The sequence below is a fragment of the Cololabis saira genome, chromosome 15 (genome assembly GCF_033807715.1).
Source record: "Cololabis saira isolate AMF1-May2022 chromosome 15, fColSai1.1, whole genome shotgun sequence".
Taxonomy (NCBI): domain Eukaryota; kingdom Metazoa; phylum Chordata; class Actinopteri; order Beloniformes; family Belonidae; genus Cololabis; species Cololabis saira.
The window spans coordinates 38,940,948-39,012,138 of record NC_084601.1 but is presented as its reverse complement, the minus strand read 5'-3'; the positions used below and the strand labels follow the sequence as shown (position 1 = coordinate 39,012,138).

The window sequence follows — 71,191 nt, the reverse complement described above, 5'->3', positions numbered from 1 at the left end:
TTTCTCCCTTCCTTTCTTCTTTCCTTCCTTCCTTCCTTCTTTCCTTCCTCTCTTCTCCATTCCTTCCTTCCTTCCTTCCTTCCTTCCTTCCTTCCTTCTTTACTTCCTTCTTTCTTCCTGCTCTCTCCTTCCTTCTTCCCTTCCTCTTTTCTCCTTCCTTTCTTCTTTCCTTCCTTCCTTCCTTCTTTCCTTCCTCTCTTCTCCATTCCTTCCTTCCTTCCTTCCTTCCTTCCTTCCTTCTTTCCTCCTGCTCTCTCCTTCCTTCTTCCCTTCCTCTTTTCTTCCTTCCTTCCTTCCTTCCTTCCTTCTTCCCTTCCTTATTTTCTCCCTTCCTTCCTTCCTTCCTTCTTTCTTTCTTTCCTTCTTTTCATTCTTCCTTCCTTCCTTCCTTCCTTCTTTCTCCCTACCTTTCTTCCTTCCTTCCTTCCTTCCTTCTTTCCTCTTTTCTCCATTCCTTCCTTCTTCCCTTCCTCTTTTCTCCATTCCTTCCTTCCTTCCTTCCTTCCTTCCTTCCTTCCTTCTTCCCTTCCTTCCTTCCTTCCTTCCTTCCTTCCTTCCTTCCTTCCTTCCTTCCTTCCTTCTTCCTTCCTTCCTTCCTTCCTTCCTTCCTTAATCCCTTCCTTCCTTAATCCCTTCCTTCCTTCCTTCCTTATTTCCTCCCTTCCATCCTTCCTTCTTTCCTTCTTTTCTCCCTTCCTTCCTTCTTTCTTCCTGCTCTCTCCTTCCTTCTTCCCTTCCTCTTTTCTCCCTTCCTTCCTTCTTTCCTTCCTCTCTTCTCCATTCCTTCCTTCCTTCCTTCCTTCCTTCCTTCCTTCTTTCCTCCTGCTCTCTCCTTCCTTCTTCCTTCCTTCCTTCCTTCCTTCCTTCCTTCCTTCCTTCCTTCCTTCCTTCCTTCCTTCCTTCCTTCTTCCCTTCCTCTTTTCTCCCTTCCTTTCTTCTTTCCTTCCTTCCTTCCTTCTTTCCTTCCTCTCTTCTCCATTCCTTCCTTCCTTCCTTCCTTCCTTCCTTCTTTCTTCTTGCTCTCTCCTTCCTTCTTCCCTTCCTCTTTTCTCCCTTCCTTTCTTCTTTCCTTCCTTCCTTCCTTCTTTCCTTCCTCTCTTCTCCATTCCTTCCTTCCTTCCTTCCTTCCTTCCTTCCTTCCTTCCTTCCTTCCTTCCTTCCTTCCTTCCTTCCTTCCTTCCTTCCTTCCTTCCTTCTTTCCTCCTGCTCTCTCCTTCCTTCTTCCCTTCCTCTTTTCTTCCTTCCTTCCTTCCTTCCTTCTTTCTTTCCTTCTTTTCATTCTTCCTTCCTTCCTTCCTTCCTTCTTTTCTCTTTTCTCTCTCCTTCCTTCTTCCCTTCCTCTTTTCTCCATTCCTTCCTTCTTCCCTTCCTCTTTTCTCCATTCCTTCCTTCCTTCCTTCCTTCCTTCCTTCCTTCCTTCCTTCCTTCCTTCCTTCCTTCCTTCCTTCCTTAATCCCTTCCTTCCTTCCTTATTTCCTCCCTTCCATCCTTCCTTCTTTCCTTCTTTTCTCCCTTCCTTCCTTCCTTCCTTCTTTTTCCCTTCCTTCCTTCTTTCTTCCTGCTCTCTCCTTCCTTCTTCCCTTCCTCTTTTCTCCCTTCCTTCCTTCCTTCCTTCTTTCCTTCCTCTCTTCTCCATTCCTTCCTTCCTTCCTTCCTTCCTTCCTTCCTTCCTTCCTTCCTTCCTTCCTTCCTTCCTTCCTTCCTTCCTTCCTTCCTTCCTTCCTTCCTCCTGCTCTCTCCTTCCTTCTTCCCTTCCTCTTTTCTTCCTTCCTTCCTTCCTTCCTTCCTTCTTCCCTTCCTCTTTTCTCCATTCCTTCCTTCCTTAATCCCTTCCTTCCTTCCTTCCTTCCTTCCTTCCTTCCTTCCTTCCTTCCTTCCTTCCTTCCTTCCTTCCTTCCTTCCTTCCTTCCTTCCTTCCTTAATCCCTTCCTTCCTTCCTTCCTTATTTCCTCCCTTCCATCCTTCCTTCTTTCCTTCTTTCTTCCTTCCTTCCTTCCTTCCTTCTTTCTTTCCTTCTTTTCATTCTTCCTTCCTTCCTTCCTTCCTTCTTTCTCTTTTCTCTCTCCTTCCTTCTTCCCTTCCTCTTTTCTCCATTCCTTCCTTCTTCCCTTCCTCTTTTCTCCATTCCTTCCTTCCTTCCTTCCTTCCTTCCTTCCTTCCTTCCTTCCTTCCTTCCTTCCTTCCTTCCTTCCTTAATCCCTTCCTTCCTTCCTTATTTCCTCCCTTCCATCCTTCCTTCTTTCCTTCTTTTCTCCCTTCCTTCCTTCCTTCCTTCTTTTTTCCCTTCCTTCCTTCTTTCTTCCTGCTCTCTCCTTCCTTCTTCCCTTCCTCTTTTCTCCCTTCCTTCCTTCCTTCCTTCTTTCCTTCCTCTCTTCTCCATTCCTTCCTTCCTTCCTTCCTTCCTTCCTTCCTTCCTTCCTTCCTTCCTTCCTTCCTTCCTTCCTTCCTTCCTTCCTTCCTTCCTTCCTTCCTTCCTTCCTCCTGCTCTCTCCTTCCTTCTTCCCTTCCTCTTTTCTTCCTTCCTTCCTTCCTTCCTTCCTTCCTTCTTCCCTTCCTCTTTTCTCCATTCCTTCCTTCCTTAATCCCTTCCTTCCTTCCTTCCTTCCTTCCTTCCTTCCTTCCTTCCTTCCTTCCTTCCTTCCTTCCTTCCTTCCTTCCTTCCTTCCTTCCTTCCTTAATCCCTTCCTTCCTTCCTTCCTTATTTCCTCCCTTCCATCCTTCCTTCTTTCCTTCTTTTCTCCCTTCCTTCCTTCCTTCCTTCTTTTTTCCCTTCCTTCCTTCTTTCTTCCTGCTCTCTCCTTCCTTCTTCCCTTCCTCTTTTCTCCCTTCCTTTCTTCTTTCCTTCCTTCCTTCCTTCTTTCCTTCCTCTCTTCTCCATTCCTTCCTTCCTTCCTTCCTTCCTTCCTTCCTTCCTTCCTTCCTTCCTTCTTTCCTCCTGCTCTCTCCTTCCTTCTTCCCTTCCTCTTTTCTTCCTTCCTTCCTTCCTTCCTTCCTTCCTTCCTTCCTTCCTTCCTTCCTTCCTTCCTTCCTTCCTTCCTTCTTCCCTTCCTCTTTTCTCCCTTCCTTTCTTCTTTCCTTCCTTCCTTCCTTCCTTCCTTCCTTCCTTCCTTTTCCTCCTGCTCTCTCCTTCCTTCTTCCCTTCCTCTTTTCTTCCTTCCTTCCTTCCTTCCTTCCTTCCTTCCTTCCTTCCTTCTTCCCTTCCTCTTTTCTCCCTTCCTTCCTTCCTTCCTTCCTTCCTTCCTTCCTTCCTTCCTTCCTTCCTTCCTTCCTTCTTTCCTCCTGCTCTCTCCTTCCTTCTTCCCTTCCTCTTTTCTTCCTTCCTTCCTTCCTTCCTTCCTTCCTTCCTTCCTTCCTTCCTTCTTTCTTTCCTTCTTTTCATTCTTCCTTCCTTCCTTCCTTCCTTCCTTCTTTTCTCTTTTCTCTCTCCTTCCTTCTTCCCTTCCTCTTTTCTCCATTCCTTCCTTCCTTCCTTCCTTCCTTCCTTCCTTCCTTCCTTCCTTAATCCCTTCCTTCCTTCCTTATTTCCTCCCTTCCATCCTTCCTTCTTTCCTTCTTTCTCCCTTCCTTCCTTCCTTCCTTCTTTTTTCCCTTCCTTCCTTCTTTCTTCCTGCTCTCTCCTTCCTTCTTCCCTTCCTCTTTTCTCCCTTCCTTCCTTCCTTCCTTCTTTCCTTCCTCTCTTCTCCATTCCTTCCTTCCTTCCTTCCTTCCTTCTTTCCTCCTGCTCTCTCCTTCCTTCTTCCCTTCCTCTTTTCTTCCTTCCTTCCTTCCTTCCTTCCTTCCTTCTTCCCTTCCTCTTTCTCCCTTCCTTTCTTCTTTCCTTCCTTCCTTCCTTCTTTCCTTCCTTCCTTCCTTCCTTCCTTCCTTCCTTCCTTCCTTCCTTCTTTCCTCCTGCTCTCTCCTTCCTTCTTCCCTTCCTCTTTTCTTCCTTCCTTCCTTCCTTCCTTCCTCCTTCTTCCCTTCCTTATTTTCTCCCTTCCTTCCTTCCTTCCTTCCTTCCTTCTTTCTTTCCTTCTTTTCATTCTTCCTTCCTTCCTTCCTTCCTTCTTTTCTCCCTACCTTCCTTCCTTCCTTCCTTCCTTCCTTCCTTCCTTCTTCCCTTCCTTCCTTCCTTCCTTCCTTCCTTCCTTCCTTCCTTCCTTCCTTCCTTCCTTCCTTCCTTCCTTCCTTCCTTCCTTCTTCCCTTCCTTCCTTCCTTCCTTCCTTCCTTCCTTAATCCCTTCCTTCCTTAATCCCTTCCTTCCTTCCTTCCTTATTTCCTCCCTTCCATCCTTCCTTCTTTCCTTCTTTTCTCCCTTCCTTCCTTCCTTCCTTCTTTTTTCCCTTCCTTCCTTCTTTCTTCCTGCTCTCTCCTTCCTTCTTCCCTTCCTCTTTTCTCCCTTCCTTCCTTCTTTCCTTCCTCTCTTCTCCATTCCTTCCTTCCTTCCTTCCTTCCTTCTTTCCTCCTGCTCTCTCCTTCCTTCTTCCCTTCCTTCCTTCCTTCCTTCCTTCCTTCCTTCTTTCTTCCTGCTCTCTCCTTCCTTCTTCCCTTCCTCTTTTCTCCCTTCCTTTCTTCTTTCCTTCCTTCCTTCCTTCTTTCCTTCCTCTCTTCTCCATTCCTTCCTTCCTTCCTTCCTTCCTTCCTTCCTTCCTTCCTTCTTTCCTTCCTTCTTTCTTCCTGCTCTCTCCTTCCTTCTTCCCTTCCTCTTTTCTCCCTTCCTTTCTTCTTTCCTTCCTTCCTTCCTTCTTTCCTTCCTCTCTTCTCCATTCCTTCCTTCCTTCCTTCCTTCCTTCCTTCCTTCCTTCCTTCTTTCCTCCTGCTCTCTCCTTCCTTCTTCCCTTCCTCTTTTCTTCCTTCCTTCCTTCCTTCCTTCCTTCTTCCCTTCCTTATTTTCTCCCTTCCTTCCTTCCTTCCTTCCTTCTTTCTTTCCTTCTTTTCATTCTTCCTTCCTTCCTTCCTTCCTTCTTTTCTCCCTACCTTTCTTCCTTCCTTCCTTCCTTCCTTCTTTCCTCTTTTCTCCATTCCTTCCTTCTTCCCTTCCTCTTTTCTCCATTCCTTCCTTCCTTCCTTCCTTCCTTCCTTCCTTCCTTCTTCCCTTCCTTCCTTCCTTCCTTCCTTCCTTCCTTCTTCCTTCCTTCTCCTTCCTTCTCCTTCCTTCCTTCCTTCCTTCCTTAATCCCTTCCTTCCTTAATCCCTTCCTTCCTTCCTTCCTTATTTCCTCCCTTCCATCCTTCCTTCTTTCCTTCTTTTCTCCCTTCCTTCCTTCTTTTTTCCCTTCCTTCCTTCTTTCTTCCTGCTCTCTCCTTCCTTCTTCCCTTCCTCTTTTCTCCCTTCCTTCCTTCTTTCCTTCCTCTCTTCTCCATTCCTTCTTCTCCTTCCTTCCTTCCTTCCTTCCTTCTTTCCTCCTGCTCTCTCCTTCCTTCTTCCCTTCCTTCCTTCCTTCCTTCCTTCCTTCCTTCCTTCCTTCCTTCCTTCCTTCCTTCCTTCTTCCCTTCCTCTTTTCTCCCTTCCTTTCTTCTTTCCTTCCTTCCTTCCTTCTTTCCTTCCTCTCTTCTCCATTCCTTCCTTCCTTCCTTCCTTCCTTCTTTCTTCTTGCTCTCTCCTTCCTTCTTCCCTTCCTCTTTTCTCCCTTCCTTTCTTCTTTCCTTCCTTCCTTCCTTCTTTCCTTCCTCTCTTCTCCATTCCTTCCTTCCTTCCTTCCTTCCTTCCTTCCTTCCTTCCTTCCTTCCTTCCTTCCTTCCTTCCTTCCTTCCTTCCTTCCTTCCTTCCTTCTTTCCTCCTGCTCTCTCCTTCCTTCTTCCCTTCCTCTTTTCTTCCTTCCTTCCTTCCTTCCTTCTTTCTTTCCTTCTTTTCATTCTTCCTTCCTTCCTTCCTTCCTTCTTTTCTCTTTTCTCTCTCCTTCCTTCTTCCCTTCCTCTTTTCTCCATTCCTTCCTTCTTCCCTTCCTCTTTTCTCCATTCCTTCCTTCCTTCCTTCCTTCCTTCCTTCCTTCCTTCCTTCCTTCCTTCCTTCCTTCCTTCCTTAATCCCTTCCTTCCTTCCTTATTTCCTCCCTTCCATCCTTCCTTCTTTCCTTCTTTTCTCCCTTCCTTCCTTCCTTCCTTCTTTTTTCCCTTCCTTCCTTCTTTCTTCCTGCTCTCTCCTCCTCTTCCTTCTTCCTTCCTCTTTTCTCCCTTCCTTCCTTCCTTCCTTCTTTCCTTCCTCTCTTCTCCATTCCTTCCTTCCTTCCTTCCTTCCTTCCTTCCTTCCTTCCTTCCTTCCTTCCTTCCTTCCTTCCTTCCTTCCTTCCTTCCTTCCTTCCTTCCTTCCTTCCTTCCTCCTGCTCTCTCCTTCCTTCTTCCCTTCCTCTTTTCTTCCTTCCTTCCTTCCTTCCTTCCTTCTTCCCTTCCTCTTTTCTCCCTTCCTTTCTTCTTTCCTTCCTTCCTTCCTTCTTTCCTTCCTCTCTTCTCCATTCCTTCCTTCCTTCCTTCCTTCCTTCCTTCCTTCCTTCCTTCCTTCCTTCCTTCTTTCCTCCTGCTCTCTCCTTCCTTCTTCCCTTCCTCTTTTCTTCCTTCCTTCCTTCCTTCCTTCTTCCCTTCCTTATTTTCTCCCTTCCTTCCTTCCTTCCTTCCTTCTTTCTTTCCTTCTTTTCATTCTTCCTTCCTTCCTTCCTTCCTTCTTTTCTCCCTACCTTTCTTCCTTCCTTCCTTCCTTCCTTCTTTCCTCTTTTCTCTCTCCTTCCTTCTTCCCTTCCTCTTTTCTCCATTCCTTCCTTCTTCCCTTCCTCTTTTCTCCATTCCTTCCTTCCTTCCTTCCTTCCTTCCTTCCTTCTTCCCTTCCTTCCTTCCTTCCTTCCTTCCTTCCTTCCTTCCTTCCTTCCTTCTTCCTTTCCTTCCTTCCTTCCTTCCTTCCTTAATCCCTTCCTTCCTTCCTTCCTTATTTCCTCCCTTCCATCCTTCCTTCTTTCCTTCTTTTCTCCCTTCCTTCCTTCCTTCCTTCTTTTTTCCCTTCCTTCCTTCTTCCCTTCCTCTTTTCTTCCTTCCTTCCTTCCTTCCTTCCTTCCTTCCTTCCTTCCTTCCTTCCTTCCTTCCTTCCTTCTTCCCTTCCTCTTTTCTCCCTTCCTTTCTTCTTTCCTTCCTTCCTTCCTTCTTTCCTTCCTCTCTTCTCCATTCCTTCCTTCCTTCCTTCCTTCCTTCCTTCCTTCTTTCCTCCTGCTCTCTCCTTCCTTCTTCCCTTCCTCTTTCCTTCCTTCCTTCCTTCCTTCCTTCCTTCCTTCCTTCCTTCTTCCCTTCCTTATTTTCTCCCTTCCTTCCTTCCTTCCTTCCTTCCTTCCTTCCTTCCTTCCTTCTTTCTTTCCTTCTTTTCATTCTTCCTTCCTTCCTTCCTTCCTTCTTTTCTCCCTACCTTTCTTCCTTCCTTCCTTCCTTCTTTCCTCTTTTCTCTCTCCTTCCTTCTTCCCTTCCTCTTTTCTCCATTCCTTCCTTCTTCCCTTCCTCTTTTCTCCATTCCTTCCTTCCTTCCTTCCTTCCTTCCTTCCTTCCTTCCTTCCTTCCTTCCTTCCTTCCTTCCTTCCTTCCTTCCTTCCTTCCTTCTTCCCTTCCTTCCTTCCTTCCTTCCTTCCTTCCTTCCTTCTCCCCTTCCCCTTTTCTCCCTTCCCTCCTTCTTCCCTTCTTTCCCTTCCTTCCTTTCTCTCATCCGCCTTCCTTATTTTCTCCCTTCCTTCCTTCCTTCTTTCTTTCCTTCTTTTCGTTCTTCCTTCCTTCCTTCCTTCCTTCCTTCCTTCCTTCCTTCCTTCCTTCCTTCCTTCCTTCCTTCCTTCCTTCCTTCCTTCCTTCCTTCCTTCCTTCCTTCCTTCTTCTCTTCCTCCTTCCTTGACCCAAAGACAGCACAAGGGTTAAAATAGTTTCATATGGGAATGTTTTCCTTACTGGAAAAAAAGAGGAAACATGCACTGCTAGTGGCTGTGTGAAAAGCTAAAAGATTTATGAATGGAGTATGTCAAGGCTATTAATATTGATGTTGAGGACATTTCTTTTCTGTTCTGTTACATGTGACCAGTTTTATGGTGCTGTTTTAAGATTGAGTAGGTGATGCCTGGAAGATTTGCAAGAATAAGATTACTTATTATTAAAATATGCAACCAAACTCCAGAACACATGGAAACTTGAGTTGAAAGTTTGCACATGTTATAAGCAGCAAAGGCAATAAGACCTTTCTGATCCCTCAATGTCGCCTTTAGGAAACACCACACTCAAGGGCCGGTTTCCATGAGTAAGGGTCTTTGGGTAAATCCCAGAAGCCTGGAATGGAAGGCCAACCTCCGCCTGTGTCCTTTCTGTAGTCGTTTCTCTGTTCACTGTGTTGGACCTGGTAGGACCCACTGACTTAACTCACTAGCACTCCATACCACCTGGTGGCGGTAGTGGGCCACTTTCACTGTTTACCACAAATAAATAAAGAAGATAAACAAAGTGGAATAACAAGCTCAGCACTGAAGTAGCTTAGATGCTCACTACGTTTCTGTATGCCATTTACACAACGTACACTACAGTGATGGTGATGAATGAAGGCTGAATTATGGTTCTGCGTCAAATCGACGCCGTGCCTACGCCGTCATCATGACGCCGTCGTGAACCCTTCGGACTTCTCTGTCACTCTATTTCGCTGCGGTGCAATACCCCCCGCGACCTAGCGGTCGCAATCTTTTCCTGAATGGTTTATTCGACTTTTCCGGTCACAGTGAATCAAAGAGATAAGGACAACTATTGTGCAAAAAACCAAAACAAAAAAAAAAATCACACATACACGAAGAAAAGAGGGCTGAAAGTTCACGACTGCTTCAAACCGGAAACCGGAAATGCTTTGCTACAGCCCATCCCTCTTGGTCTGCGTTTGGTCTGCGTCGCCTCGACGCATAGTTACAATTTTTGGGAGGTACGCGTCAGGGACGGCGTGGGCTATGGCGTGTGGTACGCGTCGACGTGTACCCTTCGCCGTAGGCATGGCGTCGTTTTGACGCAGAACCATAACTCAGCCTTGAGATTCAAACTTGAAGAGGACATTGATGGATGCTTTTTGGCGCTGCAAAAGTTCCCAAATATTCTGGTCTGGGGGGCTGTAAAATTACACTGCCCCCCCCACCAATGGAAACACATATCAGATACAGGTGTTTGTATTCCTGCTGGGCATTGCTGCCTGGCGCACCTCCTCCAGTGCCTTTGAACAGGTGTGCTTTGACACTTCACTGAACACCTCTGTGGGTCTAAACGGGTCATCAGCTGGGGACCACCATTCATTAACCTTTCGCTCCTTTAACCCCAGTACGTCTCATGGTGGTGGAGTGATGGCAGGGATCTCTCCCTGCCACCCCCTGCTAGGTGTTAGTCCCCCAGCTCTTCTGCTTCCTCCTTAGCCACAGCCAGAAGCTGCCTTTCTCCGCCTCCTCAGCCAGCTCTTTCATGGCTTTCCGATGCCCCGCTCCTGTGCATCCCATGTCACGTAGTAGGCGAGCAGTTTCCAGCCAGCCTCCCTGCACTCTGCTGCCAGGTCTGAGTACTTGGCTCGCTTCCGCCCGTACGCAGCCTCCAAACCTCCCTCCCATGGGACGGTGAGTTCGACCAGAAGAACTGTCTTGCAAGCCTCTGACCACATGACTAGGTCTGGCCGCAGCGATGTTTCCACAATCTCCCTGGGGAACTGGAGTTGCTTCCCCAGGTCGACCCTCATGGTCCCTTCTTTTCCCAGTGAGAGGAGTCTTGCTGTATCTCGCTGGTGAGACGGTTTGACAGCCTCTCCAGCCCTTGCAAACTGGATAGGATGTCTGCCTGGAGCGGAAGGTCTGCTGTTTGCCTCCTTTCTGTTTGTCTCTGAAACCTCTGCCAGTTTTTTCAGGACTTGGTCGTGTCGCTATCTGTAGCGGCCTTGGGGCAGCGCTGTCCTGCAGCCTGACAGGATGTGCTGGAGACTTGCGTTGACGGTGTTGCAAAGTGGACGGATCTCTTCAGCACCAAACCACTGGTGGAGGTTTCAGGGACAGGGTGAGGTGTCATATGTTGCTCTGACCAAGAAGCTGAGCCTAGCTTGGGGGATCTTCCACAGGTCAGACCATGACATGGATCTGTTTCCGAGGCCTTCCCATGACGTCCAACGTCCTTGCTGGCCTTGGGACGCACCGCTTTGATGTTAAGGCGTTGCTGCTCAGTTCTTGCCACTTCCGCCACCACCATGGCTCTTCGGTCTTCTTTGGAAGCCTTTGACCAGAACAAGGGAGTAACGCCCCTCCCGAGGCCTGCTCGACCCTCCTGGACTCTGCCAACCAACTTGCGGTGCTTTGATAATATTTACACTCATTTTACTTCTTACAACATCCCACTTGTCTTTCATTGTAACTGTATCCAATACAGATTTACTTTTTTTGTGTTCAGAGCCATTGACCTTGCTTTTAATAACAAGGCAACTTGCTGGTGTTAATGGCACGTGACCCAGTATCCATGTGTTGAATGCAGGAACATGGATGGCAGAATGGCAAAATATCATTTTCCTTGATTTGGACACGAGTCATATATATATATATATATATATATATATATATATATATATATATATATATATATATATATATATATATATATATATATATATATATATATATATATATATATATATATCCAGCCTCAACAGAACATAGTTTGTACTTTATGAAATATCTTTAGTTTCATATCACACACTTATAGTTATTCATTATTGAAGGGTAAAATAGAAAACCATAACCAATAAAATGAAAAATGGTTCTCAAATGATCAACTACTCAACTGTAAATATTTTAGTGAAGAACCTTTTTCCCTTGTGGTGGAAATGTATTTATTTCTTTGTGAGCTCTTGTTTGTACAGAGTTCAGACCAGTATTGTGTCTATGGAGTTGGATTTTTCTTACACAAAGTATATTTAAAGGATAAAATTCAGCAGTAATGAGGGCAAGACTGTCCTCATCACATGAAGACGAGGACGGACAAACAAGCAGAAGATTTTTATGGAGGGTAAAATTTCAGACACAGAGATATAGAGGAACAGCCACGGGCACGTTGTAGCAGAGTGCGAGACATCCATGATTCATGACTCCTATGACTGATATTGTTTATGACAGATCACAGGAGCCAAGCAGGAGATGCAGAAGGAGAAAGAAAAAGCTTCAAATATAACGTCCTACCTGCCAAATCGGTTGGCCATGACTCCCACACTGAAGGAGCCCACCATTCCCCCCACACTGAAGATTGCAACAGCAACACTCCACACGATGGTGCAAACCCCGGGGCTGATGGGCTCGCCATATCGCTCCACCCAGGTATTATTAAAGAACAATCGTAGTTTCTGAAGGGAAAAATAATACAAAAGAAATAAGCTCATGTCTTTGTTTGGTGTAATTTTAACGTCGATCATTGCTATTTTAGGATCTATTTCACTGATAAAAAATGGTGCACTTCTTTGGCATTTTGTTGGAAAAATACTAGAAATATATTTGGAAATAGATATGCACGTTTTTTTTTTCATTATTAGGGCCCGAGCACTGACAGTGCGAAGGCCCTATTGTATCTGTAGGAGTTCTCGTTGTTTTTCTCGTTTTTATTCTTATTTTTCTTCCGACGAAATGAGGTCCTTTTTGCCCCCCTAAACGTGCCCCAAAAGTCACCAAATTTTTCGCCAGGCCTGGCGATAAATTTTATATTTAATGTTTTGCATTAATGGGCGTGGCCTAATGGCTCAACAGCGCCCCCTAGAAAACTTTGTGCCTCAAGCCCCACAATACGGTTTGACGTACATGCAAGAAACCGGTACACACCTGTATCAGTACACAACTTAAAGAGAAGTCTCTTGGCGCCATGACCGAAACCGAACAGGAAGTCGGCCATTTTGAATTAATCGTGTAATTTTGGCGCAATTTATGCCACTTCTTCGGCTGTTAATACGGCCCGAACCGTAACGTGCACCCAGGTGTGTTATATATCAAAATGTTCGTTTCCATCCTGCGACAACGCGCATTACTTTTCTCAGTCAAAAGCGTTACTGTGGCGACGCTAGATGCCAAAAAGCGTGCCCACCCTTCATCTGATTGGTCCATATTTGATAATTCCTACTTTCTGCCATAACTTTTGATTGGTTTGACATAGAGAGTCGTGGGTGGTGTCATCGGACTCGGTTTTGAGTCATTGACCATAATTGATGCAAATTAGCCCCGCCCCTTCTTCTGATTGGTCGATATTTGATAGTCCCTATTCTCCGCCATATAACTTTTGAACGGGTTGTGATAAAGACAAGTAGGTGGTGTCATCGGACTCGGTATTGAGTACTTGACCTTCATTGGTCCGAATTAGCCCCGCCCCTTCTTCTGATTGGTCGATATTTGATAGTTCCTATATTCTGCCATATTTTTTGAATGGGTTGACATAAAGAGTCATGGGTGGTGTCTTAGGACTTGATCTTTATGGGTGAAAATTGCACGCGCAAGGGCCCGTTCATCGTCGCTTGCAGCTTTAATTATGATTTATGATTCTATTGTTTCTATGAAACAGGAAAACCTACTGGGGTGTCGTGTTCTTATTGTCATCAAAATGTGCATTTGCACATTGGACAATGGACTCTGGACCTCCACCCTGGTCGTTTCTGTTGACATTTAAGTATCGCTTCACAGCACTATAGCCCACAGAGCTACATTGGACATTATGGTTGAGGAAATTAAGAGACTCAAGGAAGTATTGATGGAAAACAAGAGTGTGATTGAGCAGGATAGAAATCAAGAGTAAAGCTTTGATATTAGGGTAAAGGTTACGTAGCCTCCACATCTGGCTTCTGAGGTAAATATTGAGAAGGTTCCTTTGTGGTTCTTTAATAAGAGTTATGCATAAATTGTGTCTACTCTAAATGCATATATTGTGTTTAATGTAATTGAGTAAAACAAACAAGTGAAAACATCTTTGCATGACGTAAGTTTCACTGTAATTTTCACCCACCTTCTCTGGAGCATTGATGACTCCCGTGTTGTAACCAAACTGCAGAGAACCGATGACCGCCGTGCCCAATGAGAAGAGGAGATAACCGGTTACCTGCTTTTCCTGAGGGAGGGAAGAAGGACAAGGGGGAAGAAGAGTGGCAGAGGAAGAAAGAAGAATGGAAATCATGAGTGGTTATTAAAGGCAGGAGGCAGGAGGACATAAACATGAAATCTGAGCTCATAATATCATTTGAATCACTGCAGCAGAAGGTTAGATGCTGATGGCAGCACATCAGTGACGCACAGACATGGGACAAGAACATTTTAATTACACTAACAAGCACCAACATGCCACAATTACTCGCTGAACTCAGTAAATCTTGAGTTACTAGGATATCACTGAAAGCTGTTAATGCTGCTTTTGTGAAATTCTTCAAAAAAAAGTCAAATGTGAAACTAAAATTAAAAAGAATTCAGATCACAAAAACAACATCTTGCAGAATTAGTCTTTTGGAGGCCTTTCAGACTCAAATCTCACCTAACCAGAGAAGGGACTCCATGATCAAACGTTTTCATGACTGTGTTTGACTTTCCTGAAGATAAATGTGCTAAATGCAAATATCATTCAACTGCAAGGTCATCCAACTGCTCCTGCACCACATCCTGATACCACAATACATCTCTTCAATGAAATCATTATTTTCACATGTTCAAAAGCTGGTGTCAGTAATGTTTGTAGAAAATAATGACCAGCATGCGATTGTATATTTTTTACATTGACTTTAGCATTTATTTTTCTCCAGCGTCCATTGTTCTTTCAAAATGTATTTTTAGATGGACAAAACGCCCCAGTCAGACATCTTAATCAGTAAATGAAAAGGAACGGAAGTTTAAAATCTTAGATTTAGTTTTATAAACACAGATAATCCCTTGCAAAAAAAAAAAAAAAACGAAATAACATGCACGTTTTGCCAGATTCCAATTATTGCACGTTTTATAGAGTTAAGCAGATTCCTCTCATTTTATAAGTAAATACCTGCACTTACATGACACTATTTTAACCTCTTTGTACTTTAACATGCATGATCATTTACATAATTAAAATAGAGCAGATTAAAGCAACATTTAATTTGCTCCATTTATGAATGAATGAATGAATTGTTTATTTCGGTTACATTACATTATTTGCAATTCAAACTGTGTGTGTGTGTGTAAATGACAAAACACTTTCATACAAGTTTACACTCATCAGTTTCACACAAAAAATAATAATAAACTCTGTAACCGAAAAAGGAATAGGCTGAAGCCAAAGCTTATATTTGCCTACCCTGTACTTTCCAACAGAAAACCCAGATTATCTGCAATATGAAAAGAAACAAAAAGAGAAATTTCCCTTTAAATTGTTCTGCTTAACCAAATTATACTCCAATCATTTAGCATTGTAATCCTTAATTATTTTACTTTTCAATATTTTTTTAAAATTCAACAGAGATTTACACAGTTTCACTTCATCACTAAGTTGATTCCATAATTTGACTCCCAAAAATGAAACACATCTATATTTAACATTAGTCCTCACACGACATCTTTCAAAGACCCACAGCCTTCTTAAATTATAATTTGTTTCTCTTAATTTAAAGAAATGCTGAAAACAAGCAGGAAGGCTATTATTCTTAACTTGAAACAAAATTTCTAATGTTTTTAAATATACAATATCTATGAATTTTAATATGCATGACTCTACAAATAATTTATTAGTATTGTCACGATAAGAAACTTTATTTATTATTCTTACAGCTCTTTTCTGGAGTTTAACTATAGGGTCTATATAAGTTCTATACGTATTCCCCCAAACCTCCACACAATATGACATGTATGGCATGATAAGAGAGAAATACAGTATGTGCAGACATTTTTTATCCAACAGATCCCTTGTTTTGTAAATTATACCAATAGATTTAGACAATTTCTGCTTAATATAATCTATATGTGGCTTCCAACAAATTTCAAATTTCCTTAATAACAAAGAGGTGAAATTAGTGCTGTGTGGACATAATGAGTCCTGACCTTATTACATCCCGGGGACGATAAGAGACCAGCGGATATTAGAAAAACAAGCTTAAAACAAACTAAACTTCAAGAGGGTGGCCACGAAAACAGACAAAGCACAAGAGAAAGCTAGCGGACATTGCTGTGGAAAAACATAACACCGGGTTTGGAGCTCAATGTTTGGAGAAGCAGAGGCTGCTACTGATTTATGATGATCTTAGTTACTGGACTTGGTGGAAAGCTGCATAGCAACCGGCTGTGCTTAGCAACCTGCAGGAGCTACTGTACCATCTGCTGAGACCGGCCCGGCGTCTCCCTGTGCAAGCTGTGGCTGGAAAACTGAGGCCTTCTGGGCAGAAACTTTAATCTAGTGTTTCCTTAGCACCGGGCTTTATTAATCAGACACTGGTATCAAGCACAGTCAGTGACCGGAGACACTGCAGGCAGCAAACACGAACAACGGGACCATCTTTAGATGGTTCTTTGTCACAGAACACAATGGGAGGGCAATTTTGCACCTTAATGGAATAAAATGAATGCACCGCTGGAGACTGGAGGCAGAATAAAGAGAGCATCTGTAGTCTGTCTCCATCCTACAATCTGTGAAAGTGGCTCGTGTCTTACCTGCAGTAGGCGGCTAATGGCTACACTGCAAAAACTCAAAATCTTAACAAGAATATTTGTCTTATTTCCCAAATAAAATGTCTAATTTTTAGTAAAAAAAAATCTCATTACACTTAAAACAAGACTCATCACTGGAAAAAAACAACAATTTTCACCTGTTTCAAGTAGATTTTCACTTAAAATAAGTAGAAAAATCTGCCAGTGGAACAATATTTTTTTGCTTGTAATGAGAAGATAAATCTTGTCCCACTGGCAGATTTTTCTACTTATTTCAAGTGAAAATTTACTTGAAACAGGTGAAAATTGTCAAATAACAAGTTATTTTTCTGGTAATAACTCTTGTTTTAACTGTAATAAGATTTTTTGACTAAAAATGAGACATTCTAACTAGAAATAAGACAAATATTTCTGGTAAGATTTTGAGTTTTTGCAGTGTAATGTCTGATTTTCCCCGTCTAAAGTAACTCAAACCTGATAAATGTCACAGCGGTTCATGCAAACGCTGTGCTGCTTTTGCAACAGTCATGAATTCATTCCAATTTCCCTTTATGTGGTATATTTGTGTTGCAATGCAGACTGGTCCACGGAACTGTCTGGTGCTGAAGTCACATGGTGTAAAAATATCTGAGGTCCTTCATAGGAGTCAGATATATTTCTTTTTTTTATATATATCTTTTTACTTCACAAAAGAAAGGCAATCAGATACATCCTTAATGACGGTAGGTCTTACAATTTTCTTTTGTGCACGCATGCCTACTCCCTACCCCCCCACTCATCAGTAAGTAACAATAGGGGCATCAAAACTCAAATACCTACAGATACATAAGATACATAAAGTCAATGACAGCAATTAAACTGCGATCAGCGTACAATGAAGTTCTAAACCAGAGAATAATGGGAACCAAAATTCTTGAAAAAGATGCCACGATTATATTTTTCCAAGGTTAGTTTTTCTAAGGGTAGAAATGCTGTGAGTTGATTTATGAAAGTCTTATAAGATGGAGGGGAATCGTTCTTCTAAAATAAAAGTATACATTTCTGTGCAAAGTAAGTGATCAAAATTAATATCCTGCATTTTTTGTTATCTAGTTGTAAATTATATGTGTCATTTAATGAATATAAACTACTGCTTAAATCAAATTTTTTGTCCACGACTAATTGTGTAAGGGAATGAATTGAATTCCAATAACTTTGTAAACGGTCACATTCCCAGAACATATGCATGAATGTCGCCTCCATCTTTTTACATCTGGGACACTTTGACGGAATATCCTTTGATATTTTATGCATTTTTATTGGAGTTAAGTATAATTTGTGGATGAATTTAAAATTAGCTTCTTTAATTTTATTACTTGTAAATGGAAAATGTACTCTTTCACAGATATTTAACCAGGCATATTTTTCTAAGATTCTGCCTAATTCCTTCTCCCAAATCTTTTTTAACAACTGAAAAGTGAATCGACCTTCTCCTGACAGGATGTTGCAAACTTCACTAATCTTCACTTCCAGAGATATATTTCTGATATAGAAATATAGACTCTTACCAGTCTAGCAAAGGCTGCTTCATTTAGCACATCTTAACTTATATTAAACTTTGAATAATTGATATTTCTTATGGTATTCAGGTCAAGCTAAGCCACAACCGCAAATATTGGGTCACTGGGTGTTTATATTTGCTGATGTTTGTAATTCTGCAGGCGGTAAGAGAGAGACTTGGTGCTGATGCTGCAGATCTAAGAGGTTGCTGTTATATGAGACAGCGCAAAGACACGGCCCGGACTCAGGTGATCCACTGCCCTTGGTAGAACAATATCAGAACAAGGTCAGACAAAATTAACATACTGTAAACACCACACTTATTTTAGGAGAGGTCAGAGAGGTGGAGCCCAGGAACAACCAATCAGAGTCAAAGGGGGAGAACCAGGTATACAGTAGCATCAGTAGAACCTGGACATTTAAAGGGGAACTATTATGAAAAACAGGTTTTCTCTTGCTTTTACATATATAAAGTGGTCTCCCCTCAGCCTGCCAACTCAGAGAAGGAGGAAAGCAACCAAATTCTGCAGAGTCTGTACAGCCGCCCGGATGATCCGTTCAGTGTGATGTGGATCTACGAGCCAATAAGATTCTGCTCCCGTCGTTATGTAACCAAAATGCAAACCACGTCCACAACAATAAAACCCTGTAACTGCATGCAAGCGTCCGACTATCGTAGCACTGCGTGACATCGGACGCTCTCTGTCCATCTCGATCCAGCAGCTGCCACTTTATTGAGGTTTTTGTAGTGAAATGAGGAGGAATCATAGAGATAACTTCTCATTTCAACTAACTGGATCAGCCGTTCCTCATCATGACCGTTTCCTACAGCGCTTTCAACCGGCTTTCAACGCGAGCGGCAGGAAGGAAATAGAAGCAGGGCGTCTGACAAATGTTCAGCTCAAAACGGCGCTGCGGCCAGTTAGGACAGTCCAATAGAAAATAAAGCAATGGAATTAATTTTGTCGCTTGCGCTCGCTCGCATGCAGTTAGGACACGGTTTAAAGCCTGAATTATGGTTCCGCGTTAAATCGACGGCGTAGCCTACGGCGTAGGTTACACAGCAACGCGCACCGTATGGTGCGCGTCGCCGCGTAACCTACGCCGTAGGCTCTGCGTTGGTGTAACGCGGAACCATAAATCAGCCTTAATAGTTTACGCAGCCGGCTGCTCTTCTGAGCGAGGCTTTGTTCCCTCCCCTGCTACACGTCATTCAGGCAGCCAATCAGCACAGAGCCTCATTATCATAGCCCCGCCCACTCATAATCCCTCATAGAGAATGAGGTTAGAGAATGGGAAGATAAAGACATGGCCCAGAGGCTGAATTTCTAATTTATTTAGAAAATCAACCAAAAGCTTGTTTTTAAGACATTCAAGGCCTGTTTAAAATAGACATTAAATGCCATAATAGGTCCCCTTTAAACTGCAGGAAGAAAGTCCAGTAATGTTTTCAGTGTGTGCAACAATATTAAAAATAAACACAAAAACTATGTGCAAAGTGTGTTAGCAGGTGTTAACTTGTAAAACTGCAGCACAGAGGGCAGAATAAAAGAGGTAAAGGAGGCTGGTCCTCCTTTCAGAGAGGAAACTCACGGTACAATGTGGGAAAAAAACTGTAGTTTTCTGAAATTAGCAATTATCAAATGTCATACGGTGTTTGTCAGTTCGCGACATACCACGTAACTCCCAACTTATGTTTATACATCCAGATGCCAGCAAAGGAAGTTATACAATATTGTTTTGCTACTTCCTGTTACCAGGCGACAGATGGATGTGTGACTTGTTGGATTAAGATAGTTTAATAACATGTGTGTTGGCTATACGGCGTCATTTTACACTGGGATGCTCATCTTGCAAGCCTGGTTTCCAGAGGTAGCACAAATATTCCCCAAAATAACATCAGCAAACATTACTAAGCATTTAAGAAGCCGTCATGTGGAGTTTATTACGTCAAAGGTCAAGCTGGATGTACCACAATAGTAAACTGGAGTTTGCTTTTCAAAAAAAGAAAGCAATTTCCCAAAGAAAAGCCAGAAAGCCACAGCAACAACAGGAAAATCAGTGGACTTCCCTGTCAATCCCCAGCAACTGTCAGTCATTGAAAATGCTGGATTTTGCAACTTAATTGAATGATGGTTGAATGAAGGTCCTGGCAGTCATTCCAGGTTAGTAGTAAATCCATCAAGTCATACATTATCTCTCCTCTTCAGGGTCACATGGGTCTGCTGGAGTCTGTCCCAGTTTTTTGGGGGTAAATGGTACACTTTGGATAGTTTTCCAGTCTATCACAGAGCGACATCTAAATAAGCAAGAATCGAATCGAATAGTCTAACAGGCGTGTGTCACGATTGCGGTTTGTTGAGGACCCAAACGCAGGAGAGCAGGAGGCAGGAGTTCACCAAAAACAGGATTTATTCAGGAAACCAAACCAAAAGTGCTGCTGAGCAGGGTTAACAACAGGAGCAAAAATCTTGACAAGACTCACGGAGGGAAGAAACAGTACGGACCAGCAGAGAGAAGGGGAAAGACAAGACTAGGGCTGCGTCCGAAATTCCCTACTTCCACCCTAATGAGTATGCAAAATGAGTCTGCAAGATTTTTTAGTGCATCCGAAACATTAATACGTACTCAATAGTATACGCTATCCATCTCATTCCAGAGAAATTTTTAGTGTGGATTGATGGACACTAGCTGAGCAGAAACTTCCCACAATGCAATGCAGCGGTGTTTGGTTGCTAAGTGATACGTATATGTCATAGGTATAATATTAAGTATAATAATATTATTATATAATATTAATATTATAATATCCGTATATAATAATATTATATAATGTCATCTTTTTTCGGCCAGGATAAACGGGAAAGAGCGGAGCGGTGCGCTGCTACTGCTGCTGTTACCATGGTAACAGCTGCTACTGCTGCTGTGAGTCTGTGACACGTCACTTCCTCCCAATGGCAGGAAGTGACGTGTGCGCTCTGAATAGTACGTCTGAATTAATGCACACTACTGATATTTACTCAAAAGTGTGCCAAACTTATGATGATAGAGCTCACATTTGGTATTAAACAGGTTATTTTTGTAAAAATGATATATATTTATTTATTTATACAAATTAGTGTACAGTATAAAACGTAAATACAGGCATATAATTTATGTTTAGTCGTGGAAAGGGGGTGGGATTAAATAAGTTTATACTTCCTCCCACTCCTTTTCGAACATGTAACTGAAATATGTTTTTTGATGTGTTTTTTTTTTCTTTATGTGGCGGAATGCCCACCTGCATTTGTTTCTCTTATCTTTTTTTCTTTTTTTTATATACATGTTCGAAATAAATAAATAAAAATGAACGAACGAACGAACAAAATTAAGTACACTTTTTAGTATACTGTTTAGTATGGGATTTCGGACGCACCGCAAATATACACAGGGGATAACGAGACACAGGTGCAGACAATCAGGGCAGATTGGAAACAGGTGGGGCAGAACTGAAACACAAACTGGGGGAAATGTCAAACCCTGGCAGCGTGTTTCGGTACTGGGGGAATGTCATGATAGAGATTGTGATATAATTGCTTCAACAGCCTTCAGGGCGGGCGAGAGGACACAGATCAATCTTGGTGAAACTGTGTTGACGGAGAAGGAGGCTGAAGGTTGGTACGTCATAAATCATGTATCGATCAGCCGTCTCACTCTGTTTGCCTTGACTTATCTCCCCCTGCCCTTTATATTTACTCAGTCTTTTTCCAATAGAGTATTCTTAGACCATTGTTTTATCCTGTTGAGGTGAGTAGCATGTCCCTTTTTAACAGTTTTTCTTCCTTCCTTCTGTTGCTAAGCGGCTGGTTCCCTACGGATTGAGGTGACTTTTAAGAGCGATCAATTATCCTGTGAATATACACAGGCTGAAAGCGTTGGGTGTGTCTTCATATAGATCAGGGGTCGGCAACCCAAAATGTTGAAAGAGCCATATTGGACCAAAAACACAAAAAACAAATATGTCTGGAGCCGCAAAAAATGAAAAGTCTTGTATAAGCCTTAGAATGAAGACACATGCTGCATGTTTCTATATTAGTTATAACTGGGGGAAGATTTTTTTTTTTCATTATGCAATTTGAGAAAAAAGTAAAAATTTCGAGAAAAAAGTCGAAGTGTCAAGATTAATGTTGAAGTACAATCTTGAGAAAAAAGTCTGAAATGTCGAGAAAAAAGTCGAAATGTTGAGGAAAAAGTGAAAATTTTGTGAAAAAAGTCGAAATGTCGAGAAAAAAATCTAAATTTTGAGAAAAAAGTTGAAATGTCGAGATTAATTTTGAAGTACAATCTCGAGAAAAAAGTCGAAATGTCCAGAAAAAGGTTGAAATGTCAAGATTAATGTTGAAGTACAATCTTGAAAAAAAAGTCGAAATGTCGAGAAAAAAGTCAAAATTTTGAGAAAAAAGTCGAAATGTGGAGAAATGTCATGTCAAGTCAAGATCAAAAAAGGAAAAAGGAAAAAAAGAAAAAAAAGAAGAAAGAAAAGAGAAAAAAGGAGAAAAAAGAGAAAAAAAAGAAAAAGAAGGAAAAAAGGACTTTTTTTTTTTTTTCAAACATTTTTGAAAAAGCTCCAGGAGCCACTAGGGCGGCGCTAAAGAGCCGCATGCGGCTCCAGAGCCGCGGGTTGCCGACCCCTGATATAGATGGACAAAGATGTGTTTCCACTTGCTGTGTAGCTCAGTGTCTGAATGGAGACCAGATATAAAGACTTGTGTGCTGAATATGTGATTGTTTCTCTTTATGTCACAGTATCAGACCAGTGAGAATCTGGATGCAGGTGGTGACCAAACTGATCACACCTGTTGCTGATCCTCGAAATATTACCACACATGATTATACAATTCAGATCTAAATTATTAAGTCTTTTGACCTGACAAAAGTCAGAATTTCATTGAAAGCCTAGAGATCTTTTCATGTCCGTCAAGCGGTTAGCTATATTAACATCCTCTCTTCTGGTAATATTTTTAGATGTAAATATTCCAAGGTATTTAACTTCAGATGAAACTTTGATTGAAGCAATACTGGAATCAGTGCACGTATGAATGGGAAGTAGGGATGGGCGGTATGGACTAAAAAATTTATCACGATCATTTCTGGCATTTATCCCGATAACGATAAAAATGACGATAAAAAAAATACCAATTCAATCTATCTCGCTCTCGGATCTGCCATGTTTGTTACACAAAAACGTCATCAACGGGAATTTATCTTTCTTTCTTTCTTTCTTTCTTTCTTTCTTTCTTTCTTTCTTTCTTTCTTTCTTTCTTTCTTTCTTTCTTTCTTTCTTTCTTTCTTTCTTTCTTTCTTTCTTTCTTTCTTTCTTTCTTTCTTTCTTTCTTCCTCCCTTCCTTCCTTCCTTCCTTCCTTCCTTCCTTCACGAACATTGTGCGTGGATTTAACACAGAACCATAAATCATCTTTACACAAAAACATCATCAACGGGAATTTATCGTTTTTATCGTGAGATGACAAATTCTTATCGTGAGGAATTTTTTTGACGGTTTATCGTGAACGGTAAAATATCGCCTATTCCTAATGGGAAGTAATTCACATTTTTTTATATTTAAGGATAACCCTGAAGCTTTAGAAAAGATATATATATATATATATATATATATATATATATATATATATATATATATATATATATATATATTATTAAGAGCCTTCTCAACCATATATTTATTTTTCAAGAAGATGGCTGTGTCATCTGCAAACTGACTTATTTTAAATTCCTTTCTGCAGATAGTAATACCTTCTATTTCAGGGTTATTCTTAATGAGCTATGTTAAAAGATGCGTGGTCAAAATGAACAATTTGGGGGAGATTGGGCAGCCTTGTCGAATGCCACATAGCATTTTGAACCTCAAGGTCATCCCAGGGTTCGAGGAAACAGAACTATATATGTCCGTATAAACAGAGGTGGGTAGTAACGAGTAACATTTACTCCGTTACATTTACTTGAGTAAGTTTTGGGAAATGTTGTACTTTTAGGAGTAGTTTTGAATCACTATACTTTTTACTTTTACTTGAGTAGATTTGTGAAGAAGAAACTGTTCCTCTTCCTCCGCTACATTAGGCTACGTTGAGCTGTTACTTTTCTTTTATCCCTATTATCCACGTACGCGTCAATCTCATGACGTCACTGGGTGATTCTTTGGGAAAAATGTTTGTTTTTGCATGTTTTGTCACATTTACACAGACTCAAACACACACAGAGTTTCTATGAGTTCATGTTTGTTCTAGTTCTGCCTGGTTAAAAAAGAAAAGTACAAAGGCTTGAAATTTTGTGCTACTTGTGCTTAATTTATTTATTCTGTTATTATTTTATTTATTTTATTTTTTATTAAAGTACTTGAATTTACTTTAAGATTATTTTAATTTAAGCTATTTAAAATTTTTAAATTTCAATTTATTTTACTATTTTATTGATTTAATTTGCCTGAATATGATTATTTTGTACTTTTGTCTGTTTTAATGGTTGTAAAAAAATAAATCAGACGTTACTCAACAGTTACTCAGTATTTGAGTAGTTTTTTCACCAAGTACTTTTTTACTTTTACTCAAGTAATTATTTGGATGACTACTTTTTACTTCTACTTGAGTCATATTATTCTGAAGTAACAGTACTTTTACTTGAGTACAATTTTTGGCTCCTCTACCCAGCTCTGCGTATAAAACATCTTAATAATATTACAACATTTTTGACCAAAACCTATAAAGTGTAATGCTTCTAACAGAAAACAATGTTCAACGGTGTCAAAAGCCTTATAAAAATCAAGAAATAACACCAAACTATCTTCGTCAACAAGGTCTTTATAGTCAAGCACATCTAATATAAATCTTGTATGATCGTGTATAAGCGTGTCCTCTGTCACATGCAGCTTCATGTGATCAATAGTGAATTCAAACCCTCATTATCTATCTCAGTGCACATTATAGCAAATTGATGGATGCACAGATGAAAGCAGAAGAGCAAAGTGAACGTCGGTCGATCATTTCAGACACAGATACACACAGATTCCCCGTCTCCGTTCTCTCTCCCTCGTCGTGTTTTTGTCAAGTCACAGTGACTCAGTAGAACTTTTCAGTCACATGACGGCATCCAAAATCTCTCAGACAGAAATCAATGCGGACTCTGTAGGACGCAAATATCCATGCTGGCCATTTTTCAACACCTTTTGACTTTTTTTGGAAACCAAAACATTTCATCCAAAGAAGTTCAGTATTTTGGTGAAATGACCTTCATTTCAAACAGTTTCATCCAGCTGGATTCAGCATCACACTGCAGCGAAAACAGGGAGCCCTTTTTTCTTATTTTGTTTCAAAACCAGGACAGAAAAAAGTAAGATTTTAAGGTGCAAATTTTCATTTCATTTCATTTTATTCTTTATTTCATTCAAAAAACAAAACAATTTAATACAAACACAAATACAAATGTTCCTAACTTATGAATGAAAAGAGAGCAGAAAGAAGAAGAATCTTATCTAATCTGCCCCTTTCACAAATAACATAAATTAATAATAATTAAAAAAAAAAACAAAATAAAAAACAACTAAGTGAATAAAAACAACTAAAATAAAATTAAAATAACATTAAATAAAATTACCACCGCCTACGGGTATGTCAATCAAACTCAACATTTTTCGTTATATTTCCTTAACATACAGGCTTTAATTGTTCTTTTGAATGTAATGTTTGATTTGGATTCTTTGTTTTCTTTGTTCAGATTGTTCCATAAATTGATTCCTTTCACAAAAACACAACGTTCCATCAATTTTGTCCTGCATCTTGCTTTTATAAAAATCTCTGTTCCTTTTAAGTTATACTTGCTTTTTCTTTTTTCAAATCTTTTCTGAATGTTGATTGGTAAAGTTTTTTTATGAGCTTTAAACATAATTTGCAGAATACTATGGTCTACAAATAAAATCAATAACCCTCAACCCCCGTGTTACTGTGTCACCGTAGTAGCTTGTTGCAGCTGGTAATATTGCTGAACAGATGCTGAGTTACCATGGCAACAAGTCCCATGATGACGGATTTTGCTTCCTGGAAAATCCAACCTGCACTCACACGGCTTTTCAGCTGTGTCACTAATTGACGATTAATATTTTATTAAGTGAAAAAGGTTCAAAACAGCAGCTCAACGTTGACGAATCATGTCCTTTTTAAACTCCACTCACATTACTTAGTTCTTCATCTGACTGCTTTTAAAACCAAATGACTGTTTGTTTGCCTGGAGCTCGAAGCTCTGTCTTTCCTCCCATCACGTCTCTCCCTGTTGCTTCCCCTTCATTAATGTCCGCAGCAACAGCTCAGAGTTGTATTGACACTAGGGGTGTAACGATACACTAATCTCACGATACGGTACGATACACGATACTGAGGTCACGATAACGATACGATACGATATTATGGCAGTATTTTTTTAACAACCTTGAATGAGGAACATATGACTGGAAAAAATGGTCTTTTATTTGAAAGACACAAAATACAAAACAATACTGTGCATTTGCCCTATTGTTACAGTTTGTAATGCTTTATAACTGTTTAAGTTTTAAAGAGAAAGCCAGGCCAACCATTTTCCACAAACTGAACTAAAAGTAAATGTCAGGTTTGCATTATGATCTTCAGTTTCATACAAGTACAAATATTTTGCCACAAACTGAATAGTTTCTCTCATGTATGACTTGACTTTTTTCTTTTCCAGAAGTTTAACAACTAAAATTAAATAAATAAATAAAAGTAAATAAATACATACAATTTTACATCATAAAACAGATTGATTCATGCTCACCTTATAAGTGTAAGAGGAGATTTATTTTTGTTAAGAAGGTTATTTTGGTAATTCAGGGTTGATTATTTTATAAATATATTCTTTATATTCTGATGTAAATCAGGGACTATAATGACACTAGTCAGTTTATCTGTAGTGATTAGTCTGTTTTAGATTGGGCGGAGTGATACAGCACTAGGTGCTGTGTTGATGTTCTAAAATCCTACACTGTTGAGGGACATTAAAGTACACTGGAACTCAGCAGAAGTTGTCCCCGTGTTTATCCTACTCACGACCTGAAAAAGGTTTAATTTAATAAGGTAAGGCTTAACTCTACACCAGCCTTAAAAGTTCAGAGCTCAAAACCCTGCTAGAGTCCCGTGATCGGGACCGCAAAAAGGTACTAGTTTCTTCTGAGCGGAGGAAGATTTTGGTCCGTGGGTCGAGGCGCGGTCGGATGCGCGTTTCTAGTCAACACAATAGATTAATATTAATAACATAATATCGCAATACAGTTTGTCACCTCCACGACACGTATCGTGACGTTTTTGTATCGCGAAATTTCGTGGCACGATATATTGTTACACCCCTTATTGACACTAGCTGAAAGTAACCAGAGAGCAGAACTCATGCAAATGTACAGTAGTTGACTTGTAATTATTTGAGATTTGCTCAAAGAGATGCAATATCTGTTTACATGTTTTATTTGAGATTTGCACAAATGTTTTGTTATTTGCACAACTATCAACCTCAGTGGAAAAGTCTGCCTGTTACTGTCTACATTGTATTAATTGCACAGTGTATTTTAATTTAATTGTTATGCAGGAAAGGGATATTTGTTTTATTTTATTCAAGAAGCATTTTTATTCTATATATGCAGGCAGTTTATTTTTATTTCATTTAAATACATGTTGATATTGTGCAGACCTCTGTTAATAAATGTACCTGTGTGACATTTGGCACGAGGCTTTGTATTAAAACTGACTGTTTTTTTAAGGGTTTGCCTCAGAAAAAAATTAAGCTAACAGAGATGCTATGCTATAATGCTTTGGGGGAAACCCCAATTATGGCACAGAAAAATATCGCCATTCAGCTAGAAAATATTGAGATATGTTAATGCTAATGTTGATGGTGTTGTTGATGTTGTTAATGTGCCGTCTGTGTCTGTCTTAGGGGTGTAACAATATATCGTGCCACGAAATTTCGCGATACAAAAACATCACGATACGTGTCGTGGAGGTGACAAAGTGTATCGCGATATTGGGTTATTAATATTAATATATTGTGTTGACTAGTAACGCGCATCCGACCACGGCCGCGACCCGCGGACCAAAATCTTACTCCGCTCAGAAGAAACTAGTCCCGTTTTGAGCTCTGAACTTTTACTTATGTAAGGCTGGTGTAGAGTTAAGCCTTACCTTATTAAATTTTTGGGGTCGTGAGTAGGATAAACATGCGGGCAACTTCTGCTGAGTTCCAGTGTACTTTAATGTCCCTCAACAGTGTAGGATTTTAGAACATCAACACAGCACCTAGTGCCGTACTGTGGCGTATCACTCCGCCCAATCTAAAACAGACTAATCACTACAGATAAACTGACTAGTGTCATTATAGTCCCTGATTTACATCAGAATATAAAGAATATATTTATAAAATAATGAACCCTGAATTACCAAAATAACCTTCTTAACAAAAATAAATCTCCTCTTACACTTATAAGGTGAGCATGAATCAATCTGTTTTATGATGTAAAATTGTATGTATTTATTTACTTTTATTTATTTAAATTTAGTTGTTACATTTCTGGAAAAGAAAAAAGTAAAATCATACATGAGAGAAACTATTCAGTTTGTGGCAAAATATTTGTACTTGTATGAAACTGAAGATGCTTAATGCAAACCTGACATTTACTTTTAGTTCAGTTTGTGTAAAATGGTTGGCCTGGCTTTCTCTTTAAAACTTAAACAGTTATAAAGCATTAAAAACTGTAACAATAGGGCAAACGCACAGCATTATTTTGTATTTTGTGTCTTTCAAATAAAAGACAATTTTTTCCAGTCATATGTTCCTCATTCAAGGTTGTTAAAAAAATACTGCTATAATATCGTATCGTATCGTATCGTGACCTCAATATCGTGTATCGTACCGTATCGTGAGATTAGTGTATCGTTACACCCCTCTGTCTGTACTGCAGCATTGTGGCCTCTACTCCGAGAGCAATTTCTCCCGTGGGAGATTAATAAAGTAAACCTTGACCTTGACCTTGATGACTTTTGGTCCATATCACCCAGCCCTACCTCCAGCTACTTTTAATAAGGTAAATTTCAGCCAGCCTGCATGCAGGTGTGGACACGTGTGTGCACAGACACGCTGGGAAACACAGAGAATCACATCTGACCTACATCTGCATCGAATCAGCCCAAACCATATCTGGCAAAAGACTCACTCGGCCGTCTATCTGAGGTTCATTAATCTGCATGTTGAGCCCGTTCAGCAATTAGAATTTGATGATATGAAATCCTTTCCGTGCGTGGGTGACACACAGAACTGGTGCCAGCTGATTAGTATTTGGCCTGAACCGTCAAAGAGGGAGGGACCTAAGGGACGATGTCAGAGCGGGAGAGGGAATCCTTCAGGGACACACGGCAGATATTTATGACACACGACAGAACGTGCACACAAGTGGACATAAATATGGGACATACTCGGGAGTGAGCTCTCTAGGTCTGTGTATTTCTAACTGGATCATTTCTGCGTCAGTCACGTAAATAAAAAAAAGTCAACGTTTCACGCTGAATCTAGCTGTTATTCTCTGTAAAGGATGTCGTTCTGTTTCCTCACCGGTTACATTTCATGAGGTAAATGAAGAGCTGGACCATTTCTGGTGGATATGTGGTCAGGTTTTAGGGCTGGGCGATATATCGAGATTTTAATATATATCGATATATTTTCAAAGACGATATGGTACAAGACAATATCGTTTATATCGATTTAAAAAAAAAAAAAAAAAAAAACATTTTTTTTTTTTTTTTTTACATTTTTTTTTTATGATTTTGATATAGCTTATTTTGTGACAAATTGACTTGAATGTTTTATTTGAGATTTGCACAAATGTTTTGTTATTTGCACAACTGTCAACCTCAGTGGAAAAGTCTGCCTGTTACTGTCTACATTGTATTAATTGCAGTGTATTTTAATTTAATTGTTATGCAGGAAAGGGATATTTGTTTTATTTTATTCAAGAAGCATTTTTATTCTATATATGCAGGCAGTTTATTTTTATTTCATTTGTTTTATACATTTTGATATTGTGCAGACCTCTGTTAATAAAGGTACCTGTGTGACATTTGGCACGAGGCTTTGTATTAAAACTGACTGTTTTTTTAAGGGTTTGCCTCAGAAAAAAATGAAGCTAACAGAGATGCTATGCTATAATGCTTTGGGGGAAACCCCAATTATGGCACAGAAAAAATATCGATATATATCGAGTATCGCCATTTAGCTAGAAAATATCGAGATATGACTTTTGGTCCATATCGCCCAGCCCTAGCAGGTTTAGACCGCCACGCCCACCGCCAAAGAAAACCGAACTACGGGCCATATTAGGCCAAACTTTACTTTCAGGGTTGCCATCACGTCAGAGTTGGAACACAGAGTTTCAAACCAGGCAATAATGAACAAAAACTTACAGAGATGACTTAAGTTTTAGCAAAGACAAGCCCAGAAATCCAGCCCTACATGTTTGAGCCAGAATCGGATCAGGCCGTCACACCCCCATCGTTACATGAGACATCTCTGTTTGGGACTGTGTTGTAAAAGAAATCGTGTTGCATTATTAACCCTCTATGGTACAATGTTGCCATTTGGTAACATTTGACCCATGGAATTCCTCCCACACGCACACAGAACCTCCACTTTTAAGATGCAGTGCAGTGACAGAGAGATGTGATTCTAAGAGAACCAATAGCAATGTTTAAACCTGTCACATGCCTTTCTGGAGGTAATTTTGACACCCTTTCCTGCAGATCTCCTCCCAAGGACTGATATGTGAGTCCTTTCCACATTGCTTTTATTTACCGTATTTTCTGCACACTAAGGCGCACCTAAAAGCCTTTAATTTTCTCAAAAACCGGCAGTGCGCCTTATATATGATCATTACGGTAATTTCAGTTACTGTAGTCAGGGGGATTGTGGGTAATGTAGTTGGTGTCGCCGAAGTAATGGCGCTAAAAACGTCAGGAATCGTCACAGACGTTCAAGACAACAGCAGCGTCGCTGACTCACATAATGGCGACTTTGACGAGACGGAGCAAAGCTGGTTTTTATTTTGTTAATAAAATTTGACATACGGTACTTTTCTTCTTGTTTTTTTTGTTTGCATTTTCTGCAGGATTTTGTAGCATTTCCTGTAGCGCAGCTCCATCAGGTAGATGCGTAACTCAACCCCAGCCACTATAGTACGGTATTTTACCATATATTTACGCCTCATATATGGAAAAAGTTTTAAAATACGTCATTCATTGAAGGTGCGCCTTATAGTGTGGAAAATACGGTATATTTGACACTCTTTTCTTCAATTTACAGAATGAATGCAATGTTTCATAATTCTTTACGGAAGAAAACCAAACTAGCCCTCCCTGTAGATCAGGGGTCTTCAACCCGCGGCTCTAGAGCCGCATGCGGCTCTTTAGCACCGTCCTAGTGGCTCCTGCAGATTTTTCAAAAATGTTTGACCTTTTTTTCTCATTTTTTTTCTTTTTTTTTCTTTTTTTTTCTTCTTTTTTCTTTTTTTTCTTTTTTCCTCTTTTTTTCTTCCTTTTTCGTTTTCCTTTTTAATCTCGACATTTTGACTTTTTTCTCGAAATTTCAACTTTTTTCTCGAAATTTCGACTTATTTCTCAAAATTTCGACTTTTTTCTCAAAATTTCGACTTTTTTCTAAACATTTAGATTTTTTTCTCAACATTTCCACTTTTTTCCCGAGATTGTACTTCAACATTAATCTCAACATTTTGACTTTTTTCTCGACATTTCAACTTTTTTCTCGACATTTTGACTTTTTTCTCGACATTTCGCCTTTCGCCATTTGCCTTCATTCTAAGGCTTATACAAGACTTTTCAGTTTTTGCGGCTCCAGACGTATTTGTTTTTGTGTTTTTGGTCCAATATGGCTCTTTCAACATTTTGGGTTGCCGACCCCTGCTGTAGATGGTAGTGAGGACGAATTAGGATTTAGTGATCAAGGAAACGAGCAGCTTGACATCCAGGAAGGAGAGAGTGAGGAAGATATGAGCCACAGAATGAGGACAGTGAGGGTGAAAGTGCAGTTACACTTCACTGTCGGTGAAAATATCTTTAAAATTGTTTTTAAATTTCAAATGATTTGCATTGTCAACCGTTAATGCTACTCGGGACTGTTTAGACTATATATAAGACCAAACGTTGTTGTTTTCATTCATTTCCACTGTCGTACAGTGTTGCCATAGGGCCATGTTTACAAAAGAGAACTAAAAAGATATTTTTTTTTAAATGATTATGTTACTTGGTCTATTTTATGTCAAAAAAACATCCCAAACATTTTTTTTCTAACTGGCATCATGATGTATACCGTAAAGGGTTAACAACCAAATACACATTTCTTCCAAAACATTATGGAAACATTCACTCTGTCTTCTTTTGAAAATAAATGCAGTATCTTAACCCTTGTGCTGTCTTCAGGTCAAGGAAGGAGGAAGGGAAGAAGGAAGGAAGGAAGGAAGGAAGGAAGGAAGGAAGGAAGGAAGGAAGGAAGGAAGGAAGAAAAGAAGGAAGGAAAGAAGGAAGGAAGAAAAGAAGAAAGAAGGAAGGAAGAAAGAAAAGAAGGAAGGAAGGAAAGAAGAAAGAAGGAAGGAAGGAAGGAAGGAAAGAAGGAAGGAATGGAAGAAGAAAGAAGGAAGAAAGAAAATAAGGAAGGAAGGAAAGAAGGGAGGAAAAAAGGAAGGAAAGAAGGGAAAAAGGAAGGAAGGAAGGGAGGAAAGAAGGAAGGAAGGAAGGAAGGAAGGAAGGAAAGAAGGAAGGAAGGAAGGAAAGAAGGAAGGAAGAAAAGAAGAAAGAAGGAAGGAAGGAAAGAAGGGAGGAAAGAAGGAAGGAAGGAAGGTAAGAAGGAAGGAAGAAAGAAAAGAAGGAAGGAAGAAAAGAAGAAAGAAGGAAGAAAGGAAGGAAGCAAGGAAGGAAGGAAGGAAGGAAGGAAAGAAGGGAGGAAGGAAGGAAGGAAGGAAGGAAGGAAGGAAGGAAGGAAGGAAGGAAGGAAGGAAGGAAGGAAGGAAGGAAGGAAGGGAGGAAAAAAGGAAGGGAGGGAGAAAAGAAGGAAGGAAGGAAAGAAGGAAGGGAAAAAAGGAAGGAAGGAAAGGAGAAAACAAGGAAATAATGTACGAGGGGAGAAAAGAAAGAAGGAAAGGAGTAAAGAAGGAAGGAAGGGAGAAAAGAGGAAGGGAGAAGGAAGGAGAGAGCAGGAGGAAAGAAGGAACAGGAGAATGAGGTCATTTTGACCCAAAGACGGTACCAGGGTTAACTCTTTACCCGCGCTGGCACTTCTCTCTGGGCCAGTGATGTTAGTGACACTGAGCTCTAGTCTTTAAATCAAATCTGACCAGTTGATTATGATAAAGGTTGAAGCCCCATAATAAAGTCTTGCACTGAGGAGTTTGCAAGACCTGGATACACATCATTATTTTTCGTAGACATACAACAACAACAACGCAGAGCACATTTTATACTGAAACCCTCCAGAACACAGAACATTTGCATTTCTCAGTATCATTTATCAAATCTGCTAACATATTTTTGCTATTTTTTTATACTTGGACAAATGTGGAGGTAAAACTATGAAAACTTTTCTTGCATAAATTAAAATTGTACTATTTTTTTCACATGTGTAAGATCCAACTAAGTCCTTGGTGTGAAAGGATTTACCTGAGATCAGTTGTGTATTTATTAATTCACAGCTTTCAATCCACTGTTATTTATCTTTCTTGCTTGTTTTAGCCGCGTCTTCTTGACACATTCCTCTCAATAATGGGTTTCCGATATTTTTCCGATATAGTTGTGTTTATATGCACGTGAACACACACACACACACACACACACACACACACACACACACACACATATATATATATATATATATATATATATATATATATATATATATATATATATATATATATATATATTTAAATGACACTCGATAACACTCAAATTGAATGTATCTCTTCGTTATTTTCTTCATTATTTTCTGCTTTCTAATCTCCATAGTAGGTGTTAAAGTAGGGCATACTAACAACCTCCAGACATACATGAATTTCTCCTCATAAATGACTCACACACATGAGTCATGTACGACTGGCTGACTCATATATGATTGTAAGGATCCATACTGCCCATACATCTCTGCCTAAACACTGATCTTACTCGTGCTTTATGGTTTAAATAACACAACAAGGAAGTCCTGACATGTCAATACAAAGTTGGATCTACCAAACTGATGATTTAGTTTTCATTAAAACTTGCACAGAAAAAAAACAAAACATCCCTGTAGCACCCTATAATGTAATAATTTCCTATAATGTAATGATTTTCTGAAAATGTAATAAAATTTGCACTTAACTCAATCAAAAATGTAATAAAATCCAATAGTGTAATAACTTGCCCAAAAATGTAATAAAATATCCTAACAGATATTGTTATAACATTTTTACCGATAATGTAATACCTTATTACATGGTACTCAAAGTCTGCAATTTAACCAAATAGTCATTCTGGTGTTTCAAATCCAGCGTATATAACATTTTTAGATACTTAAAACACAAAATGTAGAACTATGGACTGAAAATGAATATATATATTACATTATTTGTCAAGTATTACATACGACGGAGTATTAGGGCCAAACTAAGACAAAAAAAAATGGGAAATTACGAGAATAAAGTCATAATATAATGAGAATAAAGTCGTAAAATTACGAGAATAAAGTCGTAATGTTGCGAGAATAAAGTCGTAATAGAATAAAGTCGTAATATTATGAGAATAAAGTCGTAATATTACGAGAATAAAGTCGTAATGTTGCGAGAATAAAGTCGTAATATTACGAGAATATAATTTATGAGAACTCTAACAGGAAGAGTTTCTTCTCCCTGTGTTAAAATGAGGAATATTGAGCATCTTGTGAAGTTATATTTATATATTTATAATATATTACGACTTTATTCTCGTAATATTATGACTTTATTCTCGTAATTTTACGACTTTATTCTCGTAATATTATGACTTTATTCTCGTAATTTTACGACTTTATTCTCATTACATTATGACTTTATTCTCGTAATTTCCTTTTTTTGTTTTTTTGTTTGGCCCTAATACTCCGTCGTAATTACATTATCAGTTTCAGAGAAAAAAAAAGACACACCTGAAAATGTAATAAATTCCCAATAATGTAATAAGGTATTACATTATCGGTAAAAATGTTATTACAATATCAGTCAGGATATTTTATTACATTATTGGTGAAGTTATTACAATATTGGATTTTATTACATTTTCGATTGAGTTAAGTGCAAATTCTATTACATTTTCAGGAGATTATGACAGTATAGGGTGCTACAATCCCTATGAATGTGTGTCACGACAGACCCAGCTGAGAAAGTGAATAATCACTTGCCTGCCCCTCCATCTTCTAGGGGAGTAACTGCTCGACCACAGCGGAAAGGAGGATGTTTGATTTTCAGGACGAGATGAGCAGAGGACGGAGCTTCATGTGGCGGTGACGCGCTCCTCACGACCCGCCCGTCCTCCGGCGCAGACAGCTGTAGAAAACGAACAGACCCCGTGAGCCACTGTCCATGGTACTAAAAAACGGCCGAGCCGGGGTGTTCTGCCGATTTCTGCTCCCTGCCGAGAAATGCTACTTTGTGGTTCTGCGCATGCGCACAGTCGATTTTCAAAGTTTGCATCATTTCTTGCACGATGTAAAATGGATAATATGGGATGTTGAGTATTTAATCCTTCAAAATACAGCACCCGTGGCATGAATTGCATTACACTTTGTAAAAATTATACGATAAAGAGAAAAAAAACAACAATTTTATGGCTTTATTTGATATTAATTCAGTCATTGCCCTTTATTTAACCAGGCAGGTCATTAAGAACACATTCTTATTTACAATACCAGCCTGGCAAGCGACAAGGACCACTTGGGGGAAAAGAAAGTGGTTTAGGGAGTAAAACACAGTAAAATTGTAGCTCTATAAAAGGTAGAACCCCATTAGGTACCATTTTTTGATAGGGTAGCAAAAAATGGCAGAACACCTGCCTCTCCCTTCTCAAAACCGGCAACTGGCAGAGCTGGGAAGATGCTACTGTTTAAAAGATATTTATAGACACGATTATAAGCGTTAACCTCTATTTATGTAGTCAAGTATCGATCGAAATGAGTCCAACATCCATGCACAGAATGGTCCATAAATATAAATGTACTCACCTGTCGAGACAAACCGGGTGACACCCAATGAATCCTCCGCGAGCTGCAGCAGCCAGTCTTTTTATTATTTTTTTATTTGCAGAACTGCCTCCCTTTTTCTGCTATAATTCGTCTCCTAGAGGGGCTGCGAGGGGCACCGCACGTATCCGCACACACTTGTTTTCATTATTTATTTCGGGTTACTCGGCCTATGAGACAGGGCAACACTGGGATGATGCGAGGTGGCTCCTCCTCCGCTTTTATTTATTAATTTATTTATTTTCTTTTTTTTTTTTTTGCAACACAGAACATGTATTACCAACGACACACACCCTCCCTCCGCTTTTACGTGCAGAAAGCCATGACTCCTCCGCATCATCATCCCCGCAAATAAAGTCAAAGAGATCTCTTTTAAATTGATATACACAAATTCTACCCTGCAAAACAATATTTATCCAAATTTAAGAATGATATAGATGTTAATTGTTCTTTTTTGCCAAAGGCATCCTGAAACATATTCTCACTTATTCTAGTCATGTGAATTATGCCGCGTTCCATTTACCTCGGAAATCGGAACTGGGAATGGCAGCCATCTTGGAATGGTAACTCGGGGGTGGTGAAGCTTCTCCCACTTTCCCAGTGGGAAATCCCACTTCGAAGGGCGTTCCAGTTGAAAATTCCGACTGGGAACTGGGAAATTCCGACTTCCGAGGACAAATGGAACGCGGCATTATTCACTTATAAATTCTGGAGGGACTTCCACAAGTATATATTGCTGATTCTGTCTTTTTTGACTTTCATCTTTATTTTAAGAATGTTATTTTTGGTTTTCATAATTTTAATCACAAAGATAGCGAAGCTTTCTTTTTTTTATATAAATCTGTCTTTATTTTTTTAGCAAAGTTTCACATACATAAGTGCAAAATTCATCCACAGAAAGCCTGAACTCCTTGTACTCAAAAAAGAACGCTGAATTTGAATTTGAACATGAAACCTACTGTCGCACATTATGCTGTTTTTATTTTTATTTATCTTTTTAATTTACATTCAACTGTCTTGTCCTTTATATATTCTTTTGTTTATTTCTTTTCAATTTTGTGCTGGAATCTCTGTATTTGTATGTCGCCCTTGATCTTAATTTTTCATTGTATTTCAAGATTTAAATAAATAAAAAAAAGGTCGCCCTGCATCTCCTATTATGGTCGCAGCCTTTACTCGGTTAGTTGGTCAGCGCGTTCTGCGCATGCGCAGATGGGGGCGGGGTGGGGGTTCTCGAAAGGACGCATGTTTGAATAAAAAAAAAAAAAAAAAGAGAGTGGTGTCCTCCACGGTTTCCCATGATTCATTTCGCCAGCGACCTTGACAGCAGCAGCAGCAGCAGCTGGTGATGGTGGTGATGCTGCTGATGCTGCAGATGCTGATGCAACACAGCCCAGTTACCATGGCGACCCATCATATGTGGGATGACGTGGGATGCTCCAGTTTAGAAACTTTGTAGATGAGATTCATTTATAGAAGTTACAGACTTAAATATGGGATCAGATTGAAGCAGGAGATGAATATGAATGAGAAACGCCAAATTGCTCTGAGTCAAGGACACGAGAGGAAACAATGACATGCATACATTTCTGTTCTCCATCAATACGTTTATAAAATAAAGATAAAAATATATTTTTTTATATTATATATATATATTTTTTTTATAAAAAAAGTCTCAATGCTGTTTCAATTGTAATGTTATACTAAATGTTATATGTTTGGAATTTAATCAAAATGACAATCAAGGGATTGTGGGGCATTAAGTGTGTGGAAATAAAATTGATTAAAAAAAGTTAAATCATCCTTTGCATGTTTATCCCTCTCTTTTAAATAACTATTTCTAAAAACTGGCTTAGGTTTAAGATTACAACGTTGCTTAGTCAAAAGACTCGTCAAACTCAAGTCTTAAGGCACAAGTTCTGAATTTTAGGCCAATTTTTATTAAGTTTTTTTGCCTCAGCTCCAAGTTATGTGACCAAAGTTCTCACCTCTGCATCTTTCAGTACCAATTGGAGCATTTTTTCCAACTAATATACTTAGTAAAAATTAGTTGTTTCATTTTGAAGATGTTTGTTTTGCACCATTTTCTTCCTCCAGTGTAAAAAAAAAAAATAAATACAAAAAATGCTACATACTTTGAAGTCAAACCTCTCAGAACATAAATGACAACTTTTTGGTGAGAACTTCTCCCTTTTCACGTTATACTTGGAAAACTCATGTATTGATGCAAATAAAAAATAAAAATAAATTGAGAAAAAAAAAAAGACTTGTCTTCACAGGCTGCCACTGAGATTAAAGCAGAAGTAACGCTTGCTGGTGAAAAAGGAAACATCTTGGAGACCAGGTCAGCGTATATAACTGCTTTGTAATCTTTTCTGACATCAACTGCTGGCATCAAATTACAAATTGGTTATATCAGGTTGTAGTAACATCTGGGGCTGCTGTTCATTGTACAGATTAGTTCTATTCCGATAAAGTAAAAACTCAACATTAAGTGTAAATTGGCCCAAATGAAACACGGTTCACAGTAACATAAGTTATTTTATTTAGCTGCTCGCATACAGAACTATTAGAAAGCTTCACAGTATGATGATGATAAGAGGAAGGAAATAGGGAGGAAGGTGCGTTCAAATTCTCCCTGCAAAACTGCCCGCCTCCATCTGGTCGTCCCACTTCTGAACCTGGAAGAGATGAAGGAAACACAGGAGACGATCAACAAAGGAAGTGTTGTAATCAGGGTAAAGGCAGACATTAACGGTTCCTTCACACTTGGCATGTTGGATTTGATTAGTGTCGTCCCGATCGATCGGGCCCGATCACGGCATCTTCAAAACATCAGTATCGGCCAAAAAAGTATTGGGACATACTTAGTTATTAATGTTTTTAATATATATTAAATCGTTTTATATATCGTTGCATTTAACGCCACTACCGGACGCCGGCTGGAAGTGACGTAGTAAGCGAAACTAACATGGTTTACATGTTTGAATTGTGAAATGTTCTATCTGTTCATGTTCATTAAGCTGCTGCTATTCATTTCATCCATTCAGAATGTTGCACTAAGGTTAAGCCAAAAAGTATTTTAATTTTCTTGTGTTTGTGAGTTTGACTGGATGTCATTCAACTACCGTATTTTTCGCACTATAAGGCGCACCGCATTATAAGGAGCACTAAATATATGGTAAAATACCGACTATAGTGGCTGGGGTTCAGTTACGTATCTACCTGATGGAGCTGCGCTACAGGAAATGCTACAAAATCCTAGTGCTGGGCGGTATGACCAAAAATTTATATCATGGTACTTTTCCAAATTATATCGGTTTCACGGTATATCACGGTATTTTTTTTTTCATGCACAACTGGGTGTTAACCACATTTTCTAATGATTTGGAAAGGAATTGCTGCAGTAAATTGGCTTATAATGGCCTATTTTACTGTCATGAGGAGGATGCATAAATCAAATAAATTTGATTTAGGCATGCTTTTCAAAGAAAAAAATCTTTTACAAAATTACAAGGTAGAAAATATTTATTGAACATAAAAAACTGAACATTTTTTAATTTCCCAGCATTATGTTGTTTTGGTTCCACCTCCTGGTGAATGTTAGGTAAAATTCTTATGTGGTTACTTTTTGGTTAGCCAACGATTTATGTTTGTGGTGCAACCGTTACGGAGCGGCCAGTCTATTTCCTTATTTTACAACGCCGTTATTAATTGTTTGTTTTTTTTCGGTTACCGAACAATCGGTGCATCACTGCTGCTAAACAGTCCCCTCACAAACAGTGTCCAGCGGCGCTACGTTCCGCCGCGCGGCGCAACGTAGCGGCGCGCGGCGTTCCCAACGTTGTGTAGCTACTGTACATACTCACCGGTATTACGGAATATGAAAAATTCATATCATAAGAAAAATAAACACCGGTATTCGGTATGAACCGGTATACCGCCCAGCACTACATAAATCCTACTACAAAAAAAACAAGAAGAAAAGTACCGTATGTCAAACTTTATTAACAAAATAAAAACCAGCTTTGCTCCGTCTCGTCAAAGTCGCCATTATGCGAGTCAGCGTCGCTGCTGTTGTCTTGTACGTCTGTGAACACAGTTTGTTTGTGTGAACACATCCTTTGTCATAACATAATGCTACTATGGTTTCAGCACAAATATGAGGCCTCGAGGCCACCGGGAGCAGAATGGCTACGATTCGGCTTCGCCAAAGTTCAACTTCACTGCCGTTTTGCTTCATCGTCAGCACGACTTCAGGTTTCAGAAACAGAGTGTTTCCTAGCAATTCTCCCGCCTGGGTGGATTTGTAAGTTTACCCAAAGGTTTCAAGATCTTACGAGTATGACACAGTAATCTGCTTGTCTGAAGTTGAATGTTTTTCAACTTCTAACATATATTTGTCCTTGTATACAGTTCAAGCCGCTCCTGAAACCCTCTAAACTGTTTATCCACACCCTACACAGGTTAAAGTGCTCGTGGCCTTGTATTTAGAACACTGACCAGAGTCATTTGTGTCCCACTTCCTGTATGTTCGATCTGGTGCGTTTAAACTAAGGCCCAGTCCCATTCCCCCCACTACCCCTACTTTTCAGTCCTACCCCTAAATTTTGCGCGTTCCCGTGAGGGTAGTGGTGTCCCAATTCCTCTTTGCATCTAGGGCAAGTGTGCATAACAAGGGCTAGTGGATATGAATCTAGCCCTTCAGATCGAGGGTTTTCGGATACTGACTCGCCGACCGAGGGCCAGAAAAATTTCCCAGAATGCTTTACGTCATCATTTGCAGACTGAATAAAAAAAAAAACATGGCGGACATTTCTAATTTTTAGTGAATAAAATCAATATTTTGAGTTAGTTTCTGCATAAAAATGCATTTTGATTACATTTCCAGCGAGAAATATATATTTTACTTTCATAATATTCACTCAGTGAATGTACATAATCACTCACTTGCCCGTTGGTGAGAAGTCTTTTCAGATCTCGCCAGAATGGTTCCGCGTTACGGCGCGCGTCACCACGTACCCTACGCCGTAGGGTATTTATTTATTATAAATTTATTTATAATTATTATAATTATTATTATTTATTTATTATTTATTTATTCCAGATTTAACGCAGAACCATAAATCAGCTCCCGAAGCGGCGGCTTTTGTCATCCCCGAAAACATCGTATCAAATTTCTTAACAGGCGTTATTTGGATAAACTGAGCCCAGGTTGGGGATCTTAACGGTTACTTTTACGCCTGAAAATAATTAAAACTTAATAAAGTGGCATATTAACAGCGCTACAGCGGAAATTAAAACAGCTTTTAGCTCTCAGCTTCCTGACATGGTGTGACGTTTGTGCAAACGTAACTACGCAGTCGCTTACGTACCCGAACGTAAACCACACAGTGACGTAGCAAGTGGTGTCCCAATCCCTAGGGAGGATTACAAGGGCCCTACGGTTTGTGGCTTCATTTTTAGGGCTAGTGGTAGAAAGTAGGGGGTGTATTGGGATTGGCCCTAACACTGCTCAGCTGTGGACCGGCTACACGGGAGCCCAGATAGTTACTCTCTACTCTGGACTTTTCTGAGACACATTTATGTTGGACCAGTCTCATCAAGGAGAACGACCGTGATTCATGAATGATTCACAGCAGATGAAGCGTTCCAACTGCTTCCCATCGGGGTTTTACACCTCCTAATGGATGACTAAACACTTAAAATAGACACATTTTACGTACAAGATTGCATTGACTCCATTTAATCAGAACCGACGTGACTTATTTACACCAAGTTAACACATTTGGAAGATGTTGCACTAAATGTTTCCCATCACAGCAAATATTTTTATACGACTGAATGGACATTCATGTAGTGCAATCACATTTTCTAAGTAAGCCTTATGAGTTTATAAGTAATAAAAGGCTGCGTTTTGACTCGAAGCCGATGATGTTGCAGTTATGTCAGGAACGTACCCAGGAAATGGGGCACAGGCTCTTGTACACCCTCCGGTACCAGTCACAGGGAGCCGTGTCCTGGTCTTTGGCGGACAGAGCTTTGCTGCATCTGTGGAAGTCTGTCCAGGGAACAGCCGGAGCACAAGAAGAAGAAGAGAAAGAAGAAGAAGAAGAAGAAGTCAAACAGTCGGATTGATTTTACCATCAGTTCAGTCTCCAGCTACAGAATGCCGATATATTACACAAGACCGTCTGTTGCTCAGCCTGAAATCTCTGTTAGAAGCCAAGTGAGGAACATTTAAGCACGAGCCGGCGGGCGATAGGCAAACATAAAATTCCCATATTGATGTAGAAGAAAACCAGAAGTAAGTAAGTAACACCAAGCATTTCAGTTTTGTATGTGAAAGCACAAAAACTGATGGGGATTTTCCTTTTTTTGGGGGGGGGCTTGCACACAGCGATGAGCACACATTCATCAGCTGAAGATGTAGATCAGGGGTCGGCAACCCGCGTCTCTAGAGCCACATGCGGCTCTTTAGCGCCGCCCTAGTGGCTCCTGGAGCTTTTTCAACATCCTTTTTTCCTTTTTTTTCTCTTTTTTGTTTTTTTGTTCTTTTTTCTTTTTTTCTCTTTTTCCTTTCCTTTTTAATTTCGACATTTCGACTTTTTTCTCGAAATTTTGACTTTTTTCTCGAAATTTCAACTTTTTTCTCGAGATTGTACTTCAACATTAATCTCGACATTTCGACTTTTTTCTCGAAATTTTGACTTTTTTCACAAAATTTTTCACTATTTCTTCGACATTTCGACTTTTTTCTCGACATTTTGACTTTTTTCTCGAGAATTTCAACATTTTTCTCGACATTTTGACTTTTTTCTCGAGAATTTTATAATTTTTCTCGACATTTTGACTTTTTTCTCAAACTGCATAATGAAAAAACAATCTTCCCCCAGTTATAACTAATCCTTTTTTATTTTTTTTCTCTTTTTCCTTTCCTTTTTAATCTCGACATTTCAACTTTTTTCTTGAAATTTTGACTTTTTTCTCGACATTTTGACTTTTTTCTCGACATTTCCACTTTTTTCTCGACATTTCAACTTTTTTCTCAAGATCGTACTTCAACATTAATCTTGACTTTTCGACTTTTTTTTCGAAATTTCGAAATTTTTCTCGTCATTTTTACTTTTTTCTCGAGAATTTCGACATTTTTCTCGATTATATTATACTTTTTTCTCGAACTGCATAATGAAAAAAAAATGTTCCCCCAGTTATAACTAATCCTTTTTTATTTTTTTCTCTTTTTCCTTTCCTTTTTAATCTCGACATTTCGACTTTTATCTCGAAATTTTGACTTTTTTCTCGACATTTAGACTTTTTTCTCGAGATTGTACTTCAACATTAATCTCGACATTTCAACTTTTTTCTCAACATCTTGACTTTTTTCACAAAAATTTTCACTTTCTTCGACATTTCGAGTTTTTTCTCAACATCTCGACTTTTTTCACAAAATTTTTCACTATTTCTTCGACATTTCGAGTTTTTTCTCGACTTTTCAACTTTTTTCTCAAGAATTTCGACATTTCGACATTTTTCTCGAAGTGCATAATGAAAAAAAAAATCTTCCCCCAGTTATAACTAATATAGCTACATGCAGCATGTGTTGACTTCATTCTAAGGCTTATACAAGACTTTTAATTTTTTGCGGCTCCAGACATATTTGTTTTGTGTGTTTTTGGTCCAATATGGCTATTTCAACATTTTAGCTTGCCGAGCCCTGATGTATATAAAAACATCTTTCACTTTAGCTGGGCTCACTATCTTCTTGCAATCTCACGGATTTGCAAGTTACACTCAGTTTGAGCTGCAGTCAACTGGACATTTTCCCTTGACATGTTCTGCAGAGAAGCACACAGGAATCCAGGACAGTAAAGGATGGTGGTGTAGAAGGACTGACAGTGTCATGAAGACGTCCCTCAGGGAACGTCTGAAAGGAGCTTGATGATCAAATCAGTGTCAACATTTTACTCGTGAACGCTTCACGTCGGCCCTGAAACCCTCGACGCTGCTCATCGCTCTAAAGATTTATCACCGCTTACGTAACCTTCATCACGGAGACGTATGTAAGCTCGGGCGGCCATCGCTCTTATAACAAGTGGCAGATTATACAGAGCTTTATTTATTTATGTACAGAGATTCTCCAGGATATTTCCTCCCTGATCTCCTCCCAGTTATTTTACAGCTGCTGCTTAATGTGGACGATTGTTAACCCTTGTGCTGTCTCTGGGTCAAGGGAGGGGGAAGGGAGAAAAGAAGGGAGGAAAGATGGAAGGAAGGAAAGAAGGAAGTAAGGAAGAAGGGAGAAAAGAAGGAAGTAAGGAAGGAAGTAGGAAAGGGAGTAAGGAAGGGAGGAAAGAAGGAAGGGAGGGAGAAAGGAAGGAAAGAAGGAAGGAAGTAGGAAAGGGAGGAAAGAAGGAAGGAAGTAGGAAAGGGAGGGTGAAGGGAGAAAAGAAGGAATGAAGGAAGGAAGTAGGAAAGGGAGTAAGGAAGGGAGAAAAGAAGGAGGAAAAGATGGAAGGAAGGGAGAAAGGAGAAAAAAGGAAGGAAGTAGGAAAGGGAGTAAGAAAGGGAGAAAAAGATGGAAGGAAGGAAAGAAGGAAGGAAGTAGGAAAGGGAGTAAGGAAGGGAGGAAAGAAGGAAGTAAGGAAGAAAGGAGAAAAGAAGGAAAGAAGGAAGGAAGTAGGAAAGGGAGTAAGGAAGGGAGAAAAGATGGAAGGGAGGAAAGAAGGAAGTAAGGAAAGAAGGAAGGAAGTAGGAAAGGGAGTAAGGAAGGGAGGAAAGAAGGAAGGAAATAGGAAAGGGAGTAAGGAAGGGAGAAAAAAAGGAAGGAAGGAAGTAAGGAAGAAAGGGAGTAAGGAAGGGAGAAAAGAAGGAAGGAAGTAGGAAAGGGAGTAAGGAAGGGAGGAAAGAAGGAAGGGAGGGAGAAAGGAAGGAAAGAAGGAAGGAAGTAGGAAAGGGAGTAAGGAAGGGAGAAAAGAAGGAAGGAAGGAAAGAAGGAAGTAAGTAGGAAAGGGAGTAAGGAAGGGAGAAAAGAAGGAAGTAAGGAACAAAGGAGAAAAAAGGAAGGAAGGAAAGAAGGAAGTAAGGAAGAAAGGAGAAAAGAAGGAAGGGAGGGAGAAAGGAAGGAAAGAAGGAAGGAAGTAGGAAAGAGAGTAAGGAAGGGAGGAAAGAAGGAAGGGAGGGAGAAAGGAAGGAAAGAAGGAAGGAAGTAGGAAAGGGAGTAAGGAAGGGAGAAAAGAAGGAAGGAAGGAAAGAAGGAAGTAAGTAGGAAAGGGAGTAAGGAAGGGAGAAAAGAAGGAAGTAAGGAACAAAGGAGAAAAAAGGAAGGAAGGAAAGAAGGAAGTAAGGAAGAAAGGAGAAAAGAAGGAAGGGAGGGAGAAAGGAAGGAAAGAAGGAAGGAAGTAGGAAAGAGAGTAAGGAAGGGAGGAAAGAAGGAAGGGAGGGAGAAAGGAAGGAAAGAAGGAAGGAAGTAGGAAAGGGAGTAAGGAAGGGAGGAAAGAAGGAAGTAAGGAAGAAAGGAGAAAAAAGGAAGGAAAGAAGGAAAGAAGGAAGGGAGAAAGGAGAAAAGAAGGCAGGAAGTAGGAAGGGAGTAAGGAAGGGATTAAAGATGGAAGGGAGGGAGAAAGGAAGGAAAGAAGGGAGAAAAGGAAAGAAGGGAGGGAAGAAGGAAGGAATGGAGAAAATAAGGAAAGAAGGAAGGAAAAGCGAAGAAGGAAATAAGGGAATGAATGACGAAAGGGAGGGAGGAAGAAAAAGGAGTAAAGGAGGGTAAAAAAGGAGGAAAGGAGGAAAGGAAGGAGAGAGCATGGCAGGACGAAAGAAGGAAGGAAGAATTGGGTCATTTTGACCCAAAGACAGTACCACGGTTAAATATGCTAAGATGGTTGGATCGTGTTACAGATTCTGGATAAAACACTTTCCTCTAGTATCTGTGCCGTAAATTAAAGCTGTGACCGGTATTTAATTAAGTCTCATTTCACTTCCAGCTGCTCTTGTTTTAAAAAACATTTTTTATATCCGTCTTCAGGTTATTCCACATTGCTTTACTTCATTACCCCTTTATTTCCAGCTTCTGACTGCATTTCTTCTTTGTAAACCTGCATCTTACGTGTTTTGTTTATGCTGCGATGTTGTAAATGAAGCTTCTTGTGCAGCGAGTTTGTATAAATTGTGGAAATAATTGCATGGTAGGTAGGGATGGGCAGTATGGGAAAAAAATGTATCACGATAATTTCTGGCATTTATCCCGATAACGATAAAAATGACGATAAAAAAAATACCAATTCAACTCCACCTTTTTAACTATAAATCTATCACCACATTCAGTCTTTGGAGCCAAATCACTGCTCTAAAAGATACTAAATACTAAACTACACAAATTAAATTAAATTAATAAAAACCAATTAAATGAGTTACACCTGTACTGCAAAACTGGAATGATTCAGATCCGCCATGTTTGTTACACAAAAACGAATTTTCTTTCTTTCTTTCTTTCTTTCTTTCTTTCTTTCTTTCTTTCTTTCTTTCTTTCTTTCTTTCTTTCTTTCTTTCTTTCTTTCTTTCTTTCTTTCTTTCTTATTTTAGGAGATTCTTTCTTTCTTTCTTTCTTTCTTATTTCAGGAGATTCTTTCTTTCTTTCTTTCTTTCTTTCTTTCTTTCTTTCTTTCTTTCTTTCTTATTTTAGGAGATTCTTTCTTTCTTTCTTTCTTTCTTCCTTTCTTTCTTTCTTTAGGAGATTCTTTCTTCCTTTCTTTCTTTCTTTCTTTCTTTCTTTCTTATTTCAGGAGATTCTTTCTTTCTTTCTTTCTTTCGTTCTTCCTTTCTTTCTTTCTTTCTTTCTTTCTTTCTTATTTTAGGAGATTCTTCCTTCCTTTCTTTCTTTCTTTCTTTCTTTCTTTCTTCTTATTTCAGGAGATTCTTTCTTTCTTTCTTTCTTTCTTTCTTTCTTTCTTTCTTTCTTATTTCAGGAGATTCTTTCTTTCTTTCTTTCTTTCTTATTTTAGGAGATTCTTCCTTTCTTTCTTTCTTTCTTTCTTATTTCAGGAGATTCTTTCTTTCTTTCTTTCTTTCTTTCTTTCTTTCTTTCTTTCTTTCTTTCTTTCTTTCTTTCTTTCTTTCTTTCTTTCTTTCTTTCTTTCATATTTTAGGAGATTCTTTCTTTCTTTCTTTCTTTCTTTCTTTCTTTCTTTCTTTCTTTCTTTCTTTCTTTCATATTTTAGGAGATTCTTTCTTTCTTTCTTTCTTTCTTTCTTTCTTTCTTTCTTATTTCAGGAGATTCTTTCTTTCTTTCTTTCTTTCTTATTTTAGGAGATTCTTTCTTTCTTTCTTTCTTTCTTTCTTTCTTTCTTTCTTTCTTTCTTTCTTTCTTTCTTTCTTTCTTTCTTTCATATTTTAGGAGATTCTTTCTTTCTTTCTTTCTTTCATATTTTAGGAGATTCTTTCTTTCTTTCTTTTTTTCTTTCTTTCTTTCTTTCATATTTTAGGAGATTCTTTCTTTCTTTCTTTCTTTCTTTCTTTCTTATTTTAGGAGATTCTTTCTTTCTTTCTTATTTTAGGAGATTCTTCCTTCCTTCCTTCCTTCCTTCCTTCCTTCCTTCCTTCCTTCCTTCCTTCCTTCCTTCCTTCCTTCCTTCCTTCCTTCCTTCCTTCCTTCCTTCCTCTTTTCTCCCTCCCTCCCTTCCTCCCTTCCTTCCTTCCTTCCTTCCTTCCTTCCTTCCTTCCTTCCTTCCTTCCTTCCTTCCTTCCTTCCTTCCTTCCTTCCTTCCTTCACGTACGTTGTGCGTGGATTTAACACAGAACCATAAATCAGCTTTACACAAAAACGTCATCAACGGGAATTTATCGTTTTCACTGCGAGATGACAAATTCTTACCGTGGGGAATTTTTTTGACAGTAAATGGTGAACGGTAAAATATCACCCATTCCTAATGATAGGATTAACACGCAAAACCTCAAAACAAAAGCACAAAGAGGCAAAAGAAGCAAAGCGAGAGTGAGAACGTCGGCTGAAGAGTGAAGAGTGAGTCCTCTGTGGAACAGGAGTGAATAGTTTTCCTTTACCGAGATAGTTCTGGTAACAGTTGCGGGTCTGGTTGGTGTTGGGGAACCGGGCGTCGAACGGAGCCGTCCTGTAGTTCTTTATTTTATCCTCCATCACGTCAGACGCTTCCAGCTGCTGGAAACATCAAGAGATTGAAACTGAAATGACAAAACTCACGGGGAAACTAGTGATGCACCGAATGTTCGGTAACCGAAATTGTTCGGCCGAAAATAGAAAAGAAACACTTTCGGTGTTCGGTGGAATAAGTGGGGGAAAAAACCGAACAATTAAAAACGGCATGTTTAGATGATTAATATTAATACTTGTATGGTAAAGGGATTGATTTTCTTTTTCTTTATTTTGTTTTATCCACTTCTTTTGCACTTTCTTTACAATGCACTTTAATGAATTTTTTTTTTTTGTTTTAAGGCCTATGTTACAATTTTTCAGCAGTCAATTATGGGCCTAATGTAAACTCAAAGATGGCCAAAAAAATTATTTTGCTAATTTATTTTTTAAGTTATTGTGCTTTGTTGGTATCATGTCTGCTGGAATATTTAAAAATGCTGGGAAATTAAAAAATGTTCAGTTGTTCATGTTCAAAAAATATTTCTACCTTGTAATTTTGTAAAAGATTTTTTTCTTTGAAAAGCATGCCTAATGCACATTTATTTGATTTATGCAATGGTGAAAAAATTGGCAAAATAAATGGAAAAACTGCGAAGAACCATGTTTGGTATGTTATTCGGCCAAGTGTTTAATATTATTTTCGGTTTCGGCCACAAATTTTAATTTCGGTGCATCACTAAGGGAAACCTGTATCTACAGGACTGTCTCATAAAATTAGAATATTGTGATAAAGTTCTATATTTTCTGTAATGCAATTAAAAAAAACAAAAATGTCATACATTCCTGGATTTATTACAAATCAACTGAAATATTGCAAGCCTTTTATTATTTTAATATTGCTGATCATGGCTTACAGCTTAAGAAAACTCAAATATCCTATCTCAAAAAATGAGAATATTCTGGGAATCTTAATCTTAAACTGTAAGCCATAATCAGCAATATTAAAATAATAAAAGGCTTGCAATATTTCAGTTGATGAAGAATGTATGACATTTTTGTTTTTTTTAATTGCATTACAGAAAATAAAGAACTCACAATATTCTAATTTCCTGAGACAGTCCTGTATATTAAAACAGATTATATGTGGGCTGCTTTTTAAAATGAGTCGTGCACAGTTCTGTCCAAAAATGGGGTGAAGTAAAATAAATGAATGAATAATAAATAAAAAAATGAGAAGAAAATGTATTCAATAAAGAAACATATGTATTTTTGGAGATGTTTGATTAGTGTGGAAGGTTCTGAGCATAAAAGCTCAACTAATACTCTCAAAACTGATCAGATATGTTTATTTATGTTAAATTATTCAGAAATGGCAACACAAAAATCATTACATTCATTAAATGTTTAAATTCATTTAGGAATTCTTGTTTGTTTGGTGACTGAGTTTGAAGGATGAAGTCAAAGCTATTTTAGACCAGTCTTTAGAACTGTAAAGCAGCTCTAATAAGATCATCTTTAGAGATAAATATAGCAAATTATCGCATTAAACGCGGTCAGCTTATTCAGTCGACGGTTTCAACGGGATTCCCTGAAATAAATACATGCAAATAAATGGTTAAACATGATTTAATAACTGCAAACCACATCTCACCAAAATTAATTCTACATGTAAAAATGTAATTATTACCTTTCACCACAAACTCCGATGTAAATCCGTCTGTCTCTCTGGGCTGCTCTCGCAAGGCATGCTGGGAAACGGAATCCGCTGATCCATGAACATTTATCAACGCGACACCACCGACACCTAGTGGTCAAACCGAGGAGGTGCAGCACAACCTGAGGGTGGTAAAAGAGCATGCAGGTAAAAGTAATCGCTCTTTGACAAAATCCTGCCATATAATCAGTAGTAAAATGTAGTTTTACCTCAAAAATTCCATAATAAAGCACTTTGAGGATAGGAGAGCAGTAGTAGTTTATTTTGTTTTGGTCATTTACATTAAAAATATTTGCATATACACACTATATACATACACACTTACAGTATATATACACATTTCTTTTTTTTTTAGACCAAAAAGGTATAGGCTGAAGCCTCATGGCTTATTTTGCCTATCCTTTATCCTAGCAGCAGGGAGAGTGTGTATTGCAGTTAAAAAGAGAGTCATTGTCCATAATGCAAAACAACAAAATATTTTATTTTGGTTTATGGCAGCAGATAAAATTAAGGCCAAACTTGAAAGATGTATTTAAAATTGATATAGAATACCTTGTTGCAGCTATCCCTGTTCAGTTTTTGATATTATTATGTTTTGCCTTTGTTTTTTTGTTTTTGTCCTTTGTTCTATTATCTTTGTATTATCGTTTTTTCTGTTTTACTTTATTATCAATTGTTTTCATCAAATGCTTAGGTCCAAGGGGTGGGTTTGGAAGGGGGTTAGAATATGTGTTAATGTTTGTTTAACATCATTGTGGATGCCACTGTTGATAATGAGAAAATCATGAAAAATAAATAAAAAAGAGAGTCATTGGATTTTGGGGGAGGTTGGTAGAAGGTAAAGAAAGTAAATTAAGCAGAATAATGTATGATTGTTTAATTGGACTGTACAAAGCAGATGTATTTCAGTCACCATGGATTCTGCTAGTAAAGATACTGGATGACTGTGGTTTATCTCAAACATGTAATAACATTGACTGGTTGAAACTAACTGATGAGCAAAGGTTGAAAGATCAATTCCTGCAAAAATGGCGAAGTGAACTCTATAGGATGAACATCATGTGATATTTATGTAGAGTTTAAGCAAGAGTTTAAGCTAGAAAAGTACTTATTGTGTCAAAATCAAAAGTATAGACAGGCCATTTGTAATTTTAGGATCAATAACAGCATAATACCAAAAGTCAGTGGAAGGTATAAACGTTATTATTATAATAATTATTATTATTATTATTATTATAAAGGTCTGGATAGAAGTCAGAGATTCTGTAACCTCTGTAACGTCAACCGTATTGGAGATGAGTTTCATATTTTGTTCGAATGTAAAAATGTAAATATAATGAATCTCAGACAAAAATATTTACCAAAGTATTATACAAACCGACCATCTATGTTAAAATTGACTTTGTTACTACAATCTAATAAGTTAGGTGTTATTTATAAATTAGGCGCCTTTTTGAAGAATGTCCTTCCTCTGTTCAAATGATATTTATTTTGCCAAATTGAGTATTTTAATTGAACATGTAGAGTTCACCACTTGCTATAAATGTACAATCGTTTGTATTCTTGTGCTCCATACCATGTGATCATGGTGAGTTAAATAAATGATGATGATGATGATGATGATGAGTAATCTGTATTTAATAAAGGCAATGAATAGTTCTAAAATATGATCACCAGGAAATTTTGAAAATGTATTTTATGTAGGTTAGTTATACATAAACATAAATTCATACATTGTACATAAAAAACAAAAATGAAAAATTATAAAATAAATCTTGTTGATTTTAAAATGAATCTATGAAACTGTATTGAGGATTTTAAAAGATACACAATATGAATGAGTAATCTTACAAGAAGAAGAAAAATATGAATAAAGAGAGGCTTTGGTCTAAAAGCATCAACCACAGGGGGAAGGTTGCTGCTTTCTTTTTGTCTCACAGCCTGAATCCTGAATTATTCTTTTAATTAACTTTTAATTAAAGACACCTGAGAGGACAGTCCATGATGTAAACACGGGTGATGTTGATTAATGCTGCGTTCCATTTACCTCGGAAGTCGGAACTCGGAACTGTGAATGACGTCACAGCCGAGTTATCAGCGTTCCAGTTACAAAGTAGGTAAACAAGTTGGTAGTTCGCATATACCACATGAAAAATGTAAATTACACTATGGCAGCATATATATGCCGAACAATACTTGTATACGACTGATTTAGTGTGACCAAAACTAGAATGAAGTGCTACGAATGTTTACAGAGCTCTCTTCTACTGTGTACAACCGGGGCAGCCATCTCGGAATGTGAACTCGGGGGCGGTGAAGACTCTCCCACTTTCCCAGTGGGAAATCCCACTTCGAGGGGCGTTCCAGTTGAAAATTCCGACTGGGAACTGGGAAATCCCCACTTCCGAGGACAAATGGAACGCGGCATAAATGTGACACATTTGATTCAATTTCGGAATTGTTTTAACAAAAATTTAATCAAAAATGTAATAAAATAAAGGTAGTTTTTTGGTGTGGGAAAAAAATACAAAAGAAACAAAAACTGTTGGTGCTCCAGTGTTGTCGACGTCTCACTGCAGACTGGCCGTCCTCCTCTCGCAGATGCTTTTCAGCTGGCTGGAACATTTGTAAACCAGCCAGCTCCTCCAGTATTTGTCCCCGGGACTGAGTCGACCACACAGCTCCTTCCCATCTCCCGCTTTATCTGGCTGACGTTCCCAAAACCTGAGGAGGCAAAAAAATGTTGGAAAATCCCAACAGGCTGTAATCTGTCTCCATGGTAACCACTCCTACTCAATTTTAAAAATACTTTAAAATATTCTCCATTCGTCTTTTCAAATCCCACCATGACAGGAGCTCCACAGCTGGGAGAAGCTTTCATGTGGAATTTTCATACTTGAACCAATATTCAGTTATGTGGGCGCTGTTAATTCATTCTATTAATATTATTGCATATAAAATGATAAAACTGTGTGTCAAACCTTTGGTTTAACTCAAAACAAGTGGAATATACAGGACTGTCTCAGAAAATTAATATATTGTGATAAAGTTCTTTATTTTCTGTAATGCAATTAAAAAAACAAAAATGTCATACATTCTGGATTCATTACAAATCAACTGAAATATTGCAAGCCTTTTATTATTTTAATATTGCTGATTACGATAAAAAAAAACATACATTATGGGAGAACAAAATTAAATAAATATTTAAAAAATAAATAAATAAATAAATAAATAATGTGTTGCCATTTCTGAATAATTTACCATAAATAAACATCTCTGATCAGTTTTGAGAGTATTAGTTGAGCTTTTATGCTCAGAACCTTCCACACTAATCAAACATCTCAAAAAATACATATGTTTCTTTATTTAATACATTTTCTTCTCATTTTTTTTAATTTATTCATTCATTTATTTTACTTGACCCCTTTTTTGGACAGAACTGTGCACGACTCATTTTAAAAAGCAGCCCACATACACAGGACTGTCTCAGGAAATTAGAATATTGTGATTTCTTTATTTTCTGTAATGCAATTAAAAAAACAAAAATGTCATACATTCTTCATCAACTGAAATATTGCAAGCCTTTAATTATTTTAATATTGCTGATTATGGTTTACAGTTTAAGATTAAGATTCCCAGAATATTCTGATTTTTTGAGATAGGATATTTGAGTTTTCTTAAACTGTAAACCATGATCAGCAATATTAAAATAATAAAAGGCTTGCAATATTTCAGTTGATTTGTAATGAATCCAGAATGTATGACATTTTTGTTTTTGTAATTGCATTACAGAAAATCACAATATTCTAATTTTCTGAGACAGTCCTGTAATCTGTTTTAATTCATTGATCAGTTGGGAGAGTTTTGCAAAAGTAATAACTTATTCTGCACCAGTTGTATGTCCTTAAACAGCTTTAACCTGGATCTCTAATGTAGATACAGGTTTCCCTTAGGGATGCACCGAAATTAAAATTTGTGGCCGAAACCAAAAAATAATATTAAACACTTGGCCGAATAACATACCGAACATGGTTCTTCGCAGTTTTTCCATTTATTTTGCCAATTTTTTCACCATTGCATAAATCCAATAAATGTGGTTTAGGCATGCTTTTCAAAGAAAAAAAATCTTCTACAAAATGACATGGTAGAAATATTTTTTGAACATGAACAACTGAACATTTTTTAATTTCCCAGCATTTTTAAATATTCCAGCAGACATTATACCAACAAAGCACAATAACTTAAAAAATAAATTAGCAAAATAATTTTTTGGGCCATCTTTGAGTTTACATTAGGCCTATAACTGACTGCTGAAAAATTGTAACACAGGCCTTAAAACAAAAACAAATTGCATTACAAAAAATCACAATATTCTAATTTTCTGAGACAGTCCTGTAAACTCTTTTTTTTAAATCTCATTGCATTGTTGCAGCTCCTCACAATGAGTGCTCTTTACCAGAAGGGAATGTAAAGCAGACTGAAAAAACTCTAAAAGCTCTCTACGTGATCTTTTTTTGTTCTCAAAATAACATAGTTGAGTTCAGGAGCTCGTTAAATGTAATATCTCAGCCTATCGTTCTGGCGGCGTGTGTCCTGTCAGGCGATCTGGCAGCATGTGATCAAACTGTCATCAGCTTTAAGAGCAGAGATCAGTAACGGCAGGTTCACGACCTCATGAGCTCTGCGTGTCCCTGTTCAGGCCTCTGAAACCTCTGAAACTCTTCCTCCTCCTCCTCCTCTTCGTTCCTCTCATACTCACTGTGGTGATTTCTCCACCGGGGAGCCGTCGCTCCACTGCCAGGCCCCGTCGCCGCTGCTCCTCAGGCCGAGCCAGTACGAGTCTCCCTGGCTCAAACTCTGGGCCATTTTAAACAGAAACTCCTGAAACATTATTCAGAAAAAAAATTACTTAATTTGTCTCAAATTTAGGACATAAACTGCGTTACATAGACGGAAAAGTCAGTGAAAGATAAAACCTGAAATGACCCCAGGCTGTGGCCGCTCCTGCAGACCTCTTCGTATTTCTCAGAAGTCGTAAACTATTCTTAAATTTCCCTGTCTGTCTCCTTACAGCTAATATTTCAAAAAGAGTCTCAGATGTTTACAACCGGAGAGATGCAGAATATGTCAATGGCGTTCTCTGTAGGATATGAAACAAGAATGACAGAAATACTGAGGTCTTATAGCTGAGATGGTTTCCTCTGATATTAAATTATTATGAATCAATCAAAATCAATCTTGTATTTCAAGAGGGAAGATGTCAAAAATAAATTAAAGCTGCAAACAGTGATGAACGGGTCCTCCACCCTTGTGCACGTTCAGGCTGCAGTGGAAGCTTGTATGACTTGATGTAGATTCTTCAGGCCTGGACATTTAGTGGATGAAACCACCCACGACTCTATATCAAACCATTCAAAAGTTATGGCAGAAAGTAGGAACGATCAAATATGGACCAATCAGGTGAAGGGGGGGCGTGCTTTTTGGCGTCTATGGTCGCCACGGTAACACTTTTGACTGAGAAAAGTAATGCACGTTGTCGCAGGATGGAGACGCACATTTTGATGTATAACACTCCTGGGTGCACGTTACAGTTCGGGCGAAGAAGCGGCTGAAGAAATGGCATAAATTGCGCCAAAATTACACGATTAATTCAAAATGGCCGACTTCCTGTTGGGTTTCGGCCATGGCGCCAAGAGACTTTTCTTTAAATTGTTGTAGACAGAGAACTGAGGCACTCATGAGGGTAAGATTAATAAAATGCCTTTATTATTGCATGGCTAATCCATTAAAAGCGTGTCTACGCGTTTCAGCCAAACTGGCCTTCGTCAGGACAAAAGTTCACTTTTTTTGTTCACTTCTTACCCTCATGAGTGCCTCAGTTCTCTGTCTACAGCAATTTATGGATCTCCCCGACTGAAGAGCACCTGAGGGATACTATTTTTGCAAATACCCAAGCAGCACTCCATGCACCGCGTTCCTGTCTGAAGACTTTTCTTTAAGTTGCAACATGATACAGGTGTGTTCCAATTTTCGTGCATGTACGTCAAACCGTATTGTGGGGCTTGAGGCACAAAGTTTTCTAGGGGGCGCTGTTGAGCCATTAGGCCACGCCCATTAATGCAAACCATTAAATATAAATTTTTTTGCCAGGCCTGGCTTGCATGCAAAATTTGATGACTTTTGGGGCACGTTTAGGGGGAAAAAAAGGCCCTCCTTTCGTCGGAAGAAGGAAAAAAGAAAAAAACAAGGAAAAAAAATTCCTACAGATACAAAAGGGCCGTCGCACTGTCAGTGCTCGGGCCCTAATTACAAGTTGCATGTGTTTACCTGCTCTTCCTCCGTCTTCACCAGGGCCACAGCTCCCCCTAGTGCCATGCAGCGGTACTGACTGCTGATCCAGTCTGCTCGGCTCTGGCTGAACAGGAAACACTTCTGGCCCTGACTCACCCAGCCGTCCAGACACGGCCTGCACTTTCTCTCTGGATGGAAAAAAACAGAACAAAGAGAAAATGGCTCAACAGAAATGTGTGAGCCTCAAAAGCTGCTTTAACCTTTTCACAGCACAAATGTCATGCTGGGCTCCCTTTTCTCTTGTGATTTTAGCACCTCCAGCTGTGGAACTGCCTAAATAATCGACCCAAAGGCCTTTCTGCTGATTTTAAATTTGAACCTTTTCTTTGGGTTTGAAATCTCTTTTCCAAATGTATCCTGAAAAAGATGGATAGAACATAACACAACACACTAGACTAATAATATATGCATTTAATTATCATATAATTGACAGATAAAACATTATTTTAAACACCCAAAGTTTAAGAAAACAATAACCTTTGCTCAATTATATTTACCAAAAGACAAAATAATTACATTTCATTTCTATTTTTGGATCTAAAACTTTAGCCCTATTTTTGGATATTTTTTGTCCCTTATGGCTCAAATATGAAACTAACAAACAAAATGTGCCAATCCTGGTTTTATTATTGTTTACTGTCATCAGGCAGTAAGGAAATAAAAGGCATTTATTCAGCCTGACTCACTGAGTCAAATCTGTCATTTAAGGTCCAATGTGGGCTAAAGAGAACCGCTGATGTCGGCCACATTTGGGCCAAATATAATGTTTTTGACCTTTTCTCCAGCCATTTCCATTCACTTAGCAAAAATACTCTATTTTTAATTGTTTTGTATCAAAGAGGTATGGTGGCCGATACCCGCCATTGCTGAAAATTAAAATAAAATAAAATAAAAGAAACGCCGCTGCAAATAAAATAAACGCTGCAGACAAAAAGAAACGCTGCTGCAAATAAAAGAAACGCTTAGCAAATAAAATAAACACTGCAGACAAAAAGAAACGCTGCTGCAAATAAAAGAAACGCTGCAAATATAAAGAAACCCCGCTGCAAATAAAATAAAAAAACAACGCAAATAAAAAAGCCACAATGGAAGTGAATTACTGGGGACTATTTTTGCTGATGCACCGGTGTTTATTACGTGAGAGGAGAAGAAAAAGATGAAGAGGACGTAAGTGAAAAGGAAGAAATAAGAAGAGCGAGGAATAAGAAGAACAACGAACGAGAAAATAAGTGAAAAGGTTAGTGTTCAACGTCGCCACGTGTAATTTTTTATGTGCAACACCGGTGCATCGGCAAAAATAGTCCCCGGTAATTCACTTCCATTGTGGCTTTTTTATTTGCGTTGTTTTTTTATTTTATTTGCAGCTGGATTTATTTTATTTGCAGTGGGGTTTCTTTATATTTGCAGCGTTTCTTTTATTTGCAGCGGCGTTTCTTTTTGTTTGCAGCGTTTATTTTATTTGCTAAGCGTTTATTTTATTTTCAGCAATGGCGGGTCTCGGCCACCGTAAAGAGGAAAAAAAAGACGGCTAGTTTTTGATGAATAAAGCACAACGTTAATGCAAGACAATTATGTTCTCCATCGAGAATATATGACATTTTGATTTTCAGTGAAACTGTTTCAGAGGTTTATAATGAACAATTGCTTTTAAAAGATGTAGCTTAAGGATCTGCATGTAACAATGTGTGGCTGAGTAGGACCCAGATGCAGGAGAGATGAGAAGGCAGGAGTTCGAGAAAAACATGATTATTTGCATAAAAAACAAAAAAAAAACCCACTGTTGAGCAGGAATTACAAAAACACAAGACCTGACGGGACACATGGAGGTTGGAAACAGTACAAACCAGCAGGGAGCAAGGGAAAGACAGGACAAGATATAGGCAGAAGGCTTGACGAGACACAGGTGCAAACAATCAGGGCAGATGAGAACAAGGGAAGTCAAGAAAAACACAAGGACATGGGGTTTCAAAATAAAACAGGAACCTAAATAACAAAACTGTGAAAAAAAACCAAAACCTTGACATAAACTCAAAACCGTGACACTGCAGAACTATTCTATTTCTTTAACATATTGTGGGGCTGCTGTAATAGAAGTAGTGAAGTGTGTAAAGTTATAAAAACATGATGCATTAAGTAAGAACTTCAGTTATGAAGAGGACAACAATTCCTGATGCTTTTTTCCACCTGTCAGTATTGAGCTGTTGGTGGTTTGTACTTTTGCAAATCACTATTCAAATAAGGCCCGCAGTGGGAACTGGCTGGTGATACTTCCTTTTATTTCAGATGCAGTCAGAAGGCCAACTCCATACTTGACAAAACAAACTGAATTTAACTGAAATTCTTGTTGGAACTGTTTCGCAATACCTGCAGTTAAGGTCAAAATGATTATCCCCTTCATGAAATTAAACAAAACTGTTAAACCCTTCATGGATATGACCATAAGCAAGTGTTTTTTTAGTTTATTTACATCCAAAAAAACAAGGATGAATCCAACTTTGAGCTGAAGCTTTGAACTGTTAAACTTTCTTGTTGTGAGCCAACAGCACTAACCAGAAACCTAATGTCACCTAATGTCACTGGTGTGAAACTTTGAGTCCCGAAGAAGCAAGTTGAGCATCAATGATCTTTGCAGACGTCCGTTCTTTATGTTTCTCCCTACTCCCCTGTCCAAAGTTTTGGACATCTTGTGCTTTGGAACACAACAAGGTTTTTTTTTTTAAACAGAAGATGTTTGGTTGTATTTTGCAGCGATGTAACATGTCAACTGTTCCAGACACAGATGACTGGAAATGGGAATATAACTGTCCCCCTACAGATGAGCATCCATTATCTTCTGTCTGGTCCGAAGTCCTGGCGGATTTACTTCCACAAGTGATCATTCCTCCAATAAAACCTCAGGAAAATTTTGCTACATATAGTTTGAAAAAAAAAATGAATTGGTCAGTATTTTGGGAAATCTCCCATAGTTCCTTGGGGTTAAATACTTTTTACCTGAACTGTACTTACATTATTAGCCTTATCCATATACGTCAGTAATAGGGGTGTATCAATATATCGTGCCACGAAAATTTGCGATACAAAAACGTCACGATACGTGTCGTGGAGGTGACAAACTGTAGCGCGATATTGGTTTATTAATATTAATATATTGTGTTGACTAGTAACATCTTATTGGTGCAGCGGGATCACGTGACGACCGCGCCTCGACTCCGCTTAGAAGAAACTAGTACCGTTTTGGTCCCGATCACGCGACTCTTGCAGGGTTTTGAGCTCCGACCTTTTACTTATAAGGTGAGCATAAATCAATCTTTTTTATGGTGTAAAGATTGTGTCGTCCCCAAAGGTGGGAGCGGGATGAAACTACAACGGGGTTCACCTTACGCCTGGGAACATGTGAAGCTCTTAGCTCTGTCATAAGCTAAATAACAGCCATGTTGCATTTGGAGTTTGGGACTTTTCATAGTTTATTTATTTACTTTTATTTATTTATTTAATTTTAGTTGTTACATTTCTGGAAAAGAAAAAAGTCAGATCATACATGAGAGAAACTATTCAGTTTGTGGCTAAATATTTTTATTTGTATGAAACTGAAGATGCATAATGCAAACCTGACATTTACTTTTAGTTCAGTTTGTGGAAAATGGTTGGCCTGGCTTTCTCTTTAAAACTCAAACAGTTATAAAGCATTACAAACTGTAACAATAGGGCAAACACACAGCATTGTTTTGTATTTTGTGTCTTTCAAATAAAAGACCATTTTTTCCAGTCATATGTTCCTCATTCAAGGTTGTTAAAAAAATACAGCTATAATATCGTATCATTATCGTGACCTCAATATCGTGTACCGTACCTTATCGTGAGATTAGTGTATCGTTACAACCCTAGTCAGTAATCAGCTGTTACACTCTTTTTCGCTTAACCAAATCACTAATTCCAAACCTAACACAAACTCTTCAAAGTTGAGCCAAAAATGTGTCCTCTACGCTCTCTACTGATGCTGCTGATGGTATTTATTTTCTATTTACCAGTTTACCCCAGCAAAGTCTGGAAATGCTCCAAAATGACTGACTCAGACCTTGGACACCAGGACTGGTTCTGGCCATCCGGTAGTACCACTAACAGCACAACAAGACGTTTTATCTTCAAAGTAAGAAAAACTATGCTTTGTTAACCCTTAATTCCCAACTCAGATGATGAATTCACCACTACCGCTAAATAGTTAAAGCGATGGCAGTTAAACATCTAAAACTACACAATGCAATGCAGCTGTCCCTCAGTAACCATACTGCTTATTATTTATAAATGTGTGCTTTCATAGTCATTCTTACCAATGAGGTACAATAGGCATGGATATCAAATGTAGGTTATAGACACCAAAGCAGAGTTTTTGTACCAGGCTGTGTGTATAGCTCTAACCTTTGACATTTTAAAATGGAGATCAATGAAAATGACTCGTGTTTGGAAGCCGTCCCTCGCTGTGTCATCCACACCTCCCCTGATCACAGCTAAGGCCCCTTTTACACGTAGCAATAACTGTGGTATTTTTATGCGTTTTGGCCGTTCGTTTACACAAAAACGAAGCTTAAAGTCACCAAAAACCATCATTTAAGAAAACTCCGGCCAAAGTGGAGATTTGCAAAAACTCCGTCTTCACTTTTGCTTGTAAACGGAGGGAAACGGACATTTATGCTTCAGAACGTAACATTATGAGACAGAAACATCACCAGCGTCATTAGTGCGACCTGTGTTTACAATTTGTTTGGCCACTGTCAATATTTTCTTGTATTTTACCTGTTTTATATTCTAAAGTCACACTTAAAAGTAACTCCACTTCTCTGTCACTCCAAACGAAAGACTCTCGTTCATCTTGGAAGTAACTGGAAGTTACACGTGTCATTTGTTGATGTTTTTTTCCAGGATTCTGATTGGCTAGCATGACTTTATCTTCTCGTTACACTGCCCCCTGTAGGTTTGGCTGTTCATAGCACCTTAACAGCTATTTATGTGGGTTCGTGTAAATTATGGTATTTTTCAAGACGTAGAGGGGGGAATATTTGTTTTTGTAAATACCCGGCTATGTGGAAACTTGGCCTAAGTCAGAACCCCACCAACCCAGAACAGGATGAAGAGAGTATAAAGAAAAAGATGGTTGCTTTTGTCTTATTTCCATGGTGATCCTTTATGAATTATGCTTAATTTGGCTTTCTTCTCTCCAGAATCAAGGAAACATTTTTATTTAGTCCTAGAAAGCTTTTTTACCAGGTTCTTTTCTTCAACAATAAAGAAAAAGGTCAAGTTGCCTTTTTGCCATTTGAAAGTTACCATGACCTGCGTGACTGAGAGTCTGCACCAGCATAATTCTTTCTTATCTTGATTCACCCTGTTTTTTTCTGTTTTCTATTGTCACATTTTGTTTTTGGAGTTCAGACTTTGGACTTTCACTTCACAGTGCTTTAGTTCCTTAGTGCCTCCTCTGAGTGCTTGTATACAGACCGCATTACCCTTCACTCCACGGGCCCGTTTCACAAAGCAGGTTTAGTGAGAACTCTGAGTCTGTTAACCCTGAAATGAGGGAAACTCTGAGTTTTCCGTTTCACAAAGGGAGGTAACTCAAACCAGAGAAAGAGAGGTAACTCTAGCCTGTTTCACAAAGAGAGGTAACTTAAGCTCTCGGTCAGTTACCGTAGTAACAGACGCTCTGAACCTAACCTGGTCGGGACCAGGTTTATTTCAGCGAACCTGGAGTTTCTCTCTGTCTCCTCCCTCAGTGGCGTCAATTCAGCCAATGGGTCTTTACGCAATACGCATCCGTTTTCTGCACCACGGACAGCAAGCGGCAGAGTTAGAGAGCAGAAAAGGCGTATCTGACAAACGCAACGTATTTTATTCACTATGTCAGTGCAACAATATCACAGGGACATCCCAGTTTAACTTCAAACAGTTAAAGTCCAAATGCAAAAAGGAGAGGGAGAGTAAAAAAAAGTCAAATATTTCCCTTAAACAGATGTATAAGAGGATTTATATCTTACTTTGAGATGAACTTGCATAATTAATCCATCAGTGGCTAACAGCCTCGTTAATATATTCTGGACCCATCACTTGCCTTCTTTCTTTTTGTTTTATTGCGTGGTTGTCTGCTTCATTTTAATTTTTGTAAGTTAGTAACACTGCAGAGCGCACTTTTTTTTTTTTTACTTTATTTAAACTTTATTTAAAAGTTCCAATTACAGTCAGAACATTGACCGTGGACAGTCAGGCATCAAGGAATTAAATAAACAAATACAGTATGAGACATAAAGTGGATGAAGTGCATAAGTCATTACATAAGTAACATAAATATAATAAAATAAATCAATTTAAATAAAAAGAAAGAAAATGGCAGGACATATATTATATCTGCAGAGCGCACTAAAAACGAGATTGATAGCGACCACTGTCGTCAGGGAATACCTACTGAAATCCATCATGTTGTTCTGATATGCATTTGTAGTTATTTTATATGTATGAAGTAATAGAATACATCAATACAAATAGATACAGAGTAATTCCATAAATGTATTTAAAAAAAAAAACATTTACATTCTCCCCTGAAGCCGAGGTGTGGCAGCTGCCGTACCCAATTGACGGCCCTGATCTAAATGACAATAAATTTTTTTTTTTTTTTTTCAAAATATGCTCTCATACTCGCCATATGCACGTATTAACACTTCTAACTCCAGTGGCGTGAAGTATGTAGATCTTCAGATGCAAACTAACGTTTCCTCAAAGGGATTTTGTAAATTGAAATGATAAATAAAGTTAAAAAGAAAAAAAAGAAAATGTATGTCGCTCTTTTGTGTCGCCGGTTGCCATGGTGAATCCTTGTATCAGCGCTCTACTGATGCTGGCTTTTGATTTCCCTCACGCTCGCGCTTAACTCCCGGTGAAACTACTTAGAGTTGAGTAAATTACCTCAAATCCGCTGTTCTGGAACCGAAAACTCAGAGTTTCCGATCTCAGAGTAGATCAACTAAGAGTTCAGGATTAGACTCAGTGTTTGTTGAACCTGCTTTGTGAAACGGACCCCACATCACGACAACTACACTGCAAAAACTCAAAATCTTAACAAAAATATTTTGTCTTATTTCTAGTTAAAATGTCTCATTTTTAGTCAAATTACACTTAAAACAAGAGTCATTACCAGAAAAATAACTTATTTGACAATTTTCACCTGTTTCAATTAAATTTTCACTTGAAATAAGTAGAAAAATCTGCCAGTGGAACAAGATTTATCTTCTAATTACAAGCAAAAAAATCTTGTTCCACTGGCAGATTTTTCTACTTATTTTAAGTGAAAATCTACTTGAAACAGGTGAAAATGATTGATGAAAGGTAAGCCCTACACTGCAAAAACTCTTTAAAAAAAGAATATTTGTCTTATTTCTTATTTTCATTTTATTCTTTATTTCATTCAAAAATAAAACAAACAATTCAATACAAATACAAACACAAATGTTCATAAATTGTGAATGAAAAGGGAGAAAGAAGAAGAATCTTAGTTTTAATTTCTAGTTAAAATGTCAAATTTTTAGTCAAATAAATCTCATTACACTTAAGACAAGACTCAAAAACTCAGAAAAACATCAATTTTCACCTGTTTCAAGTAGATTTTCACTTAAAATAAGTAGAAAAATCTGCCAGTGGAACAAGATTTTTTTGCTTGTAATGGCAGATTTTTCTACTTATTTCAAGTGAAAATGTTTGAAACAGGTGAAAATTGTCAAATAAGTTATTTTTCTGGTAATGTCTCTTGTTTTAAGTGTAATGAGATTTATTTGACTAAAAATGAGACATTTTAACTAGAAATTAAAACTAAGATTCTTCTTCTTTCTGCTCCCTTTTCATTCACAATTTATGAACATTTGTATTTGTATTGAATTGTTTGTTTAATTTTGAATGAAATAAAGAATAAAATGAAAATGAGAAATAAGACAAATATTCTTGTTAAAATAGTTTTTGCAGTGTAGGGCTTACCTTTCATCAATACTTTCAATAAACCAAAGATCATGAAATAAGAAAACATCACATTTTCCAACATGTCATTGTTTTAAACTCTAATTCATGTACAATCATGCACTCACCACCAGTGGTGGAGTTGCTGACGGGGCAGTACTGATTCAGAGCTGGATACTGGGTGAACAGGAGCTGGTGTGAGCGGTTGAGCATCTCCAACTCGTTTGTCAGGTCTCTCAGTTTGGTTTCCTGCAGAGCCGACTGCGACTGAAACATGATGTTGATCTGAACCACTGTGGAACACACACATACAAAAGAACAAGAGAAAATGACTCCATCCATCAATGTTTCCATGGAAACAGGATGAAAAAAGGACCTCAGAGGGTAAACATAGCAGAGATAAAGGTTCATATATATATATATATATATATATATATATATATATATATATATATATATATATATATATATATATATATATATATATATAGACCATTCAAAGGATAATTACTTTTCTGATATGCTTACAGCTGCAGCAACCACAATGAATAAAATTCCTTTTTTACAAATGACTGTGGACTCCTGTACTAAACAGTTTTTATTCACTCGCTGTTTTTGTAAGTATTTTTAACTCAGTCTCAAGTTATTAACTTCAAATAAAGGGAATCAGAGCCAGGATTAGGCATTAGTCTCATCATCTCCATGTTTTGGCAAATTTATTTTAGCAGGCTCATGTCAATATGTATTATCAAAGAAAATAAGAATATGAATATGAAGCTCTGTGATACAAAAGCCCAATGGCGGAAAGAGCACAGCCCACTTAAACATTTATTATCTTTTTTTAGAAACTAGTGCAGGCCTTTCAAGGAATTACCTCCTTCTGACAGCAGAGCCATAATGAAAGCATTTGCACCGGTTGTGCATAAAAGAGAGTGCATGTTCACAACTTGATGTGATTGCAGGAAAAATATTCAAACTGAACCCAGTAAGACCTGCAATTCTCAGTCCTGCTTTCCAATACAGAAACAAGAAACATGTGCAGGCAAATATGCTATATATATATATTAATATTATTTGAATAATAATATCATATTTGATATATACATAAAATGCACATGCAAATGAAAATACTGACACTACATGACATCATCATAACATGTGGCTGAAACGATTTCAAATATCTTTTCAACAACTTTGTAGATAAGTTTAAGACAAACGATATTTGATTGTGTAGAACAGGGGTCGGCAACCTAAAATGTTGAAAGAGCCATATTGGACCAAAAACACAAAAAACAAAAATCTCTGGAGCCGCAAAAAATGAAAAGTCTTGTATTAGAATGAAGGCAAATGGTGAAAGGCAAAATGTTGAGAAAAAAGTCGAAATGTCGATAAAAAGTCAAAAATGTCGAGAAAAAAGTCGAAATGTCGAGAAAAAAGTTGAAATGTTGAGAAAAAAGTCGAAATGTCGAGATTAATGTTGAAGTACAATCTCTAGAAAAAAGTCGAAATGTCGAGAAAAATGTCGAGAAAAAAGTCGAAATGTCGAGATTAAAAAGGAAAGGAAAAAAGGAAGAAAAAAAGGAAAAAAAGAAGAAGAAAAAAAGAGAAAGAAAGAGGAAAAAAAGGAAAAAAAAGGTCAAACATTTTTTAAAAAGCTCCAGGAGCCACTAGGGCAGCGCTAAAGAGCCGCATGCGGCTCTGGAGCCGCGGGTTGCCGACCCCTGGTGTAGAACAAATACTGGATTACAGTCTGGTCATGTGATTTGAAACCATTGCTCCCGTTCTTATGACCTTTGAACTTGTTCTCTCTGTTCTAGCGGTTGCTGTATCTCACATGAATCTCATATGAAAAAGTTGGGCACTGTTTTCTTTCTGCAAGCCATAAATGCAAATAGAATTGAAAAAAACAAACTGCATTAGCCTATCATTAGAAAGATAAGTGCACATTTGAGAGTTCAGCAGTGCAAAACCCATTATGACTGATGTGGTGGGAAAAAAATGCATTCAGATGAGTCACTTCCACTGCTTGGCAAGTGGGCGAATGCATTTGTTATCTACACAAAGAGAACATATAGATTTTACTGGTTAACCCATTAAAGTGAGGGATAAAATGACTCTCTCAAGCTTCAGAGGGATTTTATCTCAGTCGATAGTACATTCAGGGTCACAAAATGTGATTAATCATAATGAATGATATGTTATTGCCTCTGCAATTAGGCAACCCAACTGTGTAGCGGTGGGAGATTTTGGACAGATGTGTTATGTCGTGATGTCCCCCGCCATCATTTCAATACCAAATGAGAATATTTTTTGGAAGAATGGCCTTCCTTTGCTCCAGGGGAAGTTTTCAAATCAGTCCCAAAGAGCACTGAAGCTGTTCTACATGCGTGTTTAAATAGAAGTCACCGTTCACATACTCACAGCAGAGCGTCAGCAGCAGAGTGACCAGGGTGATCAGAAAACACAGCAGAGATAAGTAATGAGTCAGCTGTCTGTAGTGACTGAGTGAACCTGGGACACAAAAGAAAAAAGTGCAGTTTAACCATAGACTGTGTAAAAAGGTCTGGAGAAATCCCATGTGACATTGTTAGGTTCCTAAATCATCATAACATAAATTAATAACTTAGGAAAAGACACAGAGACTGTGAAATGATTTTTCAGGCGCTCCTGCAGGAGGGGGAGAGCATACTGACAGAGGCAGAGCCCCCTGAAAGCAAATGCTTCCCAAAGACCCTCCCCTTGCAGGAAGCTATTTATTGGTAAAACTGACAGGAAACATGACCATATTTGGAACAGTGAATGGACAATGGACAGATGGAGACCACAGACATTGTATCGGATGATGGTTGAAAAGTCACACCTATGACTTTTCAGTTAATAAGCAACTTATCTGTGGTGTGAAGAGCAACAGACAGCCTTTTAAGAAACCTTAAATGGTCAAGGGGTCAACTAAAAACAGGACCTCTGTCGGAGGTTTTGAACAGATGGTTCAAACTGACAATGGGGTATTTGTGGGACAGCCCAAAACCCTGGCGGAACACAGGAAGGGCTGCCCTTATCTTTTAACATGTGATGGGGGTCTTGAAACAGATGCGTCTAAAGACACTGGGCCATTTACAAACCGGAAGTCACCAGGCCAACCTTCATGGGGTCCGGTGTCATCAGATGGTCGAACTAACCCTTAGCTAACCTTTAAAGACAATGAGGCAGCTGTCAGTCGACCCCCCTGACAAAACTCAGGAAGTGGCCTGTGATCTGCATGTGATAGCATGTGGAAACAGTCAGTTCTCCAAAGCTGACTTGATTCTGTTACTTTCATAATGACAAATTTGTTCAAAAACGTTGATTAACCTCACAACATTACTTATAGATTTTATGTAGAGTGCTTTGAAACGTTTTTGTTTGTCTTATTGAATGGCGCCATGTTGGTAGGAACTGGTCAATTCCAAACATGCAAATGAGTGGAACAAGAAGGCCCGGAAGCCAGCTGGGACACGCACACCTAAGCTCCATGACAGGAAACTAGCTATTTTAGTTTGGATATCTTAAAGGGGACATATTATGAAAAACAGGTTTTCTGTTTAAAGTGGTCTCCCCTCAGCCTGCCAACTCAGAGAAGGAGGAAAGCAACCAAATTCTGCAGTGTCTGTACAGCCGCCCGGATGAGCCGTCCAGTGTGATGTGGACAACTAACAACTAACTCCACCGGCCGGAGCTTCCGCCATTTTTTCGTAGCGGTGTATCGCGTCATTCAGGCAGCCAATCAGCACAGAGCCTCATTATCATAGCCCCGCCCACTCAGAATCCTGCATAGATAATGAGGTTAGAGAATGGGATGATAAAGACATGGTTTAGAGGCTGAATTTCGAATTTATTTCGCAAAAACAATCAAAAGCTTGTTTTTAAGACATTCAAGGCCTGTTTAAAGGGGACCTATTATGAAAAACACGTTTTTTCTTGTTTTAATATATATAAAGTGGTCTCCCCTCACCCTGCCAACACATAAAAGATGAAATCCCATGAAAATCTGCAGGGTCTGTTCACCCTGCCCGGAGGAGCCATCCAGTGTCACGTGAGTTTTACGAGCCGTTTAGAATCTGCGCCTATGGTGACGTCACCATAGGCGCAGAGGTTCGGCCTCCGCTGCTGAAACCACGCCCACAACCAGCTCCGCTGGCTGGAGCTTCAGCCATTGTTTGGAAGCGACGGCTGTTTCCCCCGGTTTCAACAGCGAGGGGACAGTAAAAATTAGGTTTTGCATTTACCCTCATAAAAGTATCAGTACCCACAGAACGGACCCGGCAACTGCACACGAGTCAGCGGTAAGTGACATTAATTTTTTTATGTTATTTATATTTGTCTACAAGTATGATCTTTGCATGGGCTAAGTATTTAGCTTAGCTCCGGAGCACCGGGGCCCCTCACTGGACCGGACCGGTGAGCAGCTCCGGGCCCCGGCGGCTCTATTAGTACCTTAATACATTTTTCTTCTGTCTATGGTTTCAGATCTTCCAAGCACCTGAAGCTGTTCAACGACATCTTCAGAAGAAATGCACGGTCCTTCCTTGAGCCTGCAATAGTGCATACATGTTATTTATATACAACTTATGTTCTTTTTTAACAAGAAAGTTGCCATTTGTGAAAATTCAGTGTTGTGATTTCTTTAGTTAACATGATTAATTTGTCTTGTAACATAAGAAATGAAATGATGAGGGATCGGAGTAAAGAACTGTGGTGTACCTGTTTAGAATTCAATTAAATCTTCCTGTGTGAATTAGTGTGAAGACGAGGTGACCCGGTCAGGGAACTAAAGGCTGATTTATGGTTCCGCGTTACACCAACGCAGAGCCTACATGTACGGCGTAGGGTACGCGTCGATTTAACGCAGAACCGTTAATCAGGCTTTAAGATCCGTGTAACTGAATGAGAGCGTCCGACTATCGCGTCGAGCTGCGTGACATCGGACGCTCTCTGTCCACACTGAAACCGTTAAACTCGCGGACAGTTAGGACAGTCCAATACAAAAAAATAAAGCAATGGAATTTATTTTGTCGCAGAAGCTCCACGGGATGGGACACGACACGCTTTGTGTACGGAGCCGCTGCTCTGGCCGGAGAGGCTTTGTCTCCTCCCCTGCTACACGTCATTCAAGCAGCCAATCAGCACAGAGCCTCATTATCATAGCCCCCCCGCACCTAAAATGAAGCACAGAAAATGAGGTGAGAAGCGGTAAAACTACAGACATGGCCCACAGGCTGAAGCTTTAGCTTGTTTTTAAGACTTTCATGGCCTGTTTAAAATAGGTATTAGATGCCATAATAGGTCCCCTTTAACTTGTAGTAACTAATGTTATCTTACAGTGAGTCTGGTCAAATCTCTCCAAATATTCTACTTTTAGATGTAAAAAGGGCAATCAAAACAAATGCTGCCAGAGCTGAAACGAGGACAAGCTGAAATCTGCTGGGCCTGATCTAGGCAACCAGGCAATGGGTAGCCAATTGCAGTGGAGACAATCAGTTACCCACTGGATAGTGGTCCAGTTAGTCAACTTGGAATTTTGACAGGAGGACTTGGCTGCAACTGCCAAGGAGCTAGAGACAGTCCAGCTGGAGTACTCTGATTATCCTGGTTAACTGGGAGTAAAGATGGCTTCTCAGGTTTCTTTAGCTCCACCCCCAAACTGTTCCAGGCCAACCCAACTCTCACACATAATGCAGAGAGCCACTCCTGAACGTCGCTGTCTTTTCACTTTGAATGTGGTGATGTCAAACTGACCTGGGGATTCTGTACATCGAAAAAGTGTTGCAGCCAATCAAATTGCAGCTACACAGCTCGTGCAAGCCAAATAAATCATACATTGGGGCAGGACAGTTTTAAAGCATGTGGCTTACTTATGCAGCCAGCACAAAGAAATGTGATTGGTTGTTCATGGTATGATGAATCATCAGAAACATACAGTCAGTACGGTTTACAGCACAACAAGCCACGTTATCCTTCAAATATTCATGATTATCCTCTGTAAGTAGGGTTGCCACCTTTCAGAAATAGAAATAAGGGACGCCCCGATTTCAGCAGCGCAGGAGCCAAAAAAAAGCCCCAAAACTTCTAAACTGAATAAAAATGTGTTTATTTTATATGAAAAACAAAATGCTTTGATTTAAAGTTTAAAGTGCTTTAATAGCATTGAACTTGCATGACTGTACAGACAGACAACCATATAGCAGCTGAAATATCCTCCTATGCTACGTATGTAGCATAGGAGGCTACGTATTTACGTATGTAAAATAAAATTGAATGTCCATATCAGCCCAGATGTAATATAGCCTACAGGTGAAGAATATGGTGTAAAGGTTAATTTATTTCAATAATTCAACTAGAATATGGTGTAAAAGTTAATTTATTTCAATAATTCAACTAGAATATGGTGTAAAAGTTAATGAAAATACGGTACAAATCGTGTCCCGTATTAGTTCAATACGGGACGCAACATTTTTTTCTGAAATAAAGGACAATTCCGTATTTTGCGGGACGGGTGGCAACCCTATCTGTAAGGTATCTGTATGTGTAATTCTGTATCTGTAATTCAAGACAGTGCTAAGCACTAGTGTTAGCAGCGTGCCATTAACCATACCTACCCATCGATCAAAAGACTCCTTATCATGCATTTGTGGCTTCATATAATTGTCCCTGATGAGATACATACAAACGAATCCCCTGTACAGTTTCTCATCTATGTCAAATGAAGCTACAGAGAACAAAACCACTTTTGAACCAGGCTGTAAATGTGTTTATTTAGGCTTCAAAGATGTACAGTTTAACATTGATGTTAATATTAACAGTGACCAGGCACTGCTGGCGATGACTGGGAGGACTTTTAACTGCCGTGTTATAACCTTTACCGTTGTTAAGAGAATAACATTTAAAACTCAACCAGAATAAATGCATTAACCAAATCATTAGCAAACCCAGTCATGAGTTCATGTTGTTTTTCTAAAACCCACTTGACAAAACTTAATTAATATTGAAGCTTAAATATCTTACAAAAAATACAAGCTGAGAATAAATCCACTTAAAACTCTTGAACTTTGTTGGAGGTCAAAAGCCTTTAATTTGTCAAATTAAAACTCGCCCTGAAATAATTGTCTTTTAACTGATCCAGCTTTGGCAAAAAAATAAAAGAGTAATGCAGTACTTTTACCTGTGGATGTTTCAAGAGCTTCTCCCTCTATCAGAGCTGATCCATTATCGAGTCCCATGATATTTCAAACAGAGAAACTTACATCCACACATGTGATATTTTAGCTAAATGTTATTTTCCTTTTAGAACTTCTGTCTCTAAGTCATGTAAAACACTGTTTTCCAACCTCAGGCAAAGATGACATTCAGGCATTTGGTGTTAAAGCGTAAGCTGCGTACGCTGTATCTTCTACGAATATTAAAATAAACGCTGTCCTACAGCTGCATGCAAAGTAGTCTGATAAGCAAACGTGTCATTTCAGTACAGTTCAAGCTTTCTGGTATGTGTCTTTC

The 71,191-nt window shown here is 38.7% G+C and overlaps 3 protein-coding genes across 4 annotated transcripts in view; all 3 read right to left on the bottom strand.

Annotated features, from left to right (window-relative positions):
- The window catches only part of LOC133460925 (solute carrier family 2, facilitated glucose transporter member 1-like), a 51,151-nt gene extending 15,532 nt beyond the window's left edge, over positions 1-35,619 (bottom strand). The window contains exons 1-4 of the mRNA XM_061741638.1: positions 35,475-35,619; positions 34,656-34,800; positions 12,960-13,061; positions 11,162-11,322 (exon numbers count right to left, since the gene is read on the bottom strand). Of these exons, the coding sequence (XP_061597622.1) occupies positions 11,162-11,322; positions 12,960-12,973 (175 nt within the window). The 5' untranslated portion in view covers positions 12,974-13,061; positions 34,656-34,800; positions 35,475-35,619. The remainder of the gene's footprint in view (positions 1-11,161; positions 11,323-12,959; positions 13,062-34,655; positions 34,801-35,474) is intronic.
- Positions 35,620-38,013: 2,394 nt separating this feature from the next.
- LOC133461342 (cytochrome c oxidase subunit 6B1-like) lies at positions 38,014-49,353 on the bottom strand. 2 transcript variants are annotated; one of them, XM_061742219.1, is made up of 4 exons: positions 49,289-49,353; positions 47,553-47,667; positions 41,453-41,553; positions 38,014-38,173 (listed from the first exon to the last, which is right to left on the bottom strand). In XM_061742219.1, exons 2-4 carry the CDS (start codon positions 47,644-47,646, stop codon positions 38,120-38,122), a joined length of 249 nt encoding a protein of 82 aa, XP_061598203.1. In that variant the 5' UTR covers positions 47,647-47,667; positions 49,289-49,353; the 3' UTR covers positions 38,014-38,119. The 2 variants fall into 2 exon arrangements, with proteins under 2 accessions (XP_061598203.1, XP_061598204.1); XM_061742220.1 differs by having other exon boundaries at positions 47,553-47,664; positions 49,289-49,328.
- A 2,532-nt stretch (positions 49,354-51,885) lies between these two features.
- On the bottom strand, positions 51,886-70,952 carry LOC133460924 (C-type lectin domain family 6 member A-like). The gene is made up of 6 exons (XM_061741636.1): positions 70,860-70,952; positions 66,083-66,172; positions 63,790-63,954; positions 55,646-55,797; positions 54,078-54,199; positions 51,886-52,039 (listed from the first exon to the last, which is right to left on the bottom strand). Exons 1-6 carry the CDS (start codon positions 70,915-70,917, stop codon positions 51,886-51,888), a joined length of 741 nt encoding a protein of 246 aa, XP_061597620.1. The 5' UTR covers positions 70,918-70,952.
- Between the last annotated feature and the right edge of the window lie 239 nt (positions 70,953-71,191).

Excerpts from the sequence above, each read along its gene's own strand:
- LOC133461342 (XM_061742219.1), bottom strand. The coding sequence starts at position 47,646 with ATGGAGGATAAAATAAAGAACTACAGGACGGCTCCGTTCGACGCCCGG. Across the intron at positions 41,554-47,552 it reads CTGTTACCAGAACTATCTCG|ACTTCCACAGATGCAGCAAA; the intron begins GTAAAGGAAAAC and ends TTCCCTGGACAG. Across the intron at positions 38,174-41,452 it reads GCCTGTGCCCCATTTCCTGG|GTTCAGAAGTGGGACGACCA; the intron begins GTACGTTCCTGA and ends CATCTCTTCCAG.
- LOC133460924 (XM_061741636.1), bottom strand. The coding sequence starts at position 70,917 with ATGGGACTCGATAATGGATCAGCTCTGATAGAGGGAGAAGCTCTTGAA. Across the intron at positions 66,173-70,859 it reads AGCTCTTGAAACATCCACAG|GTTCACTCAGTCACTACAGA; the intron begins GTAAAAGTACTG and ends TTTGTGTCCCAG. Across the intron at positions 54,200-55,645 it reads TGAAGACGGAGGAAGAGCAG|GAGTTTCTGTTTAAAATGGC; the intron begins GTAAACACATGC and ends ATAATGTTTCAG.